The sequence below is a fragment of the Lactuca serriola genome, chromosome 4, assembly GCF_051521515.1.
Source record: "Lactuca serriola cultivar US96UC23 chromosome 4, Lser_US96UC23_V15, whole genome shotgun sequence".
Taxonomy (NCBI): Eukaryota; Viridiplantae; Streptophyta; class Magnoliopsida; order Asterales; family Asteraceae; genus Lactuca; species Lactuca serriola.
Genome location: NC_136411.1, coordinates 128,290,072 through 128,362,160, shown reverse-complemented (window position 1 = coordinate 128,362,160; position 72,089 = coordinate 128,290,072). Strand labels below are relative to the sequence as shown.

Here is a 72,089-nt window from a genome sequence, read left to right as displayed (position 1 = left end):
GGGCACACTAGCCCTGATTACTGGTTGAAAGATACCGATGACAATTACCGGTTGAAAGATACCGAAGGGGTGGATAAAACCCATGCATGTATAGTAGTATGATTATGATATGTCATTATGTGACTCAGTAAGCTTATGTATGTTATTATGAAACCAATATGTTTATGACCTGTAATGTGTGATAGGAATAGGGGTGAAATAGTCCTCAGATACCGGTTGAAAGATACCTAAGGGGAGGTTAGTTCCCAGATACCGGTTGGAAGATACCGAAGGGGAGAGTAGCTCCCGGTTACCGGTTGAAAGATACCGAAGGGGAGGATAGTTCCCGGATACCGGTTGAAAGATACTGAAGGGGAGGGTAACTCCCGATTACCGGTTGAAAGATACCGAAGGGGAAGGTAGCTCTCGGTTACCAGTTGAAAGGTACTAATGATTATGTGCTATGGGTATGGTGGGGGAACTCACTAAGCTTCGTGCTTACGGTTTCATTTTTGGTTTCAGATACCTCTTCGTCTAAGGGGAAGGAGCCGACGGTGTAGCAGCGCATCACACACACACACATGTTTTCCGCATGGAGCTTCCTGGGAATGTACTCTGATTTATTTTACTTTTGACAAAATGGATTTATGGGGACATGTTTTGGGTTATTGACACGTTGGTTGTGACATGAGATATCATTATGAAAGTTTTTATACCGATGGTTTTATGTTATAATTTATTTTAAAAACGAAATTTTTGGCCTTGAATTTTGGGATGTTACATAGAGTGAGAACATATTTTTAGTTGCATTAGCGATGCAGACATCTATAAACAATCAGACTACACAACTCAATAATCTATCATCTGAAGGTTGATCAAGAACCCAATTGCCTTTCAAGACATGCATCTCTTACAAACCCAAAAACTATGTAATCGTTTTTCTATATTCTTTTCTTTCTTATTAATTATTTATAATGTAATTTAAAGTTGATCACAACGTTAACTTCTCTACTATCACTACATTCGTAAACATATATGTTGGATTCTTCATACCAATGACTTTCGCAAGGACAACTTGCAATCATTTATCAATTTTAGGATAAAATGGTATGTCATATGTATATTGTAACATCCCGAGTTCAAGAGTGCAAATTCAGGGTCCAAAGTGTAAATGTGAAAGGGGAACTCGGCGAGTCCATTGGTGGACTCGGCGAGTAGGGTCGCGATTCTGGTCGCGTGTTGAGTGGCCAACTCGACGAGTCGGCGGCTGGACTCGGCGAGTTGGTGCTGTGTGGAGAAAACCCTAATTTCGGAGGATGAGCCCTATATAAAGGACATTATACCTTTCCCCCATCCTCTTTACCCTCTATTGAAGTCTAGAAAACCCTAAGACACGATTGTGAGGGAATTGAGTGCATTTGAACCTTGGAGAAGAGGTTTTGGCGGAGATCTTGGAGATTTAGGAGGCTTGGAGCAAGGGGCTTTGCTAAGATTCAGATTTCTCTTCTGTTGGGGCTTCCTTTGGAGGTATTACTTCGTTTCTTGGGCTGTTATTCATCTAGATTCATCATTTTGGAATGTGTGTGTATGTGTATAGAGAAAATAGATGTTAATACAACCTTCTTTTTTCAATGACACACGACTCATGCAAATCCACTGTCACATTCTTTAGATATTGGAATTTTACAATTTGAAGCTAGTATCTTCATACATTTTCACTCATATGCTAAGTGTCCAGTGATATAAAGTAGACACCAACATATACTTAATATTTGTGTTTTCTCATCAACAAACACCATAAGCATATTTGATGGTTCTTATTTATGTTTATGAGCAACTATTAAATTCCTTTAGCCACCTTCATTGGTGACTACTAAAGTCAACATCATTTTATTCGTCTAATTTCCTTAAAAATATCAACAATTTGTTATGTCATGGGATGTATATGATATTTTTCAATGTCTAATTTTTATGAAGAGATATATTGAGGAAAACATCCTCAAATCCCAAAAACATCTAAAATTTTATCATCTGCTACTTTCACATTTTAAGTGTATGCTTGAAATTATGCATCGGTTCTCTACATGGACTAACATCATATGATGCACCATAATACATAAATGATAATTCAACTTAATATTCTACACATTAGATTAGTGTGAAAACAAAATCGAATGCCACATTCACATCTTTCTTTCCATTATTTTATGTAGGTTTCATGTATTGATTTATCAACTTCCAGTTTCTTTTCAATTCCAATAAATGATATATTTCATGTTCCTATGATGGCCCCTCTTTTTTAATTTTGATCTTCCTCTTCTCATTACTCTCCCTATAAAAATTTATACCGGTATCCTCCATACTTAGCAAGGAACTTGAACACTCGTTGACAGTTTTCCTATAAATATCCTCTTTTAGAATTAACTTGTAAATACGTTAATGCATGTTGATTAGTTTGATAGTGATATATTCATACATGTATTAATGAATTATTTAATGACATTTTAGCTTTTATTTTAGTTAATTACAAATATATTTGGTTCTTAATTAGTATAAAAACTATTTTGTAGCCAAAGAAGGATATTCTCTGAGGAAAATGACAAAAAATGGATAAATTTGGAAACTTTGAGGTTGGAGCATGCATCAACAGGGAAAGAAGAGAAGAATGTGTAAAAATATGTTTCCTACATCGTGGTCACAAACATCCCACGACGTGGCGACATGTCCTGCAGAAGAACCTTCCAGATGATCTGCATGACGACTTGAAGCCCATGGAACAAAACTGTCTCCCATGTCGTGGCGAGTAGTGTGCAACGACGTGGCACTTTATTTATGGCAAGTATATAAATCGAATTTTAGGTTGAATTTAGGAGGACCAGGGGGAGAAAGCTACGACTAAAAGCAATAAATTACTTCTAAGAAACCCTTGTCTAACATCCGTGTCCTTGGATGAATCGAATTACGGTTTTAGAGGGTTAAAAGATTGGATTTTGTGAAAAATGGATCCTCACAACGTGAGGCATGGAGGCTTACGACGTGAGGAAGGCCGCATGAAGATTCCATTCGGGACTAAGCTCACGACATGAGCAATAAGAGCTCACGACGTGAGGAGCGCTGCAGCCCAAGCCCATAAAGATTTAGGGTATCTGATGTATTTAAGCCCCCTTATCTCAGTTTTAGGGTTCATTTCTCAGCCTCCGCCTTCCCCTAACTCAGAAAAACCCTAATTTTAATCCATCTTGGTGATTTTGGATCCATTTTAGGATTTTGGTGATTAAAAGAAGAAGAAGAAGAGGTTCTAGAGTATTGGTTCAAAAAGGAGGCTTCATCATCATCATCATCTTGTGCACATTTTGGACCATTGTAAATATTCAAGATCCAATCTTTATGAGTTTAAATTGCTAGATCTAAGTTCTAAGCTTATTTTTGCATGTTTATGTTGGATTTCATGCTTGGGATCCATAAAGTTGGCAACTTTATGGATCAATGAGTCATTCTCTATGATTTAGTCTTATGTATCTAGAGTGTGGTTGTAATTTATGAATCTTGGTGGAGTTTAGGGCCACTTCATGTCATTTTGACCTAAGACGGGTTTAGGACATGCTTGGGTGTAACGACCCGTTCCCGGTATGATGATTCCTTGGTATTTATTTTGAAGTTTTGTAAAGGGACTCGGCGAGTTCATGGCCTGACTCGCCGAGTAGGGACGGGATTTCGAGCACGTGTTAGTGACGACTCGGCGAGTCCATATTCTGGACTCGGCGAGTCTGCCCGTCTGGGAGAAACCCTAAATCCCCGGGTTGCCCACTATTTAAACCACCTTATAGCCCCATTCTCGCCTCCCTCACCCTGAGAACACAGTGAGAAAACCCTAATCCTCCCTTGAGAGCTTATAAGTGTTTTTGGTGCCATTTTGTGAAGGTGTGAAGAAGGAGAAGAAGAAAGAAGCAAGGAGAAGAGTTGTAGTGCAAAGATCCAAGGGCAAATCTGAGTTATTTGAGGTATTTTCGGAGTTCCCCTCTTGTTATATGCTTTAAACTTCCATTAGGGCTCTCCTAAGAGCTAGTTGATGCTTGTTCCAAGCCTTATGTTTGCATGAATGCCTTAATAAGTCGAGATATCTTTAGATCTGAATGATGGGGTGTTGTAGAGCCCAGATCTACTGTCTTTTTGGAGTTACTTTGCATATTAATCATAGATCTACCCATTTTATGCATCTTTTAGCCTTATTTCCCTTATTCATGAGGTTGTGCACGTAAAGTTGGAAACTTTACGTGGTAAATCAGCTTATTGGACTCAGATCTATCAATTGTATGTGTTGGATTCAAACAAAATCGAATAAAAATCAGTTGCATGGCGGCAACTCGGCGAGTCGGGAAGAACGACTCGGCGAGTTGGGTCGCGAGTTCCCGAGTCCTTCATTTTGATCAGTGTCGAGTGAATCCAGTGAGTTAGAGAGTGGACTCAGCGAGTTGAGGGTAGACTCAGTGATGGAGGGACTCGGCGAGTTGTTCATACAACTCGGCGAGTCCAAGGCAATCTTCTTAGGATCATGAACAACTCGTCGAGTTTGTTCATACGGCTCGGCGAGTCGGATGAAGATTGTCTGAGTTCTTGGATCAAGAGGGTACTCGTCGAGTCGATGCCACACTCGACGAGTAGCAGCGTGGAGAACTGAGAAGTGAGAGTAGGACTCGGCGAGTTGGGTGGCCCAACTCGGCGAGTCAGCCCAAAGAGAGTTGACTTTGACCAAGGGTAAAAGAGTCATTTTACCCAGTGCAGTGTTTAGCATTTGATTGAGTGTGTTTATGGACTTGTAGCCGGGGAGATACCGGAGCGGCAGCAGTTAGCCCTCAGAGCTATTCACTCAGCAGCCAATTCACGAGGTGAGTTCCTTTTCAGTAGGAGCGGGTCTAAGACCACAATGCCGACCCGTTTAGCTAGCAGTAGTATCCAGATTTTTATCCGACGCAGTAGTTAGCATGTTTGAAGCCTTCGTGGCTCAGACAGGATTATGTGTGTTCATGCTAAGTGATACGTTATGTTATGATCAGTTAGCTTCGGACTTCGGTCCGATGTCAGTTTCGGACTCAGGTTCGATGTAGGGGACAAGGTCCCGGTCAGCTTCGGACTCCGGTTCGATGTCAGCTTCGGACTCAGGTTCGATGTAGGGGACAAGGTCCCAGTCAGCTTCGGACTCGGTCTGATGTGAGCTTCGGATTGCGGTCCGATGTAGGGGACAAGGTCCCGGTCAGTCAGCTTCGGACTTCGGTCCGATGGAGGGGGGCAGGGCCCCAGTATGTGCTTGATATATATATTATTGTAGGGTATGTGGTAATTTGGGGGAGCTCACTAAGCTTCGTGCTTACAGTTTCAGTTTTGGTTTCAGGTACTTCCGCTAGCAGAGGGAAGAGCTCGGGTTGATGGCATTGCACACACCACAGCTTCAGCTTTCATCCTGGGAGTTGATTTAGTTCCTGATTTTTATATGTCATGGATATGATACAGTTTTCCGCACCGTGGTTTATTATTATTTTGAGATGCATTATGTATGGTTTCATGATATGACACTCAGATTATGGTTTTTAGTTATGTTGAAAAACGAAATTTTTGGGTCGTATTTTTGGGTCGTTTCAAGTTGGTATCAGAGCCCTGGTTTGAGGGATTCGGATACACTTCCGGGTGTATCTGAACTCAAACTAAGGGGAAATAAAAAGATTTTTAAAAGGAAAATGTTTTCTAAAAGAATTTTGAAAGCACTTAGAAAGAAAGAAATTTTTAAACAAGATAAGGGTGTGGTGCATGCGATCAGCCGAGCTCAAGTAAGTACTCCCAAATTACCCATACAAGTTATTTGTTCAGTTTCAGTTCAGTAGAACAACATGCTAGTATAGGACTAAGGATCTAGGAGGATGCCTTATGTGCCTGCTTTATGTGTTACATCTTTATGAGTATTGCATGCTAGTATTGAGTAGACAGCAGTAGGATAGCCTGTTTAGGTTATGCCTGATAGTATGAGCTTAGCACTGTATGCTAGATCAGTTTCTCGTTTTGAGAATAGTTTTGCCTGAGTATGTTTCCTTATTCCGAATGCTGCTTGCTTCGTGCTTTGTGGGAGTTCTGAGTGATGGAAGTTAGCCATTAGGTGAACACGTTACACCACATGTGATCAGGGTTGAATAATCCCAGAGTGCTGGAACTGGCCCTATTACGCAGCTCTTGTTTGAGTCCAACCGTTATAGGGACGGGTCTTTTACTTGAAGGATTATCTGATCTTCGTCACATGTGATGGTGTTCAGGTGATGGTTAATTAGCATTATAAGGAGACCTGCAGCAGCTGAGGACTAGTTGAGTTGAGTCTGAGGTTTCCCTGGGGCAAGCCTAGGATGAGAGTAGCAGAGATCAGTAGTAGTAGAAGTGACTTGGTGGAGTCAGGGCAGTTCTTGAAGAAAGTACGGATAGATGTGGAAGGTAGTATGGGCCCGTACTACTGGAAGCAGAGGATCCGTACTCGAATCAAGAAAGGCTGAGACAAGACCAAGAAGCTAGTTGTAGTATCAATGATCCCTCAAGATATCTCTGTTTTCTGATGTAGTTGTGATGTGTTTCAGAATGGTGGTTCTGCGTTCGAGACCAGCAGCCGGCAGCGGAGGTGCCGGGGAGGGATCAGGTTCAGGTTCGGGGGATGAGCGCATGGATGAGCAGACCCGAGAGTTTCTTTCTTCGGAGATTACGCGCATCATTATAGAGCAAACTCCTGTGATCTTCGGTTCGATCAAGGAGGGGATTCTAGAGCTGATGGATGAGAGATTGGGCACCTTCCGTGCCGAGGTGGCGGCCATGATGGGGTCGCGCACCCTTACTTTCAGGGAGTTCAGGGCATGTGGAGCTCCAGACTATCATGGGGCGCGAGACCCCATAGCGAGCAGCAGATGGTTGGCGGATGTGGCCAACGCTTTCCGCACTAGCAGATGTCCCGAGGGGGACAAGGTCAGATTGGCGTCCTGTCTTCTGAAGGACAGGGCACGAGATTGGTGGGAGGAGGTCGGGCATGCCATTAGGGATGATGCAGCATTGGACGCCATGACCTGGGCTGATTTCTCTACCAGGTTCAGGGCGGAGTTTTCACCGGTCATTGAGGTGCAACAGCTAGCTAGGGAGTTTCAGGACCTCACCCAGACTACAGAGACAGTGGCGGAGATCACCGCCAAGTTCAGGGAGAGGGCTCTTCTCGTTCCTCAGTATGTAGCTGATGAGGAAATGAAGAAGGCCCGTTATCATGAGATGTTGCGGAGCGATATCCGCCAGTTTGTGAGCCGGTCCAGCTGTAAAACGCTGGAAGATATGATTGCTAGAGCTCGGGAGAGGGAGATTGATCTTGATATGGAGAAGAAGAGGAAACCGGAGGCGGTTTCGGGTTCAGGCGGTTCGGGCAAAAAGCCCAGGGTTTCAGATCACAGGTCCAGGGGACAGCCGAGCCACGGTCGATGTGGTAGGTGTGGGAAGATGCACGAAGGAGCGTGCAAGGCAGGGAGTTCCGGCTGCTTCAAGTGCGGTCGGATTGGACATTTGAGTAGGGATTGTACGGCTCCTGCTACTGCCGTTGCAGCATCAGATCTGATTTGCTTTCAGTGTAATCAGAGGGGACATAAAAAGTCCCAGTGTCCGGGTTTAGCTGCAGCAGGGAAGGTAGCTGCACCTGCCCCTGCTACTTTGAGGATTACAGATGGCCGGCAGGGCCGAGCTGATGCGCCAGTGGCGAAGAGTAGGGCGTTTCAGATGACAGCAGAGGAGGCGCGAGCGACTCCTGATGTGGTGACGGGTATGTATCTTCCCTTTATCTCTTTATTATTATTGATTGAATATTGCTTATGATTGTATGTTTTATTTAGGGTCGTTCTCGGTGAACGGCATTTCTGCTATGGTATTATTCGATTCGGGGGCTACCCGATCATTCGTATCACTTGCACTTAGCAAGAGATTCAGTAGAGCTCCAGGGGAGCTGGATTGTCCATTAGAGGTTGAGATAGCGGATGATAGGACCGTGAGGGTCGGCAGAGTGCATAGAGGGTGTTCTCTTCAGTTATTTGATGAGCAGTTTTCAGTGGATCTGGTACCTATTCCCCTGCGAGGGAATAAGGTTATTATGGGTATGGATTGGCTAAGCCCCAATGGGGCGGTGATTGATTGTGAGCTTCAGCTAGTGAGGGTTCGCACTCCCAGTGGGGGAGAGTTGGTGATTCAGGGCGAGAGGCCACAGCGAGGACCGACCTTTTGTTCCGCCGCAAGGGCGAGGCGCTATGTTCAGCAGGGTTGCGCCGGTTTTGTAGCTTACGTTTTGGATGCCCGGGAGAAGGGCAAGTCGACAGTTGACGATGTTCCTATTGTTCGAGACTACCCGGACGTGTTTCCCGAGGATTTGCCGGGGATACCTCCTGAGAGACAGGTTGAGTTCAGGATCGACCTCATTCCTGGTGCGGCTCCGATAGCCAAGGCACCGTATTGACTAGCTCCCCCTGAGATGCAGGAGTTGTCTACACAGCTGCAGGAGCTGTTAGACAAGGGTTTCATTCGGCCGAGCAGTTCGCCTTGGGGAGCGTCGATCCTGTTTGTGAGGAAGAAAGATGGGTCGCATCGTATGTGTATAGATTACCGGGAGTTGAATAAGGTAACGGTGAAGAACCGTTACCCACTCCCGAGGATAGATGATTTGTTTGATCAGCTTCAGGGAGCGTCTTGGTTCTCCAAGATCGATCTACGCTCCGGATATCATCAGATGCGGGTTAGAGATGAGGATGTACCGAAGACTGCTTTCAGGACCAGTTATGGTCATTACGAGTTTATGGTGATGCCATTTGGGCTCACCAATGCTCCAGCCGCGTTCATGGATCTCATGAACCGCGTGTGTAGGCCGATGCTGGATCGGTCAGTGATAGTGTTCATAGATGACATCTTGGTATATTCCAAGACGCAGGAGCAGCACGAGGAGCACCTGCGGGAGGTGCTGGAGGTTTTGAGGAGGGAGAGACTTTTCGCAAAGTTCTCCAAATGTGAGTTCTGGTTGCGCGAGGTGCAATTCCTTGGTCACCTCGTCAACCAGAAGGGTATTCTGGTAGATCCGGCCAAGATAGAGGCCGTGATGCAGTGGGAGGTCCCGAAGTCTCCATATGAGATTTGGAGCTTCCTAGGGTTGGCAGGGTATTATCGGAGATTTATTCAGGATTTCTCCAAGATAGCAGTGCCGCTCACCCGACTGACCAAGAAGTCAGTGGTATTTCGTTGGGGTCCGGAGCAGCAGACAGCATTCGAGACCCTCAGGCAGAGATTGTGCGAGGCTCCGATCCTTACCTTGCCAGAGGGAGTAGAGGACTTTGTAGTCTATTGTGATACCTCGATCACAGGTTTGGGAGCAGTTTTGATGCAGCGAGGCCATGTGATAGCTTATGCCTCGAGACAGTTGAAGCCTCACGAGGCTAATTATCCTACCCACGACTTGGAGCTGGGGGCAGTTGTATTTGCCCTCAAGATTTGGAGACATTACCTTTATGGAGTCCGCTGTACTATATACACGGATCACAAGAGTTTGCGATATCTTATGGATCAGCCGAGTTTGAACATGAGGCAGAGGAGGTGGTTGGACGTGCTGAAGGACTATGACTGTGAGATCCTTTATCATCCAGGGAAGGCCAACGTGGTGGCCGACGCCCTAAGCCGCAAGGTGTCGGCGGCCCCTATCAGGGATCTGTGTATGAGGATGACAGTGATCACTCCACTGTTGGAGCGGATCAAGGAGGCTCAGATGGAGGGCCTCAAGGAGGAGAGGCAGAAGTGTGAGAGGATAGTGGGCCGAGTAGCTTCATTTGATTACGACAGTCGGGGTTTGTTGACGCTTCATGGTAGGGTATGGGTACCGTACTGGGGTGGGGTACGGCAGGTATTGATGGACGAGGCTCATAAGTCTCGATTTTCTATCCACCCAGGAGCGACGAAGATGTATCGAGATCTTCGACCTGATTATTGGTGGCCCTGCATGAAGCGAGACGTCGCTTGGTATGTTGAGAGATGTTTGACCTGCCGGAAGGTCAAAGCGGAGCACCAAAGACCTCACGGCAAGATGCAGCCGTTAGACATTCCCGTGTGGAAATGGGAGGATATCACCATGGATTTTGTCACCAAACTTCCCAGGACCGCACGTGGAGTGGACTCGATATGGGTAGTAGTGGATCGGTTGACGAAGAGTGCCCATTTTATCCCGATCCAAGAGAGTATATCAGCGGAGAAGCTAGCCGATATCTATGTGCGAGAGATTGTGTCACGTCATGGAGTGCCGGTATCGGTGGTGTCTGACCGAGATGTCCGTTTCACATCCAGGTTCTGGAAGCGGTTCCACGACGAGATGGGTACTCGTCTCCATTTCAGCACCGCTTTCCACCCTCAGACAGACGGGCAGAGCGAGAGGACGATTCAGACTCTCGAGGATATGCTTAGGGCATGCGTCCTAGATTTCGGTGGCAGTTGGGATACGTACCTTCCGTTAGCGGAATTCTCGTATAACAACAGTTATCATGCGAGCATTGACCGACCTCCCTTTGAGATGTTGTATGGGAGGAAGTGTAGGACCCCGATTTGTTGGGGCGAGGTCGGTCAGCGGGTCATCGGGAGCACGGAGGTGGTGCTCAAGACGACTGAGTTGATCCAGCAGGTCCGTAGTAGACTGCAGACTGCTCAGAGTCGGCAGAAGAGCTACGCCGATAGGAGGCGTTCGGACTTGGAGTTCCAGGTGGGGGATATGGTCCTTCTGAAAGTCTCACCTTGGAAGGGTGTCATCAGGTTCCGGAAGAGGGGCAAGTTGGGCCCCAGATTTATTGGTCCTTTCAGGGTTTTGGCCCGGGTGGGTCGGGTTGCTTATCGGTTAGATCTTCCTGAGGAGCTTAGTCAGATCCACAACACTTTCCATGTGTCTCAATTGAGGAAGTGTTTGGTGGATGAATCAGCAGTCGTTCCCCTAGAGGATATTCTGGTTGATAGTAGCCTGAATTATATTGAGAGACCGGTCGCGATTCTGGACCGGAAGACCAAGACCTTGAGGAACAAGGTAATTCAGTTAGTGAAGGTGCAGTGGCAGCACCGGAAGGGGTCTGAGTGGACGTGGGAGGCTGAGGAGGAGATGAGAGAGCACTACCCAGAGATATTTGCAGATTCAGCCGAAGCAGACTTCGAGGACGAAGTCTGAGATAAGTGGGGGAGAATTGTAACGACCCGTTCCCGGTATGATGATTCCTTGGTATTTATTTTGAAGTTTTGTAAAGGGACTCGGCGAGTTCATGGCCTGACTCGCCGAGTAGGGACGGGATTTCGAGCACGTGTTAGTGACGACTCGGCGAGTCCATATTCTGGACTCGGCGAGTCTGCCCGTCTGGGAGAAACCCTAAATCCCCGGGTTGCCCACTATTTAAACCACCTTATAGCCCCATTCTCGCCTCCCTCACCCTGAGAACACAGTGAGAAAACCCTAATCCTCCCTTGAGAGCTTATAAGTGTTTTTGGTGCCATTTTGTGAAGGTGTGAAGAAGGAGAAGAAGAAAGAAGCAAGGAGAAGAGTTGTAGTGCAAAGATCCAAGGGCAAATCTGAGTTATTTGAGGTATTTTCGGAGTTCCCCTCTTGTTATATGCTTTAAACTTCCATTAGGGCTCTCCTAAGAGCTAGTTGATGCTTGTTCCAAGCCTTATGTTTGCATGAATGCCTTAATAAGTCGAGATATCTTTAGATCTGAATGATGGGGTGTTGTAGAGCCCAGATCTACTGTCTTTTTGGAGTTACTTTGCATATTAATCATAGATCTACCCATTTTATGCATCTTTTAGCCTTATTTCCCTTATTCATGAGGTTGTGCACGTAAAGTTGGAAACTTTACGTGGTAAATCAGCTTATTGGACTCAGATCTATCAATTGTATGTGTTGGATTCAAACAAAATCGAATAAAAATCAGTTGCATGGCGGAAACTCGGCGAGTCGGGAAGAACGACTCGGCGAGTTGGGTCGCGAGTTCCCGAGTCCTTCATTTTGATCAGTGTCGAGTGAATCCAGTGAGTTAGAGAGTGGACTCAGCGAGTTGAGGGTAGACTCAGTGATGGAGGGACTCGGCGAGTTGTTCATACAACTCGGCGAGTCCAAGGCAATCTTCTTAGGATCATGAACAACTCGTCGAGTTTGTTCATACGGCTCGGCGAGTCGGATGAAGATTGTCTGAGTTCTTGGATCAAGAGGGTACTCGTCGAGTCGATGCCACACTCGACGAGTAGCAGCGTGGAGAACTGAGAAGTGAGAGTAGGACTCGGCGAGTTGGGTGGCCCAACTCGGCGAGTCAGCCCAAAGAGAGTTGACTTTGACCAAGGGTAAAAGAGTCATTTTACCCAGTGCAGTGTTTAGCATTTGATTGAGTGTGTTTATGGACTTGTAGCCGGGGAGATACCGGAGCGGCAGCAGTTAGCCCTCAGAGCTATTCACTCAGCAGCCAATTCACGAGGTGAGTTCCTTTTCAGTAGGAGCGGGTCTAAGACCACAATGCCGACCCGTTTAGCTAGCAGTAGTATCCAGATTTTTATCCGACGCAGTAGTTAGCATGTTTGAAGCCTTCGTGGCTCAGACAGGATTATGTGTGTTCATGCTAAGTGATACGTTATGTTATGATCAGTTAGCTTCGGACTTCGGTCCGATGTCAGTTTCGGACTCAGGTTCGATGTAGGGGACAAGGTCCCGGTCAGCTTCGGACTCCGGTTCGATGTCAGCTTCGGACTCAGGTTCGATGTAGGGGACAAGGTCCCAGTCAGCTTCGGACTCGGTCTGATGTGAGCTTCGGATTGCGGTCCGATGTAGGGGACAAGGTCCCGGTCAGTCAGCTTCGGACTTCGGTCCGATGGAGGGGGGCAGGGCCCCAGTATGTGCTTGATATATATATTATTGTAGGGTATGTGGTAATTTGGGGGAGCTCACTAAGCTTCGTGCTTACAGTTTCAGTTTTGGTTTCAGGTACTTCCGCTAGCAGAGGGAAGAGCTCGGGTTGATGGCATTGCACACACCACAGCTTCAGCTTTCATCCTGGGAGTTGATTTAGTTCCTGATTTTTATATGTCATGGATATGATACAGTTTTCCGCACCGTGGTTTATTATTATTTTGATATGCATTATGTATGGTTTCATGATATGACACTCAGATTATGGTTTTTAGTTATGTTGAAAAACGAAATTTTTGGGTCGTATTTTTGGGTCGTTTCATTGGGGCATGCATGTCCATCAAGTAATCATTTTTTTAGCCTTTGGAGTCCTTGTTAGATTCTGAAAGGAATAAGATTGAAGGCTTAATGGATTAAGGGCTTAAATGTTAGATTTTTAGCAGCGGACTATTCTCACGATGTGATGACACAAGGTCTCACGACCTGAGAAGCGTTGGTCCCATTTATGGTCATCTGCTTGGGGGTCACAATGTGAGAGAAGCCTTTTCACGACGTGAGGGCAGACCCACTGACTTTTCCTTGGCTAAGTTGACTATGTTGAGTCGTGATGAGTTGGGATCTGATTGAGTGAGCTCTTATGACGTGACCAAGGCTGGTCATGACGTGAGATATGGTTTTTGGGCTTTTGGGCCTTAGTTTTTTTTGTATGTGGACCTTTTTGGTGCTTGGGTCCATTTGGAGCTTTGGGTTGTGGTCCAATTATTAATTTGGTATTATTTGTTGGTGGTAGCGTGGGGATTTTTCGGAGTAGCAGTCCGAACTTTTATCTGAGATATTCGGCAGTTTGAGGTGATTTTCCTCACTATGATTATCGGTTCGAAGGCACCAATGTTGGCCCATGATTTTTTTATGTTAGGATGCTAGATGTTTTTGTGACTCTTGCATGTGTTATGTGCTCGTATGCTTACCGGGCGGGGCCCGATGACCATTCTGTATGCTATGTATCTTTTGTGACTATTGTATGTGTTTATATATTTATCTTTGTGATTATTGTGTGACTCTTTGGGGTTGTATGACAATGTTTGGATTAATGTTTTATTTAAATCAAAAATGAAATTTTTGGTCTTATTTTTAGGATGTTACACCTTGGGAAGCTAGATTTTGTTTGAAGAACAAGGATCAAAGAGATTAGAGTGAATACATCATTAATCATTCGGTTTACTTAGTTCTTACAATGTTTTGCTTAGTTTACTCTTTGATTATGTGCGTTTCTGCTATGATCATGGGCTAATCACCCTTTACTTTCGTTTAGATTAGATGAACCCTAATGCTATGTGGTGATTTCTTATTTTGTGATTTTTGAAGTTGGTTTTTACTAGTATTTGATAAATCATATCCTAGCATATTAAAGTTCTATCCTTTATTGCTTTTCCTGCAAGCTTTGTGTAATTAGAGGACCAATTTGATTGCATGAATTTGTTGTCTAGATGTTTATGGACAATGAATTGCTAGATTTAGAGATAAAACATATCCTAGAGTTAGGTGGTAAAATTAGTTGCTTTAATTGTGTTACGGGACATTAATAATCTTATTGTGCGCTTAAATTGCATGTCTTGACCATAGAGAAGTAATTATCAGATCTTATCATTCATAGTCCAAATAATTTTTAAAATCAATTTGGTGTTTCTAGATTGCTTGACCATAGTAATTAAAGTTTGTAAATTAATATATGTTAGGTACCCAGATCATGATAACTAGTAACTCATAAGGTGGTAACCAACAGAATAAATCCATTATATTGAAATTAACCATAGAAAAATAGGTGATTCGACCGTAACTGAAAATATATTTTATTCTTGATTAATGATCATTTTCCAGTTGTTTGCTTTTGTTAAGTGTTTAATTTAAGTTTTTTTGAACTTGAAAAATCAGATAAAAACTCAATTAAAGTTCTTTCTTTTAGTTTAACTAGTAGCAATTAAATTAAAATTTTGTTCCCTGTGTTCGACCCTTTACTTTCTCAACTATACTATTACACTACTAGGTACACTAACTATTGTGTTTTAGCTGGTAAAATTGGTTAGGGTTATAAATTTAAAGCTTAGTCAGTTTAAAACACAACATAGGACTTGATGAACTATTAAGTGTTGCAATTGTATTTTACCAATTTTCGATATGTGATGATAATAACAACAAAGTATCAACATGAATTTAGTGGTCAAGAAATACAAACTAGGAAAGCATCGAATTATATTTATTTACATGATTTGTCATTAACATGAATTTCTTCATCTTTACATTCACCAACTTCTAAATCAAAAGCTCACAAACTCTAAATCAAAATCCTTATATGTGACATAAGTTTTTCCGTACATAAAATACAATACATTGATTAGTCAAATGACGTCTTTTTTAACGACATTGTATGCAACATTTTTCGCAAATGACAACCTAATGTTGAAAAAATCGTGTTGTCCCAACAACATACAATCCTCATATTTCATCGCTTTGGTTTGTTACTTGGAAAAAGGCTCAAGTAATTTATTTTGACGATGACAAAATCAAGACAATTTTCAATCTTCCTGATCATGACAAAACCATGTGTAGTTAAACAGAATATTTGCCACACAAAACCCGTATGTATCACTATCATATATATATATATATATATATATATATATATATATATATATATACATATATATATATATATATACACACACACACACAACCAATAAATGATAAAATTACAACAGATAGTTATTATCTTATAATTTAAACTATTCTATATTATCTTCTGATCATGTCGCTTTACATTCCCCCTCAAGTTTAACCGGAACAAGGTTCAGATTATATCTCAAACGGTCAAGCATGTTACGAGTTGTTGGCTTAGTGAATCGATCTGCTATCTGATCTTTAGAAGATATAAATCTAACATCAAGAGCACCCATAGCTACCCTTTCTCTAACGAAATGAAAGTCTACTTCTATGTGCTTAGTTCGAGCATGAAATACCGGATTAGCAGTCAAATAAGTAGCTCCCAAGTTTTCACACCACAGTACCGGCGGACGAGGCACACACAAACCTAACTCCTTGAGAATAGATTGTACCCATATTGCTTCAGCTGTACCATTAGCTAAAGCCTTATATTCAGCTTCGGTGGTTGATCGAGACACGGTGGGTTGCTTACGCGAACTCCACGAGACCAGATTTGGTCCTAGAAACACTGCAAAACCACCAGTGGATCTTTAACAATCCAAACATCATGCCCAGTCTGCATCTGTGAATATGCTTAACAATCTAGAATTAGATTTTCTGATGTGAATCCCTGTAGTTATAGTGCCTTTTATATATATCTCAAAATACGTTTGACTGCTTCCCAATGAATATCAGTAGGTCTTGAAAGATAATGGCACACCTTGTTGACTGCAAAGGAAATATCTGGTTGTGTTAGTGTAAGATATTGCAAACCACTAACCATGCTTCTGTATTTACAAGCATCATCATCCACTGATAATTTTTCCATAATCACGAGCAAGCTTATTTGAAAATGACATGGGAGTTGAAATGCTCTTACAATTCTCGATGTGAACATGATGAAGTAGACCGGAAGCATATTTATGTTGCAACAATGTTATTCCCCCTGAATTGCGAGCAACTTTAATTCCCAAGAAATATTTCAACCGGCCAAGATCCTTGATAGGAAATGAAACAAACAAGCGATGGATCAACTGATCAACAACCTTTTGTGAAGAGCCTACAATAACAATGTTATCTACATAGACGAGCATGTAGATAGTTATGTCTGCTTGCTGAAAGAAAAAACAAAGATGTGTCAGCTTTAGACGATTGAAAACCAAGCTCATGTAATTTATCACTCAGTCTTGAGAACCATGCGCGTGGAGATTGTTTCAACCCATAAATTGCCTTTTGTAGCTTGCACACATAATGAGGTCGTTGAGGGTTCTCAAAACTGGGGGTTGTTGCATATAGACTTCCTCATCCAAAAACCCATGTAGAAAAGCATTGCTAATATCAATTTGACGCAGATGCCATCCCCGAGAAACAACAAGATCAAGAATGAGACGTACTGTGGCTGGTTTGACAACTGGACTAAACGTATTATGATAATCAATACCATGTTGTTGAGTGAAGCCACAAGCAACTACACGAGCTTTATGTTTGTTAATAGATCCAACCGGATGTTGTTTGAGCTTAAAAACCCGTTTACAACTGACAAGATTAACACCAGGAGGTCGTGGAACCAGGACCCAAGTTTTGTGTTCTGTGAAGTGCATCAATTTCAGATTTCATGGTCTGACGCCATGCTGGGTCTGAGAGAGCTTGACGATGAGAGATAGGCTCAGCAAAAAAATCTCGCTTCTTGGGGTCATATCGAATAGTGCCATCAATATATGTTTTTGGAAACACCTTTCCTGTTTGAGCACGTGTTACAACTCCTTGCGGTGTTGAAGACGAAGTCGTAGGTTCATCTGTACTACCAAAGGTACTAGTGTCGATAGGAACAGATGTTGTAACAGGAGTTGATGTGTCAACAGCAGCTGGGTTATCTTTAGATGTAGATGTTGGCAATATAGGACCTTGTTGTTCACCTGTACTTGGTTTGTGAGTTCTTATTAGTTGAGGATGAATAGGAGCGAGTGGTGCTGCAGCTACATTAGAAACATTAGAGCACAAATAGGATAAATCATAATTCTACATATATGATTAAAACGATTTCTACAACTCAAAGTTGTGTGACCAGTAATGCCACACACTTGACAACGTGGTCCTCCACCATAGTTTCTGCCATGGCCACGGCTGCCACGACCACCATAATTACTTCGTTGCTGATTATTAGAACCATTGTACCCATTATTGTTGTTGTTGAAATTTCGACGAGATCCACATGTACTAGTTGTTTCTTGCTTCACAACACTATTGGCAGAGGATGAGAACTCTACCGAACCATTCATAGCGGTAGCTTGTGCTTCATGTGCAATGAGATATGAGTAAAACTCTGGTAGAGTTATGTCTCGTTGATTACTGACCACTGTAATAGCTGTGAAAAGGTCACCATGACCAGGACCTAGACTGGCAAGAATGTAGCCTATGACCTCTTCAGCGGTCATGGGATGACCGATATTGGCCATAATATCAGCTAGTCAAGTCATTTTTTGATAGTATTTTGATGCACTCATATCACCTTTCTTTGTAGTTGAAAGTTGTGTGCGTATCTGGATAGAGTTACCTTCATGTTGAGCAGAAAACATAGTGTGAAGAGATGTCCTTAATTGAATAGACGTATCAATACATCGAGTGATTTGGGACAATACTTCCTCCGTCATTGAAGATAGTAACCCATCGATAATGGATTGATCTTGGACATACCAAGTTTCATATTCTAGATTTGGAATTCTTGTTGCATCATTGCCTGTTCCAGTAGTTATTTTCGCACCTAGGGTTGCAATGGTACCGTCAACGTACCCATAGAGTTGAACACCCCGTAGAATAGGGACAACCTGAGCTTTCCACAACAAAAAGTTTGTGCGGGTTAGGTTACATGTGATTGCAGTGGCCAGTTTGGAGGAGTTAACAAAGGTAGGTGCCATGGAGATACGCTCTGAAGGAGATGATCAGAACGCCGAAAAAGAAAAGGAAGATAGGAAGAGAAGCCTAGAAGGATTGGGCTTTGATACCAAGTTAAACAGAATATTTGCCACACAAAACCGGTAGGTATCATTATCATATATATGTATATACATACAACCAATAAATGATAAAATTACAAAAGATAGTTATTATCTTATAATTTAAACTATTCTATATTATCTACTTATCATATCGGTTTACATGTGTTATTGTTTATGTATTTTAGAAAAGTAATCATGCTATACACACATGAGAACTAGATATACTCCGTATTTATTTTGAAATAAGGTTTACAATTACAACGATATCTATATATAAATATAGGTATTTGATTACGATCCTAAAACTGCAAATTAGACTCCACAAGTCAACAAATTTGAGGTTCCATTTTATAATGTTTATGATTGCCAATGGAAGAAATTCAAAAGAGAAAATCAAAATCCTTTGTTTTCGATATTCAAGGAATTCAATTCCATATAATCCATGCTGCCCAAATACCAAATTACAATTCCTTCATATTTTAATTTTCTCGACATATTTCATTATTTCCGAAAATATTACACGAATCAAACATCTTTATAGATAACACCAAGAAATGTCACGACGTATTTTGACAACTTGGATACTTCCACACACATTCTCTAGTTGTTTAACTATCTCTTGTCTTTTCAATCCTATATGAAGCATTGAAGCTTTATCCAAGACTAGTATATTGTTTGGACATGCCTTATACAATGTATTCATTAGACCATGTCCAATATTGTTAGGTGGTACATAAGCTTCCACTTTTGCGGGAGCCACTACTTGCATGGCTTTTGTTAATGTTTTACAAAGGGATACTTGGTCTTATAACTAGAATAAGAAGACCGCGAATTAATATTTTTGTTGTGTTAACATTCTTTATTAATTCATATTGATGACTAAAAAACTTTTAGTTCTCTTCTTAAGGTTTAGGTTCAAGTATCATCTAAGATATAATGTGTGTAACTAGGAGTAATTTAGAAGATATTTAGATTTGTCGTTAAAAAATAAGTAATACTTATGAACATTATATTATTGTTTATTACATTCAAGATTCATGAAATATTACAATGTTTGATTCATTGAGTTAGATTGTTCTCTCTTTTTTACCCATGATTGACCAAGTATGGAGCATGATTTTTGGCTCCAAGAATCAAGTTTGAAGGACAAAGGATGTATCTATTTTGGAATAAAGTTAAGAGAAGATAGTACGTGTTCAAAGGGTATGAATACATAAAAAGGCCTCACATGTGGTGGTGATAAAAGTCATGTACTATAAAACTCATTGGCAGTTTCATTGTTTACTCGACTCAGATCTCTGCTTCCCTATATTTATACTAATGTGGACCCTATTTCTTGTTTGTACCGTACAATTCCTAAATGCATGCATGACCTTATCCCCATACTTTTATGATTCTCAATTTGTACTTCCTCTTCTATCTATCCACTACTCTGATTTGTTCATTAAATACAAGAAATACAAAACCTAGTTAAGTTTTTATTATTTTTCATATGATACTTTATATATTCAAAAGTTTATTTCTATTAATGATAATATTATCCAAATAAAAATTATACTATTGTTATAATCGAATTAACTAAAAAATGTGATGCCATAATTGTAATACTACCATAATTAAGCATTAGTTTAGGATTGTTTAATAAAAATGCTAATTAGCTTATTTTTAAAATATTTTGATGAACTAAAAAAATGCTTACCGATTTAAATAAAGATTTTTTTTTGTTAACATCTACATGAACCATTTAGAAGTCACATGTGAATCGGTCAACATTTAATACCTTTGATATAACATTTGGACAACATTTAAATAAATTGAAAAGCATCTGAATGGTTAAGAAACATTTCATTTCTTAATCATTAAGATGTTTAACCATTTAAAACTAAATTGTTCGGTTTATCAAATAATCCTGAATTATTTTCATAAAACTTATCTAAAAGTATCTATCGTAGATGAAAACCAAATTATCATTCGATTTAACCCTAAAAATACGGGTGTCCATTTATGATACGACACGACAAAAATACACGATACGAAACGAAATCGGGACGAAATCAAAATTATAATTCATTTTCGTGTCGTGTTTGTGTCAATTATAAAAAACACGATGTTGTGTCGTGTCGTTCCGTGTTCGTGTTTACAAATCCACACGAAATTGACACGATTGAGCATGTTTTTGTCTTGTTTTTTGTGTTTGTCGTTTTTATAGTGTTATATATGATTAAATATGAATTAAATAAAATAATAGTTATGTATTATTATCTTTGTCGTGCCGTATCGTGTTGTCGTTTTTTAATTGGTTCGTTTTCGTGTTAGTGAAAAAAAACATGACATCGTGTCGTGTTGTGTTCGAAAAAATCTTGCCGTGTTGTGTCAGACAAAAACACGATACGATGGTCCGATTTGACAGGCCTATCTAAAAAACTATATGGATCAGATCAAATTATCCTTTTATTCATGTTTTTTTTTTGGTCAAATTTTTTCAAATAATAAAAAAAACAAATTTATCAATTTGTTATATTTTGATCCAAACGTATCATAATCCAAACATTTTTTAACTTTATTTAGTAACATATATATAACCTAATAAAGAGTTTTACATAATAATATTACAAAAAAGATTGTTTTAAATATCCTAACACACCAAGTAGATATTTTGAAATAGACAGAAAGTATGATTTAGAAAAATGAAATTCAATTACAATAGTAACATATAAATAAAAATATATTGATATTTCTTAGAGCTAGCTTTTTTAGTAAAAGATTTAAATGCCGATATACTACATACATATAATAAACAAAAGAAATAGTAGCATATAACAAAAGCACCCATATATAAATATAAATTCCTAATATATTTGTTAATGTTCAATGTTCAAACAAGAGCCTAGCTGTCCTTTGGATCCGCAGATTCTGGGTCTTCTTTCACTATAACCTTCCTTTTAGACATTTTTATAACACTAAAAAAACCCACCCCACCCCCCACTTAACCCACAACACAACTCCACAGACCACAAAGACAAATGATTTGGTTTTTCTCAAATTGTTCCTCCCTAGGCTCATCCCCTTCCTTCCTTCCTCTGCCTTTCATCGGAATCTGTAACTAAATTTAGCATTTTTGTAATGCCTGTCTTTCAACCTCTTTTACTTCTACTCTTCTTGATTTTGGTACCTTCTTGTTTCTCACTCAACTCTCAAGGTCAATCTCTTCTTTCATGGAGGAATACCTTAAAAGGCCCCAATTTGCAGGCCTTAAATAACTGGGATTCCACCAATGAAACCCCTTGTGGGTGGTTTGGTATCACTTGTGATACTAACAAAAATGTCGTTGAATTGAGTTTGAGTTATGTGGACTTACTTGGAACGATTCCTTCTGATTTCAACTCGTTGTTGACTTTGAAGAGGCTTGTGTTATCGGGAACGAATCTCACTGGTTCGATTCCGAAAGCAATTGGGTCGTTACAGGATCTGAGTTACTTGGATTTGAGTGACAATGGGTTGACTGGTGAAATTCCGAAAGAGCTTTGTGATCTTGAGAAGCTTGTGGAGCTTTACATCAACACGAACAGGCTTGAAGGTTCAATTCCTGCTGAAATTAGGAACCTTAAGAACCTGGTTGTGTTGACTTGTTATGATAATCAGTTAGGTGGAAGCATTCCGAGTTCCATTGGAGACCTGAAAAAGCTCCAGGTGATAAGAGCTGGTGGAAACAAGAACATTGAAGGGCCTTTGCCGGAAGAAATTGGGAATTGTACTAGTTTAGTGATGTTGGGTGTTGCAGAAACGAGCTTATCAGGTTTTCTACCTTCAAGAATTGGTAATCTGAAGAAGCTCCAGACACTTGCCATTTACACTACCTTACTTTCCGGCCAAATTCCGGCAGAGCTTGGTGATTGCACCGATCTCCAGAACATTTACTTGTATGAGAATTCTCTTTCCGGTTCAGTCCCGAGCACATTGGGCAATCTGAAAAACCTCAAGAATCTGTTGCTGTGGCAGAACAATTTGGTTGGAAGTATTCCACCCGAGCTTGGAAACTGTCTGCAACTTGTTCTGATTGACATTTCCATGAATTTGTTGACGGGAGTCATTCCGGTGACATTTGGGAACTTGACTTCGTTGCAGGAACTTCAGTTGAGTGTGAATCAGATCTCTGGTTCGATACCGAGTCAGCTTGGGAATTGCAGAAGTCTCACTCATATTGAACTCGACAACAATCAGATTACCGGCACTATTCCTTCAGAAATCGGAAACTTTGAAAACCTTACTCTGTTGTTCTTATGGCAGAATCATCTCGAAGGTGCAATACCTAGTTCCATATCGTCTTGTCAGAATCTCGAAGCAATTGATTTCTCGCAGAATTCATTGACTGGTCCGATTCCGAAAGGTTTGTTCAATTTGCAGAATCTGAACAAGTTGTTATTGTTAGGAAACGATTTGTCCGGCCAAATACCTCCGGAGATCGGGAACTGCTCGTCGTTGATTCGGTTTCGTGCCAACAATAATCACCTGATTGGATCCATTCCGCCGGAGATTGGCAAGTTGAAGAATTTGAATTTCCTTGATCTCGGATCGAATAGGCTGACCGGAGTTATTCCAACGTCGATATCTGGTTGCCAGAACTTGACGTTTCTAGACTTGCATTCCAATTCAATCTCCGGGAGCTTACCAGCGAGTATAAACGACATTGTATCTCTCCAGTTCGTTGACGTCTCTGAAAATCAAATCGACGGCACGTTGAGTTCTAATCTCGGATCACTGACTTCACTCAACAAGCTTGTGCTCAGTAAGAACCGATTGTCCGGACCAATTCCATCGGAAATAGGTTCATGCATGAACCTTCAACTGCTTGATCTGAGCAGCAACGAGTTTTCCGGCGAGATTCCACCAACGTTAGGCAAACTTCCAGCGTTGGAGATCGCTCTCAATCTCAGCTGTAACAAATTCTCCGGAAACATACCGGCTGAGTTTTCCGCCTTAGATAAACTAGGAGTTCTAGATCTATCTTACAACCAGTTTTCTGGTGATCTTCAAAATCTCGTCGACCTTGAAAATCTCGTGGCTCTTAATATCTCTCACAACGATTTCAAAGGTCACGTGCCGGACACTCCCTTCTTCTCCAAACTACCACTCAGTGTCTTATCCAACAACCCTTCATTGTGTTTCGCCGGCAACGAGTGCAGCGCCGACAAAGACGGCGCCTCCAGGCGCAGCAAGGGTGCAAGGGTGGCAATGGTGGTGCTGATAGGCATCGCATGTGTTCTCCTCCTATCTGCGTTCTACATCATACTCGCCGGAAAAATTCGTTCTCGAGAGCATGGTATGGGTGATGCTGACGTGGAAATGGGTCCACCATGGGAGATCACTTTATACCAAAAACTTGACTTATCAATCGCCGACATGGCAAAATACCTAACACCTGACAATGTGGTGGGCCGAGGTCGCACCGGCGTTGTGTATCGTGCAAATATCCCGTCGGGGTTTCCCATCGCTGTAAAACGATTCCAGTTATCGGAAAATTACTCCGCCGCCGCGTTCTCCTCAGAAATTGCTACTCTTGCCCGAATCCGCCACCGGAATATTGTCCGTTTGTTGGGTTGGGCCGCGAACGGGAAAAACAAACTGTTGCTTTACGACTTTTTGCCTAATGGAACTCTAGGCACCTTGTTACATGAAGGCGGCGTTGAGGTTGTGGAGTGGGAAACGCGGTTCAAGATAGCTTTGGGGGTGGCGGAAGGCTTAGCATACTTGCACCACGACTGTGTGCCGCCTATAATCCACCGCGATGTCAAGGTGGAGAACATATTGCTGGGTGATCGGAATGACGCTTGTCTGGCGGACTTCGGGCTAGCAAGATTGGTGGAAGAAGACAATGCCTCGTATTCTGTGAAACCTCAATTCGCTGGCTCCTACGGCTACATGGCCCCAGGTAAACCCTAATTACCAAAAATTCCAACCATTAATTCCCATTTGACAGTCTGGTATAACTAAATCAATAGGATAGTTAATAGTTACTAGTATATAATTTATATAACGTTTACAAAATAATTGGGAAATTGAGGGAAAATAAAAAAGGGTGTTGTTATGTACACTCCATCCTAATAGTCTATTATAGACACGTTAGTGTTATATCCGTCCGATGGACAGGTTGAACGATATAAAAATGACATTGTACCCTTGACAATAAACTTTTTGTGATAACCGAATTCAATCCAAAATAAAATTAAAAGGGAAACAGCCTTATCATGAATTCTTTAAAAAAACAAAATACTCAAAAAAAACATTATATATATAATGTCCAAAAGAATGTCTTCAAATATATTAAACTAAGTTACACAGTTTGAAAGCATCTTTCAATTTCATTGTCTATATAGTTATACAGTTTGGTTTTGACCTTACACAATATTGTTTAGGTAAATAAAAAAACTTATAATATTTTTGAATATATGCTAAGGTTGGAGGTTTTGAAGGATTAAACTAATTGGTCAAGATTTATTCCTATGTTAATCAATCTATGAATTATAACCTTAAACGTGTAAATTATAATTAATGGTATATTAAGGAAGTAATAATCAAAATAAATATATAGAAAAAGCTACCATGTATGTTCATAACAGAAATTTATGGACTTGAAATATGGTTACTACTAACTTTATGTGGTTTACTCTATTAATTTTATGTGATTTACTCTATTGTTGGAATAGATAGCTATTTTGAAATGTTAAATGGATGATTGTAATTATGTGATATTAATTTTAAATAATTGCCAAAAATATAGCAAATACATCCCTCAATAAACGAAATTCGAATTAAAAGATGTTGAAATAACGTCAACGAATGATTAAAATTTATGGATACTTTGAATTGAAAAATAACTGTAACTATTAATTAAATAAATATTTTGAAATGATGCAAGGGTATACAAGGAATTTCACTTTGATGAAAAATGGGATATGGAATGGGCACCTGGCAAATAAAAAGTTTTGTTTATTAAGATAGAGATGCTCTAATACTATTATAGTCTAAATTTCATAATCATAATTAATGATTTCTACTAAAAAAAAGTATTTTTCTCTTTCATTCTTTTTTTTTCTTTTATTATTATTATTATTATTATTATTATTATTATTATTATTATTATTATTGTTTGAAGCCATGTCAAGTTTACGGAATTGATACATTATTCAAATTAATTACAATATATATATATAAAAGAAGGTTAGGGACTTTTAAAAATAATGTCCGTGCTAATATAAATATTATTATAAAAATATATTCAAAGTTAATCCTTTCAGATTTTTTGTTTTATATAATTTTAAATATAATATAACAAAAATATGGTATGTTGTTTTTGTATGCACTGAATGAGTTTTTTTTACGTGCCTACGTAATTTTTATTTTTTGAAAAGGAAAAAAATGAGTTTAAAAAAAAGGAAATGAAAAAACTAACTTACTTGAAACAAACAATACAAAGTAATTTTTTTTTTCTGTTTTTTCTTCGCTGTAGATAGTATGACCCCAAAAAAGTTATCATTTTTTGTGATCATAAAATGTCTTTTTCTTTTGCTACTGACGTGAAGAGATTTTTTTATTACACTCCCATTTAGATTATGTACATATAAAAATATTTTTGAAAAAAAAAATAAAGAGATAAAAGAATCCCTTTAACAAAGATGGAAAAGGCCCCACATAAAATAAATGAGAGGTGGCGCGTGTGTCGCAAGTGAGACTGAAATTTGTTGGAATTTGGGTTTTACAACTTTTATAGCCTATATTTAGACTGGAGTTTGCCTTTATTAAAACAGGTGGAGTGTAAAAATACAAAATACGGGCAAATTAGAAAAATATAGTTAGATTTTATATAACCATTATTTTTTGGTGTTGCTAATAAGACACTCTTAAATGTATTTTATTCTAAAAGTTTAAAAAGAACACGTTGATATGTTTTATCGTGTTTGTATTATTAGTATTATATTGATGTTATACAGTCTAATAGTAAATGATTTTTATATTTTGGAGTTTCTGTTTTTATAAGAGTTTTGTTTGGATAAGAAAGGTTTGGTCTCCACATAAATCTTAAATGTATAAATAATTGTCTGTGTTGCAGAATATGCAAGCATGTTGAAGATTACTGAAAAGAGTGATGTTTTTAGCTATGGCGTTGTGTTATTAGAGATCATAACCGGAAAAAAACCGGTTGACGAGTCGTTTTCGGAAGGTCAACATGTTATCCAATGGGTTCGTGATCACCTCAAAAGCAAGAAAGATCCGGTAAACATTATAGACAAAAAACTACATGGAAATCCTGACTCTCAAATACAGGAAATGTTACAAGCCCTAGGAATTGCGCTCTTGTGTACAAGCAACCGTTCTGAAGACAGACCAACAATGAAAGATGTGGTTGCATTATTGCGGGAAATCAGACATGAGCCAACAATAACACATAAAGAGACCAATAAGCCACGACAAGATTCAAGTGTTTCGAGCTTGTATTCGTCATCTTCGGTAACCCCGGCTCAGTTGTTGATTCAGGGTTCATCGAATTGCTCCCTTGCTTACTCGTCTTAATACCGATTCTATGAAAATTGCAACAATAATTTTTAGGGTTAGATGGTATATTAGCTAGCATTGTAAAAATGTTGAAAAGAAGTGTGCCTGTCTTTCTCTCCCCTCAATCTTTTAAATTATTTAGAAATTAAATATATTAGAAGTCGGGAAAGGGATTGGGGGCCATTCCTCAATTGAATTCTTTGGTTATTCTAAACATGAATACAAATCCCCTTCTATTAGAATTTAATTATTGTTGTAGATAAGTAGATATTTTCGTGGATTGATGCAACTTGAAAGAACAAATATCGCAATCAAACTATATAATGTTTTTTTTGAGTGGTTTATAATCTTCCATCTATTATGGTTTTTGGTATTTATGAAAACAAGATTTGCCGACAATAGACGAAATTTAATCAATAACCTTGGTGAAGAAGAATCTTTATGTCATCAATTCAGTTTGCATAGTTTCTCGATACAAAAATTTTCTCATTTTGTAATCATCAGTCTTAGATTTTTACTTTAATTTCTTAAATTATTTTCTAGTTAAAATATATAATTTTGAGTCATAAGAAAAAAATATTTTGAACTCTTTAAATATTGACTAGACGTTTACCCGCGCCAAGCGATGGGTGCAAATAATTTTAATACGACGGTTAGTTTCCATTAGTTGCGAGTTAGTTCCTTGTGGCATTTTTGCGGATTGTTTTGTATCATATAGTTGGAGAATGTGACGGTTGGTAAGTTTATCTATATTTTTGAGTATGATAGCCTAATGAAAATAAAAACTATAAATTTACAAACATAATTGTTAAATATATAAAATAATAATATATTTAAAATTGTATTTAGCATAGTACCCAATGATTACTATAAGGCAAAATAAAAATTATGTAATAATTAAACCCACAATAGAGGTTCAAATGATGCATAAAGGCAAAACATAACTTTTGATCAATAAATATCATGTTAGGCTAAAGAGAATGATAACACTCTTAGAACCTTGCCACATCAACTTTTTGATTGTCACATCATTTTTCTCTATTTAACACTTAAACTTAGCATTTGGTAGCGAGTTGTAACGAGTTTAGCACTTTATTTTTTTCTTTTTCTTTTTCAAATGTAATTAAATTACTTTATTTCAATACACAAACATTTTTTATGTACAAATATTAAACAAATTTTATTCTTTTAAACCACAAACAATTAATATAATATAAATTGATGCAAGGGCAAAACAATAATTTGGTAGAATAAATCTATGGCTGGACTACAAGAGAGTCTCATCTGGAAGGTTGCTCGATCATGATCCTGAGGGGAGCTTAAATCCCTATTTCACAATCAAAGGAAAACACCAACCGTGTTGCAAAAATTAAACATCAACTGTGACATTTCATCAAGCATCTCTGTATGTTTTTAAGGTCGAAAACATTATTGTCATCTCCATAACAAACAAAGTGATAGGATTATTTCAAGGCATTTAACAAGCCTCAAAACAACATGAATTAATCAGAATAAAATCAAACCTAAAACCAACAGCTTATAGTGTGACCTGTTCTAAAATTCGTGAATCAGTGTGATCCCATTTGCTTCCATATAAAAAGCAGCGGAATCTAGGTCAAACTTGGTGTTCTGGACAGGGTAGAAGTGCAACCTCAGCCAATCATAATTAGAAACAATGATGTGAGAGATTTGTGAAATATTGACATAGGTATTATTCCCTAAATCAGATTCAAAAACCCTACCTCTTCCAGTTCAACTCGTTTAGCTTCCCCATAATTAATCAAGAAATTGTCGACATGATGAGTATTTGAAGAACAAATCACAAACCGGGGATGAAGAGAAATATACTACAAGAAAAATAGTCTTTTACGACGCGCAAACCACGACACTCATTGATTTATGTTACGCAATGGAGAGTGACGTTAAAAAAGTGTCATCTCTTCAAAAAATTTAAGGATTTAGGTCACGCATTATTGTGTGCCCTTAAATTAGCGTCATACGAGAAAAAATTAAAAACACGGAGGGCGATGTATCTTAAATGGGCGCCCTCTATGAGTGTCGCTTTATAATTTTAATGAAAAGCGCGTTTAGTAGATAGGGGGAAAATGAAATCCCTAAAATTTTGAACACCCGCCTTATTTTTTGTCCTCCAATTTTGTTTCCTTCTTGCCCTAATTACGATCCTTTCTTCCCCCTCCATGGATTCGACTGCCGCCTTGCCTAGTTATCGACACTCCTTCCTTCGTTCCGCACTTGCCTTCTTCGCCTGACAATATCTCAAGAAGTACAACTACGAAAGCGTACAAGTCGGACTTATGTGTCGGAACTCCGGTAGACTGAAATTCAGGAAACATGTAGCCTCGTGTGCCCTAGAATTTCACGAATCTTGAATTTGGCTTACTGGAATCTCGTTCCAAGCTGCTATCGGTTTCGCCACAGAGTTCTGCCGTTCCAAAATCCCATATTTTCGCATTGAGTGACTATGATTGGGTTACAATTATGCTTGAGCCGACGATTGGGTTACAATTATGCTTGAAAGTGTGAAGAATTTACATGCTCCATCTACTTCTATCCTAGAGCCGACGATTTAGGGCCTTACAGCTTCTCATCCCACATAGCGCCGACGATTTAGGGCCTTACAAGCCCTAGCTCGGATTGAACTAAGGTATGCTTTACTGAGCATGATTTGTCATGATTTTTTGTTCTGCTTACAAGCCCTAGGTCCGATTTCAAGAAATATCTCATTCTATTCAATGAAGCAGGTCTGATTCTTCTCTTCTGGTTGCACTAAGGTATGTCGTGCTTACCGTTATTCATCTAGTCTCTTCTTCTTCTTCTTCTTCTTCTTCTTCTTCTTCTTCTTCCCTGATATCTTAATTTTTCGTGTAACACCTACCATTTCTTCACTTTTGGAACGCGTATAATTTCTTCACTTATTCTTCTTCTTCTTCTTCTTCCCTGACTCGAATTACTTTATCACGCCATTTGTGTTGATGGGTGCAGCGCTAGCTTTTTTCCTAATCTATTTCCAAGTGAACTGGTCACTAGCTTGTGTGGTGGTTGTGGCGGAATCAAAATGGGGGTTTCAGCCATACTCAAGCAAAACATATAGACATCATTACCACTTGGCCAATTGTCATGGCCCTCCACTCGCTGGTTCTAAACCCTGAAGACACGACCACCACCACCACCATTACTAAACCAATAGAAGAACTTTCAACAATGGTGAAACCTGATCAGGCCTTATACCTGATAACATTAAAGGTCTTTTTACATCCCCACCCGCTAATTTCTTTGAGTTAATTATATAAATGTTTTTCATGGTGATTTTGTCATTCTTTTCAGTTTGAAGAGGTTGTTGATAAAGTCAAAATTGAAGGTTCAAGAGTCAGATCTACCACATATTGGATAAAGTGATCTTGCTCTCTAAAGGCTCATAGATTTACTATGGTTCTACTTCCACATCTTTGGACTATTTTTCTTCAATTGGATTTTCCATGTCTATTACAGTCAAACCGACTGACCTTTTTCTTGATCTTACTAATGGTAAATCAATAATTTGAAATGATATTATTTGTATGTGATTTTTTATCGTTATTAACCACAAAAAAGTTTTTAAATCTCACAGGAAGGAATTGCACCTGATTCAATGCATGATTATGAGCAAGGTGAAAACACGGACGATGAGAAGAAATCAATAAGGCAACAACTCATCAGTTGTTATGAAACAAGACTGAAAACTGATGTATGTGATTTGGACGTTGGCAATTACAATCCTGGAAAAGAAACTTTACCAAGTAAGTATTTGTAAAAATAATAATAATAATAATAAATAATAATAATAATAAATTGATGCATATGTTTTTTTGGAATGTAAGGGTAAAATGGTAGAAAAGAAAAGAAAATAACATTATGTATTGAACACTTTGTGTGTATAAACTAACTCTCTTTGAAAGTAGGAAACTGTGTGGAATCAGAGCAATGGTGTACAAGTAAGTATTTGTAAAAATAATAATAATAATAATAATAATAAATCCCAGCTTGATGAATGATGATCGAGGTTAGTGGATTCTACTCCACAAATTAGGTTCTTGCTTTTATCAACTTACCTCTTTATAACTGTTGTTAACCTTGCGATCCATTGACCATCTAATTTGAAAAAATCTACTTTTCTAATGGGACTTATTTTTTTTAATGGTGGCAGGAAGCCAAGAGAAATCAAGGTGGCAAAGCAAGCCATGCTTCATGGAGAAATTAAGATGATCTTAATGAATATTTTTGGTAAGTACTCTCTTAATTTTATAAAACTTGCATTCATGCTGAAACAATTATGTTTTTCCCATGGATAGCAGTTAGGAGATGTCAAGATCACGTTTTAGTGTGGAGCTTGATGTTGCAAATGCAGTAGGGTATAATATCATGAGACATGCATATAGTTTGTTATATTGGGCAACCAACAGCTCCCATCATACAACAGAGGGTATAATATCATGAGACATGTATGTGTTTCTTGGTCATGAAACAACAGCTGCAAAACAACAGCTCCCATCATACAACAGAGGGTATAATATCTGCAGGGGCGTAGGATGATCGTCTTGAACGAACTTGCTGATGTGGCGTAGGCTGACAGAAAACATCAAGTCAAACAGAAGTGAGTCATAACATAATGCAAAATTATATATATATATATATATATATATATATATATATATATATATATATATATATATACCTGCAATTTTGGGCGTAGTGCCTCTAAAGGTCCTTTGCTCTTTTGTGACCCCTGTTGTAAAAAAGACAAGAATAACATGAAGCATCAAAACTTTATTAAAATAGATCAAGAGTTTAAAAAAAATCATTTTAAGTACCTTTCCTAGTGCCCAATCTGCAGAATCAAAGAAAGCACGATCATGATCCTGTATGATTGGGGAACAAATTAGTTGTTACTATTCTTCTTCCATAATTAGACAAAAAAAAAAAGAATGGAAATTGAATTACCTTTGAGATTAAAGGGGTTTTTCTTGGTAGTAATCCACCATATTTTTTCTTGATTACAGCTTCCTGCAAACAATGAACTTTGTGAAATTTCAATTTTAAAGATTATATAGTAAAGACTATTCAACCACAATTTTAAAGATCAAATAAGCACATGATTTAAGACTTTTAACTAAATCCCTTGTAATGGTGATAAAGGGCAAATAAGTAAATTAGGATAATATCTACAAAAGAAAGGAAGTACCTCTTGGGCTTGTGTGGGCATGGGATTGTCCTCTGCTTTTTCTAAATCCTTTGGGATTTCTTATGAAGATGAGTCATTGTTTATTTCAACTTTTTGATCATTATCCACAAGATTAAGGTCTTTGGAACCCACATTTGTCTCGGACATTTTGCACGTATTTACAGAAAAACCTGCTAATAACACAAGAGTGGGATAATTTTCATAATGATACAGTTTTTCAAACTTTTCATGGAAAAACATTTAGTCCCATATATCGATGATAGGCTTAATTGTCATCTTATAAAACTAAGTTTACTGTTTTCTATCTCACTTAATAACCTTCTTTATTTTATCATACTCTAAAATGAACGAAAGCATTCATGTTATCTTTTCTCATAAATGAACTAGGCATACAAGTGATGGATTGGAAAAAAAATTGTTACCTGCTGTAGATGGTCTTCTTATGGTTTATTTATTTATGATATAATGGGGATGATTATGATAGGAGCGGGGTCTTCTTGGACATCTGGAGTGAGACGAAGCAACATAATTAAAAGGCACTACTAGAAAAAAGGAGATACAAGGTAGCTAATGTGTATCTTTGAAAAGCTTCTTGAAGTTGATTTCCTTATATTAGTTATTTTCATATTTACTTTTTTGATAAACACTATTTTTTAGCCGTACTTAAAATTTTTGAATGAAAGCCCAACACTTAGCAATTACCCTTTTAATCTTTATCTATCACTATTTTTTTTTATTTTTTTTTATTTTTATTTTGGTCTTTCATCAGGTACCCTTTTAATATTTATATATCACTGTATGGGTTTTTTTTGTTCTTCAATTGCATACTGGAAAATTTGATTTGATTACTCAATAGTTCCAGTTGAGAATCAGGTTCATATGTAATCCATGTTAAAATTTTGATTTCTTATTATAATTCTTTCTTTTATTTAGTCGTATAATCTTCCCTTAATTTTCCACTTACGAGAAAAAGATGAAGATAAGTTATGCACTCCAACTGCCTGACAATATGTCTGAAAGAAGAGCCAACTCACTGCCATTATTTCTATGTGTCAATATCAGACTACTCAAGCAACTTATGAGTATAAAAACACATTATTTTAGTTGATTAATTTTAGCTATTTTCATTTCAGGCTTTTTGCATACCCTTAGGAGCTGTTGGATGTTACAGTTGCCAAATTTACCCCTGTGAATACAGATGGTGAATCTGGTGAACCAACGTACATTATATCAGATCGATCAGTTGAAAGTAAGCGAACTTTATATACTTCTTTGATAGTAACTTTTTGTGTAAAAAGCTTGTCATCAAGAAGTTGCAACTCTGATAATCAAATTCACGACAAAAATGAGAGAAGATAGGAACAACTTTTGATTCTAATTTGTACTACACATTAAGGAAATGCTAATTTCCATGACACACACAAAAACAAAAACAAGTAGTTCCCATCTTCTCTAAGAGGAGTCATCTACTTTTGGAATTTTAGATTAATGAATTTGTATTTTTTGCAAAGTATTAAATTAAGGATAATTTAAATAATTTGATGAGGGATTAATTACACTTACAGGAAGAACTGGAGGGACTTACTTCTAATTACCCTAATCGCTTCAAAGTTTACTATGTATTGAATCCGGTAGGTATTATTCTTAGTAACAAAAAGCCTATGATAAACAAATAAATGATAGTAGGTTGCTGTTTGTTGCATTGAATTAAACCTAATATTTTTTGGGTTTATTATAAAATATAAATTAAAATAAAGGGCCTGGTTTTGTATTTGTGAAGCCACCGGAAGGATGGACAAGTGGCGTTGGGTTTGTATGAAAAAAAAAAATGATCCAAGACCATTTACCTGCACCTTCATCTGATATCAAGGTATCTTATTCTAATTCAACTCCTTTCATTCAAACATGTTTTGAAATATTTATTCAACAGTGGTAAAAAAGGCTAAAATACGTATTATGTGTTTGTTGTGTGAACAGATTTTACGATGTGGGCCACCACCAACGAACAAGGCAATGGCTGCTCATCTTGAAGCTTTGGGACATGAATCAGATATGCTATTCCAATTTTAAATTCAAAACCTCCTATTCATAATTTGAGATTTGAGATTCTGTTTGTTGTATTTGGGATTTTGTTAGCCAGAAGCGTGATGTTAGTTATGTGATGAATTCAAACTAATCTTATTTGTAAGTAAGTTTATTTATTTGTTTTGGACTTGAGCTTAAAATATTCTAAATTACATTTTACAGGAGTACGCATGTTGCCAGCTGGAAGCGGTATGGGTGTTATGTGTGGGATGACTAGAGGCATCAAGATGGCAAGACCCCCCTCTTCCTCCATCATGAATTCCACCACTGGTTTGTTGACTTCCAGTACACCAACACCAACACCTGCTCAAGGAAACTCCATGTTGAGATCATGTGAGTCTATGCATATGATTCAGGTGAGTTTCAGTTTATGTTATCTTTCACTTTACGTTTTATTATTTTTCACTTTTGAATTTGCATTTGAGTTTCAGTTTGCATTCGTGTTTCAGTTTCCTTCTTTCAGCAACCTTCCAAAATCCCTTCAGCTAAATAAAGAACAACAAGAAGCTTTACACCCTTGGTTTATGAAGTGTTTTGGTAGGATAGGATTGTGTAAGGAATTGAATCGTTCATTCCCCACAAACAAGTTCTGCAAGGTAAACTACCAAGTTTAAATGAGTCATTTTCTGTTGTCTATTTGTGGTTTTAAACTTAAACTGTTGAGCATTCTTGTTTTTATGAGTAGTTTCATATTATGTTATGTACTTGTTAATCTTGAATCCTATTTTGCATATATTATATGTGTTAATTAAATGCTTTTGTACATTTGTAGATACCTCCCTGGACCAGATGACATGTCAGTTTTGGACATTGCATACACAATCTACACAAAGTTTGAAGAATGTCGAAGTGTAATGTCCTCAATATATAAGGTATTTACTTCTCATTTGGATCGAAGTTACATTGGAAATCGTATTCAATCATGGATCTTCCAAGTCTAGCTGTAGGTATATGTTTTTCTTAATGAATAATGTAATCATATGTATGAATATGAAATAAAGTTTGTTATTTAGTATGTAATAATCATGTATAGGGAGAAAACAATATCTATTGATTTGTTTTATCTTTTCATGGATCGATTATTTGTATGATATTAAATTTTATGCAATGGATTGTATTTTTTGTATATAGTATTTTATTTTTTGTTATGAGACATTAAATGCAAATTTAATTTGAAAATTAGTAAATCTATAAATAATATTTTTTTTAAACATTTAAAATTATGATACGCAAAAATGTGTGTCATCTTTATTTATGACATGGCCTTTCTTGACAGGGGCTTCCTTGATACACATTGCGTGTCATAAACACGCGCGTCGTAAGGTTACGACGCGCGAATGCGTGTCGTCTTCTTTTATGACAGGGCCTTCCTTGATACGCATTGCGTGTCATAACCGCGCGTCGTAAATGCGCGTCATAAATGCGCGCCGTAAATGCGCGTCGTCTCTCTTTATGACAGGGCCTTCCTTGACACGCATTTGCACGTCGTCTGAGCGTTTTACGACGCGCAATGAGCGTCGTAAAAGGCCTTTTTTCTAGTAGTGATACAAAATGATTTTTTTGAATGGATCATTATTTGTGATGTTAACAAACGAAGGTTAGTTACATGAAGGGGGAAGCCAAGATTGGGAATAACTTTCGGACACTACAGAGGGAGGAGAAATCCCCAACGACCTAAAACCTTTCTCTCTCTTCTCGTTACTCTGTTGGCGAAGCTAAGATGGAGCGCCCCTTGGCGTATGCCAGGGGGCGGTGTTTGGCAAGGGTGGCGAGTCTCCTAGAGAAACCCACTCCGTTCAACCTTAACGACAACTAACTATTGGTCAATAAATATCATGATGATCAATAACATAACTATATGGTTTGCCAAAAAAAAGGCAATAAATGGTCAAACAATGTATAAAAGCAAAACATAATTATTGGTCAGTAAGTATCATATTGCTGACAATTATTCGTTTGGTCCTTATGATTTCATTTTGTGGAATGGTTGGTCATTCAAACATAATTCTTTTTTCAAATGACCAATATGCCCTTAGATTAAATCTGTAATATATGATATATCTCCAAGGACCATTTCTACAACGCTCAGCATCTATAACAACTACTGTTATACACATGTTTATGGATTGTTTTGTATTGTTTTTAATATTATTTTCTTCAAAACACATATAGGCAATGAAGTGAAAATAATTCTCCTGAAAAATGCCAAAACCAAACAAAAATTAAAGATGAATTTAATGTAAAGTTTGATTATAAATAAAAAACAATCAACTATTTCACAGCATAAATATTTTTCGATTATTGATTACTTGTATGAATAGATAATATAAATTATTATACATCAATTTTGTTATTGCCATTTATAAAATATTAGAATTTTTTATTCAGATAATTTTTTTTTCATGTTAAACTTTTATGCATAAATGTCTATTATATTATAATATATTAATTTAAAAAATATCATTGTTAATTATCGTAAGTGACATTGTTAGTTATTATAGATTTATTATATTAATTTGTAGTAATTGTCCCATATGTATAAATTTTGACAAAAGTCTATATAAATTTAAATATTTTTTACCAAATTGATTAATAAATGAAGAAAGTAAAATATATCACCATCAAGTTCACAAAAACTATGATACGGTTAAACTCTCGATTAAAAATATAGCAAAAAAGTAAAAATAAACTTAAGCTTATAAACCATTGATTTTTCCAACAAAATAAATAAACATACAACAAAGGTCTTTAATGCGAAGATGAATATGTAACAAAGAAAACATATCAAGGTCTACCAAATATTACCTGAGGTATGCCTCGTCAAAGATGGATAGTTTGTTGTATACCTGTAATGAAAATCTAGATCACATAATCTTCGTTAAATTAGTTGTATCAATTGATAAATTAAGAAAAATGTGGTAATGGAAAAGAAGGTGTTTGCCTTATTTTAACTGTAGGGTGCTCTAATTCCAAGCCTTTAAGATGATGATCCAAACCATGATATACACTACAAGAATCCTTTTTGTTCACCTTTTGGGCAGATCTTCCTTATGAGTTCACTATTTCATAAGAAATATTGAATCTTTCTTTACACATGCCTAAATGGCATTGCATCCTCTGGCTGAATGCTTGTTGTCTCATACCTATGACTTTTCAGAATGTATTAATAAAAGATTATATGGTTCTAAAACAAATAGGCTCACTATCAACACTCAATTAGAAAGTGACTGTTTAAGAAGTATCTGTCAACAATTCTTGATTTTCCATATTATCCAATAATAACAACACTCCATAGGCTCTGAATATTAAACAAAAACTTTAAAACTACCAAAATTTGAAATAGAAAAAACAAAATGAGAAATTGAAATATAAAGAGAGGATGAGGAGGACCAAGAAAACTGAATTAAGAGCTCTCCATTGATAATCATTTTGATTCATTTGACCTGCACAATACAATGTAAACTGAGTTAAGAGCAAATATGTGATTTATAACTTGAATGAGAGAGAATGCCAATAATACCAAACAAGCTCGTAGTGGTGGTGAAGTAACACTACACATACACACATATATGTATGATTCTGAAAATTAGAACACAACCATACACACCACACACACATAGAATTATGATTCTGAAAATCATAACGTATAAGTATAATATGTGTAGAACCTGCTAGATTCGTAATTGCATTGACGAAGCATGAGCTAATGAAACGCCCTTTCCTCCACCAGACATGCCCTATATTAAAACCAATTTTGCCAAGTTTTCCTTCACCATATCCAAATCTGAAAACTCAATTACCACATAGTTTAATTTATCCATCAAACAAAATTGCGGGTTTACGGAACAACGAAATCATTAAATCATTAAATCATGAAATCCGAATTGCACATTCCCACTAAAAGAAGAGAGAGGGAGAAAGAAAATCACCCGATGTTGCTGTGGTTGGCACTTGGTAGATTAGTTAGGGACTTATAAGCAACCATTAATGATGTATATGATTATATAATATGCCGATTAACAACATGAGAAGTGGCCGGGTGCACCCCTAACCAACCTTAACTTAAAATCAATTGAATATATCAACAATTAGACATATGATTTTACAAACAACCAAATGCTTAGTGAAAAAAATCAAGATTCAAGAAAGGTGAAGTAATTATCGATTTACTTGATTGGAGTGTATGACATTGGCGTTGATAGGGATGGCGGGATAGGGTTAGGGTTTCTCGTCTTGACAGAAGGTAGAAGCGACAGACGGGGCGGTGAAGGGCGGTGGCAGAAATTGTGGACTTCCACGAGGTCGATCATCAAGTTGAGAGGGAAGAATAGGGTGGCCGGTGACATACTTTTGGGTTGTAACGACGACGTCATGAGGATGGTGGTAACAGAGGCCTACTGAAGATTCAACAGAGCAAGTAGAGAGAGAAGAGTTTTGGGAGAAACGATGGTATGTAGATGATATTAGGGTTTTACACGTTTAGACTTTAGACATAGGGGCGTTTAGATATAGGGAGAAGGTATGTTTTTTTTTTTTTTTTTTTTTTTTTATGATTAATAGATTTGTACATAGTGTTATAATAGATGTACCTCTTAATTTTCAAGAAATAGGCAATATATTTAATAATATAGTAAAGATAGGGATATTATGTGTATTTCTCTATTTATGTATATAATACATGCTATTTTTATGGACGTGAATTAAATAGTTGATAAATTTTGCAAACACAGATTTTATAAATTTGAATACATTATTACTATCATAAAACCAACTATCTTGTCATTGCTTTCATACGTATTCCTGCCACCTCTTGTTGCATGGCCGATTGGCCGTCACTGGCCATCTTAATAATTATTAAAGTCACCTTTAAAACTAACATCACGCTGCTTTTTTTTTTTTTTTTTTTTTTAAATAGTGACCAATATATTAGCACAAAACAATTTATTTTTTTTTAAAATAGTGACCAATATATTAGCACAAAACAATTTACCTTAATAGAGAAGATCGAGTAATTACAAGAAATAGTCTAAAATAACGAAGGAGTTCGGAACATGTCAAACAATAAAATTACATTTAGACCTACATTTAATCAAATTGAAAGTATTTAGTATCATATGTAGTGTAGGGGTGAGCAAAACCGCACCACAACTAAAATTAACCGTATAAGCCGCAACCGCAATAAAAACCGATGGTAAGGTTCACTGTTTTTTCAAAAACCACAAATTTGTGATGTGGTGCGGTTATTAGTTTTCAAAAACCCAACAAACGCCGCACTGCACCGCATATATTATATAATTTTTTTTATTAATGATTAATATATTAAATATTAAAAATAAGACAAGTTTCATGGATGAAAGAATGATAAAATTCTAGAAGACAAAAATGTTGGTTTTTTCATATGTTTAACTTTGAAAAATGGTGAAATTTGACAATTTTAAGATATTTATTGTTAATTACTAGTGATTTAAAGTTTTTAAGATATTAATTGTTTGTAATTTAAGTTAATTGTTTTATACCTTATGGTTTTTTATTATTACAAGTAATATGTTTAAACTCTTAAAACTATTTGAACTCTAAAGTGCGGTTAAAAACCATATAAAATAACCGCACCAAATCCATGCGGTTAATAACCGAAAAACACAAAAACAAAACCACGCCGCAAAAATAACCGCACCAAGCGGTTTTGAAAATGGATTAACCGCATTGCGGTTAGTGGTGAAGTTTTGGCCAATAACCGCACCGTGCTCACCCCTAGTAAGGATAGTGGCCCGCTTATCGTCCTTGAAAACAATTGTGTTACGCTTCTTCTAGATCATCCAAAGCATGGTATAAACCAAAGACAATCACAGTTTCTTAATATATTTACTCTCAACATTCAATTTGAACATGTCGATCAAGTCTTTACAAGAATAAGGAAACCTTGTAAAAATAGAAGATTCAGTCATCAACCATCACCATTAGATCACTACAAAAAGATGGAAATGAGAAGAAAATGTGATCAATATCCTCCTTCACCTCACGACAGAAAGGACATAAAGAAAAGCCACACCAATCCCCCATTTAGTAAGGTTCAAGGAAGTCGGAATTATATTTTTAAGTAAAGTTCACATAAAACAATTTATTTTAGGTGGATCCATTTAATCCAATTGAACAACTCCAAGTTCCTTATACATGATATATTGTCAAGAGGCCTCTATTATCGTATATTGAAAAATCATCTCCACCATCATCTTCCTAACTTCCCATGTCCCGTCCAGTAGCAAACCGAAAAATAGCCACTTGATTCATTATGCTCATGAATTGATCAGATTCCCAACCCATTCTTGACTGCCCCACCCAGTCCCATACCAATAGTAATGCATAACCCGCCCATTTCCTCCACTAAACAATTCTTCATTTTCTCAATAACGTACATGTTAGGACAAAACTCTTTTAACTATATCACCACACTAATAGTTTTTCCAGAAGAAGGTTTTATCTTCTTTTTTTCACCACCCTCTTAAAAAGACTAGCAAATCAGATACTCCTATCATCAAACTTATCTCAAATCTGGGTGATGCTAGAACAAACACCCTTTATAGATTTTTTAGCAATTACATGTCCATTAATATGATTAATATTATGAATTAATTTTATATACAAAAATAAATCTTACTTGTTTTTTAACATCTCCCACCATTCGATAAAAAATATCAAGTTAGTAGAATGAAGACATCCAACACCGATGCCTCCCATATGCTTTGGTTTAGTTTCGACCTCCCAAGACACCTGGTTAATCTTCTTCTTGTCCCCATCACCTCCCCATAAGAATCGTTAAGAAATACCATCAAGCACATTAATCACTTTTTTAGGAGCTCTAAAGAGAGAATAAAAGGTACAAAGAAAAGGTTATCTAGAGTGAGGCGACCACCACAAAAAAGACATTTCTCCTTCCACTTAGATAATTTATTCTGAATCTTATGTGACATCCTCTAATTTTCAGAACAAATTAAAACTTTTTCTTTAAATTGTCAATTTTATTTTGTCATTATCGCGAAAAATCCCAATATATTTGTCATTTTGAGTACACGTGAGTGTCTCAATTTAATAAAACCCTAAGGATGTCATAATCAATACATATACATAAGTTAGAATGTAAAGACCTAATGGTCCTGAACTCTATTGCAGACTGTCTCTTAATCACTCAACATCCTAATCAAGTTCCAATAGATTAATCTTTTCCACTGTCTTTATATCGACAGATTCCTTATTACAAAATCTTCAATTCTCGTTTAGATCATTTTGACTAACGAGCAACCGATCTAAAATTCGATTTCTACGCAACACCGTTACACTGAAATATTAAAAAAATCATAACTTCCTCTTACAAAGTCAGATTTTAGCGTTCTTTATATGCACCCTCTAGGTTTTACCGACTTTTTTTTATATTATTTAGGCTAATAAGCAACCTATCTCCAATTCACTATTTATGATACATTTTCTGTTCATGAAACTTCAGAAGTCTATAACTTTTGTATATGAAGTTGAATTTGAGTGTACTTTATATGTACAAGATTCAGATCGCAACTCCTACATTATCCGTCAAGATTAATCGTCTTAAACGGTGACCTCCACTAACTACCACTCTCCTCCTCCTCTCTTCCCTAACCGGTGACCTCCACTAACACTCATACGTTGTCGTTGCTTTTTCTCTTTAACTAAGCCATGTTTGACTATAAACAGATTTTGAATATTCTTGAATTTAGGTGTGCCAATGCTCAGTCAATGACAGGTTGGACAACTTCAACAAATGGCAACTTCTCCACTCCCAAGTTTTTTTTTTTTTTTTTTTTTAAATTCCCTCTTCTTCTGCAGTATTTCGCCCACTGTGTTACGACATTCAATTTTGAAATCCAGCTTCCCCAATCTCGGCACTTATCTCTCGATCCTTCTCCTATAAGTCGCGTCTCACCTCCCTTATAATCCCCCGTTCTCCAAAAACCCTACACTTCACCACCACCACCGCTCCATCAACAACTTCCTTGAAACCCCATCATCCCTAAATAAGCGCTACAAGTACGTTCCAAATTTTATTGAAATCCGAACTTTGGATTCATTCAAATTGGAGAACCAAAAGATACCCACTTGATTGACAAATTATAGCGTATCATCCATTTTATTCAGGTTAGACCCAATCGGCTTTACTTCAGGTAAGACCTTCATCCATTTGATTCAAGTTAGGTTAACCATTAACCGTTCCTTCTGTCTTTCTACTCGAATTCAATAACATTTTCATATGCAGGCTGCCATAGTCAAGTACCAACTCAACTACACTCTTATTTTTCTCAATTTTAAGGTTTGAAGAATGCTCTCTCTTATTTGTAACTTGGTCACTCTCAATTTTACAGTTTGCCACCACCATCATCTCCCACCCCCGCTTACACCACCACTCACAAACACTATTAACTATCTGACTCATTAAAAACCATAACCCCTCAAATACTTGGATATTCTTCTTCATCATTTCAAAATTTTCTTTATATTGTTTTGGTTTGGTTGCATTTTTGATGAAAAACAAGTTCGACTTCAAGCAGACTGATGATTATAAAGAAGAAACAAATTCGGGTGTATTTGTATGTATCTGTCTCTATCTCCAGAACTATCATACACATATAATTTTTTGGTAACAGATTTGGGTTTATTTTTATCTATGTGTGTGTATTTATATCTATTTGTATGGATCTATGTGACATATGAGTAGTAAGTTTATAATCACTTTTTGTTTATTGGTTTTTTTATTTGTATTATGTGGTGATACAGGGTCTTCATTGTTAATCTTGGTGTCTTAATATGTGGTTTTACTCCAAAAGACTAAATCTAGATACATATCCGGTAAGGTATTCACGTTTCTTTAGTTATTATCATCATCTACAAAATGAAAAATAAACCCTTCACATAAAACAGTTAGATATCTTTATTTTTTTATAACTTACTTTAAAGGGATGTAACGACTTTCATGTTGGTGATCTTTTGTAGTGTTCACAATTCAAAAGTTTTACCCCTATAAAGAAAAAGCTTTGCAACCCTAAGTAAGTTGTTGTGTCTTCTCTTAATCTATACACATCTAATTTCTCTAATTAAAACACTTATATGTTATCTTAAAAACCAATGCTCTAGGCTAAAAAAATTTATGATGTATGTGAGGTGAGGGAAGGATGCTGATGTATCCGTGGAGGTAGATGAAGTCCAAGTGTACAAACTTTTCCTTATCAATGAATAAAAATTATATAGTTGTTATTGTGTTGTTTATAAGGGTTTCGTCTGTTGATAGTATTATATAGGAACATTGCAAAAGCTACCAAAGGCCAAACTATTTGTTTTGTTTCATAGATGATATTTGATATCTTTCATTGTACGTTTATGTGCTTGCCATTGCATAAAATGTTAGTTGATTTATTTTTTTATTTCTGTTGGGATCATAAGGGTTTAGAATAATGGTCCGTCAACAATATGGAGGTATTAACGGAAAAAATCCTTTCTTTATATAATTTCTCACTAAACCATATGTTTTCTAATAGCATCAATGAGGAAGAATATGGTAAAGACATCAAGGGTGAGATTAATTAGCAATGTTGTCAAGCTCTAACATGATTGGTTGTAGGCATTCTTTCCAGCCTCTAATAATTTTTCTATTGCAAGGTAAAATTTTAAAAATACGGGTTGATAAAGTAGTCAGTTTTTAAACTCTCCATTGAATTTGAGTATTTGAAATCTTATTGTAGGAGGGTATATGCTCATAGAAAAGAGACAGATAACATATTTAATTTTTATATTGTTAAATGCAAAGAATAGCAGTGTACTTTTTTGTCTGTTTTCTATAACATCTCACTTTTTTTTAACAGAATTTTGCAATTAATAATGTGAAGAGAAAATTGGATAATGTTGCACCACTTTAGTCCTAACTTTGATGTATCTGCGTATCGGTACACTATAATTCTATTTTTCCCTCAATTTTCAGCCAACTAAAGATTTTTTTGGAACATGTAATTTGATTTTAAAAACTTTATAGTAAATGACATTGCAACATAGTTTACTTAACTCCTCAACTTTATTCCTATTTTGTAGGTTAAGCTGATGATTTCTTTTGGGCTGATTCTGTTAGGGGCTATTCTTTTGGGCAGAATCAAAATTCATTCCATCACTTTCTATCATATTGTTTTTGTAAGGCATTTTAACTGTTTGGAAATGGCAGAAAGCATTCAATATAAAAGTGAACCTATACGATGGTCTAAACTTTAGGTATTTTTATTTGTATTTAGAAATTAACATCCAACATAAATTTCTATCTCTTCTTTGCGTTTGAAGTGCTTTTTTATCTATATCTCATGGAAATTATCAATGTTTTTCCTTTAATTTTCTAGAAAATGAATGAACAAGGTAAATTCTTTTAATTTGTATTGGAATTTTTGAAATTGCAGGTTTTGGGTACTACCAGGGTATTATAAAAATAACATGGTATAATAGATGAAAAATGTTAGTTTTAGTTAATTTTAAATCAAGAAAACTATTTCCATGAATCAAAATAAAGATCTATAAGATAAAAACATGCATCTTTACCATGTATGATACACATATCTTGAGTTTACGTCAAGGAATATTTTTGCAATTTGTAAAATAAAAATGGTCTTACGTCCAAATGATAAGGTAGCGATTGTGTTCATGCAAGTGCGTTCAGGTAGTAACTTGATTACTATACATTTGAAACAAAACTTAATCCATGAATTTATAATCTGCCTTTTGTTTGTCAAGATAAAGTGAATATCTTTATCAAAGACAAAGATTACTCAATCTTTGTGGTTAAATAAATACTAAGCAACGATGAACATAAATGTGATATTGCCAGGACCGGTTTAAATGTATTTTAGATCCGAGACATAATATAAAAATAAAGGTCCTTTTGAATAAAAAAATACTCATTAAACAAGACATTTAATATAAAAAAAATACATCTTAACCAAGTAAGTGAAAATAATTTTAGATTTATTAAAAAAATATCATCGTTTAAAACAGATTTTTAATTTAAAACAGAGATAAAAATTGTGTAAGAATCGAAACTTGATGTAAAAGTATATTATTAATAAATCATATTAACTATTAAAAAAACAATATTAAGATTATGATATCATAAATTAAAGAAAGAGATAATGTTTAATAGGGAATTTCAATTTTACAGCTTAAATATAACTTAAATATAAGTTAGCTTAAAGTCATTTCAAAACTAATATTTGAAAAAACTATTCGTACCCGTCGATTGGCACTGGTAAATGGCTATTATATATATATATATATATATATATATATATATATATATATATATATATATATATATATATATATATATATATATATATATATAAATGATTGTCAAATTTGTAAGCACATTGCTAAATATAAAAGTTATAAATAAAACATAAAATAAGACAAAATTTCAGAATTTCATAATTGGTTCTTACGATTGCAAAATATTGTATTTTGAGAACTTCTATGAAAAACGTCACTGTGGTGGTCTCTATAGTATCAAAAATTGCATGAATGTTTCTTTTGATGTTAACTTTAACTTTTGAGTTGTTTTTTTTTTTAAATAACAAAAATGTCTTTGGACCAAATCTGAAAATTGTGTACCTCAAGGATCAATTAAAAAAATTTGTATATATATATATATATATATATATATATATATATATATATATATATATATATATATATATATATATATATATATATAGAGAGAGAGAGAGAGAGACACACACTTTAATTTTCAATTTTTTGTTTTATTTTTCAACGGTTTGATAATGTTTTTACCGTCTTGACATTTTCTTTTCTATTTTTCTATAGTTTTAGATATTTATAGTTTTTCTAATGTTTTTATTTATTTATATTCAAATAAATGAATTTAAATTCGATAAATCATGTCGAAATCTTTTTTTCCTTAATTTTTCTTATTTGTGAACCGAATCAGTAATGTTTTTTTTGTTTAAATTTGATGTCGTTATGGTTAATGTTTTTTACTTGGATGATTCAACAAATAACCGAAGTTGTTATTTTTATTTATTTAAAATAATAATTATATTAAAGTTTATATTGAATCATATGTTCTAAAAATGTTTTTTTACTTGGATGATTCAAAAAATAACCGAAGTTGTTATTTTTATTTATTTAAAATAATAATTATGTTAAGGTTTATATTGAATCATGTGTTCTAAAATTTTCCATTGTTAGCAATTTTAAGTTTGTAGTAATCCTTATAATTATTTAACATTTTTTATTTCCTACTAAATTGGTTTTCAATTATTTGGTTCTTAATCCAATTTGGTCCGGATTTGAATATGTACCATTGGAAAATATAATTGAACATATCGTAGAGTCTTTTTCTTATCTCCTTTTTTATTCTTTATTATATTCTATTACCACATTAAAAAATATTATATTGAATTTGAAATATTGATATAGAAATAGGATTTAATTTGCAATGCACATTTTAATTTTTAACTAGTTTTCCTATTTTAATAATTATAAATCGCAAATAAGATATATTGAAACATTAATTCTTAATAAAAAAAGGTGTTTGATTTTTGAACATCAATTTGTCGTAACATAAATATAATAGCAACTAAATAACAAAAAGTATATAATAAAACATAGTTGGACGCAAATTTAAGATAAATATAACTTTTTTGTTTATTTGATTCAAAATAAAAAAATAGAAAAACATAAATTACCAAAATAAAAAATACATAACAAAAAAATGTTCAAACACCAAAATTGCAATATACTATGATATATTCGTGTATTTTAATCTTTTGGAAAAGATAAAAAAAATTCATCAAATTGATGAAAAAAACAAAAAATTGAAGAATACGAAAGATTTAAAAAATAAAAAAACTTTGGCAAAATAAGAAAATAAATTTAAAAAAATCAAAAAGTAGAAAATGCATGAATATATTAGAGTATGTTGTTATGAAAACTTTTAAACACGTAATTCAATATAAACTTTAACCTAATTATTGTTGTAAATTAATAAAAATAACAACCTAGATTATTCAGTGGACCGTCCAAATAAAAAAAAATATACGAACCTTAACAACAAAAAGTGAAAAAGAAAACATTATTAGTTCAAATTCACAAATAAGAAAATTTAGAGAAAAGTAGATTGGACATGTTTTATTGAATTTACATTAATTTACTTGAATAAAAATAAATAAAAACATTAGAAAATTCATAAAGAACTAAATTTACTAACAAAAATAGAAAATAAAGGTTAAAAGAGTAAAAAAATATCAAATTGTTGAAAAATTAGAATAAGAGTAAACCAAAAATAAAAAGTATATATATATATATATATATATATATATATATATATATATATATATAGGGTTAGGTTATTATGTTGTAACTATCTATTGTATGCATGTAAGATTGATTGTTGACCAATCATTTTAGTTATTTTAAGAAAGTAATTAATGCATATTACATGTTAAAGATATAATGAGTATTAATTAAATCTTCAACATTTAATATGCATTAATTATTTTCTTAAAATAACTAAAATTATTGGTTCAGAATCAATCCTACATGCACACAATGGATAGTAGAAACATTTGAACCTAACTATATATGTATATGGTTAGGTTATTGTGTTCTAACTATTTATTGTGTGCATGTAGGATTGATTGTGGACCAATCATTTTATTTATTTTAAAAAATAATTAATGCATATTATATGTTGAAAATATAATGAGTATTAATTAAATCTTCAGCATTTGATATCCATTAATTACTTTCTTAAAATAACTAAAATGATTGGTTCAGAATTAATATATATATATATATATATATATATATATATATATATATATATATATATGTGTGTGTGTGTGTGTGTGTGTCAGGGGTGGATGCAAGATTTCATAGTACGAGTTGCACGATAGTAGAAAAAATAAAAATTTTAAAAAATTTCGAAAATTTTTCCACTAGGCCGGAAAAGTTAGGGGTTGTCGGTGCCACCCTGGAACCCCCCTAAATCTGCCCCTACTGTGTGTGTGTAACATCCCCAAATTCACGATCATTTTAAAAAAATTATCTATGCTTCTTTGAAAATCAGAGTATTCTTTTTAAAGAAATAATATTGCAGAATTTGTTCCTAGAAAAACATAATAAATATATTATCAAAGTATTTCTGAATAAATGTATTTTGTTTATATTAAAACATTGGGATGTCATTGTCAATACATAAACATAAGCATAAACATACCTTACATTGTCAGTGTAATGTGGTTTCGTATCGACACCTATGATACAAATATACTGAGTGGTTCAGGTTTTGAAACGTGGTGATTACTAAGGGTTTTCAACCCACAATAATAAAGTTATTATGTTTCATCATCAAACAATTAACCCAAATACCCATCCCTATTATCTTCTTTATTTTTAAGTGTCTTCCATAAAATTCATATATTCCTTAATATTTATTCCTAAGGATTAACATAAGGAATAGGCATGAGTCCATCGCTGCCCATGACATAGCTGCCAATGTTATCTGTTAGGCACGACTGCCATTATTATCATTTAGGCATAGCTACCAGGATTATGATGTTCTCTATTAGGCATAACTGCCGATATTATCATTTAGGCGCAGCTACCAAGATTATGATGTTCTCTATTAGGCACAATTGCCAATATTATCCTTTAGGCGCAGCTGGTAGGATGTTTAGAGTACATCATAGTTCAAAAACATCTACAGGTTGTGGCGTAGCTGCCAATGTTCATCTATCGGGAACTAAGTCCATAGCTGCCAATGTTCATCTGTAGGGCACTAAGTCCATAACTGCCAAAGTTCATCTATATCATTTTTCATCCGTCATCATTCATCTACCCATCTTTACCCAATATTTTTATAAATATAAAATACATATATAATTTACATAAAATAAAGCATGTATATTCGGTTCATCCAACATAGATATCAAGAACAAAAATAATATGCACACATAGCACATAATTTATATTAAAATACTTCATTCTATGTGTAAGATGAAAGTAACTATGCACTCACTTGTTAAAGTGACGATTCCAAACTCGAACAACGTTTAACTTATAAAAATTATATTTTCCTTCGATGAAACCTAATATCATTACCACTAGATTTTAGTCTAATATTTATTGTGACTATTTACGAGCGATATTATTTTTATAGTGTTAAACAATACTTTTCAACCACTGTATATTGTTTATAAGTTCATAATAACAATAATAAACTTAAACTTAAGCTATACTTAGAGTAGGGTATGCATATCTCACTTATCGGGGGTTTGGCTAGGAGTTGGGCTCTGCGGGGGCAGAACTTCGAAGCCGAAAGCTCTTCTTATCGGAGCCTTCTGGCGCTCAGGGACTTGCCTCTAACACTTAGGAAGTGCTAGGGAAGGGGTGGGATAGGCTTGGAGTATTGAGAGAGAAAAAAGGGTGAAGGGTGAAGAAAATGGATGATTTGTGCCACTATTTATAGGTTGTCTAGGGGCGATTCACGTCATGAAAATTATATTCATATCGTGAACTTGCGTGGGCACCAAGGCTTCGCCTGGTGCTGACATGTGGCACTGGTCGCAGATAAAACAATCAATCTTAAACAATTCATAACTTTCGCATACAAGCTTCATTTTTTACGTTCTTTATATCCACGTGTAAGTATTGACAAGATCTATAGTTTTCCTTTTGACCCCGTCAGCTAATTCTCGCCCAATCTTAAATTTAATAGACTGAGAAGATTACACTGTTAACGACCGTATAAAATTCATAACTTCTACATACATACTCCGTTTTCGATTATGTTTTCATCATTGAACTCATACTAATGTGACCTTCAATTCTCATTTAGATCATTTTAGATAAAATTTGACCGATCTAAAATTCGATTTCCAAGCTGTATACTGATATGTCAAATCTTAGAAAAATCATAACTTCCTCATACGAAGTCAGATTTAGACGTTCTTTTTATGTAAGTTCCCAGTTTAATGTATAATATGACTTTCGTTTAGATATCTAAGGCTAAAAAGTAATTTATCAAAAATTCACTTTTTACATTACGCGGTGTCGTGCTTGTTTGACCAAAAACTTCAACGGGTCATAACTTCTTCGTTATAACTCAGATTTTAGTGTTCTTTACATTTACGAAACCGTTGTGACATATACTATAACATAGTTAAGATTATTTATTCTAAATAATATTTTATCAAAATGTAATTTTTGATGCTTATTGTCTCTAAATTGACTAGCCCAAATCTGCGGGCTTTACAATTATCTCCCCCTTAAGATGATTACTACCGGAAGCATCAACAATATAGAGCTTGTATAATGGCTCTGTACATTACCTTTCCATCCTTGGTGATAATCGTAACTCTTGTGTCCTTTCTAATGGGTATCTAACTCTTGGACTTCTTGACTGTCGGCGATGCTCAATTTTACACTTGCTCTTCGTACTATGTTGTACTTTCAATTGTAACCTTCAAGCTACAATCTTGATCCTTATTGGAGACCCCTTCTTCTTCTTAAAAAACTTAACTTAAGATAGGCTCTTTCCTTCGATTATCGTAACATACCGATGGATCATGTTCTAATGGCCTCTCATCGTATGATGCAATGCTTTAGACTCAGTTCTTTTTTAATCAAATTCTAGAATGGAATATTCCTTATTTCAGGTTCTAATGTGATATAATCACATTCTAGCATGTAGCACTTATGGCTACAAGCTTCTTACTTTAACAACAATAACAATACTTCTATTGATTTCTTCGATTATCTTTCACTTCTATCTTCTGGTTTAAGTCGGACGGTACATGGAACTTGGTTCTCTGAAACACGTAGAATACATATCTTAGTCAGACTCGATATGATATGACCACTAGGGTGAGAATAATAATCATATTCTTAGTCATTATCGAAACAATGGTAACGACGGCATGAACAAACCGAGATCAATTACTAGTGCCTTGGTAAACTTGTGACTTTCCCTGATCCAAGTGCGAGTCATGTGCTTCTTGTAGTATAGGCCTCTACTACCTTTCACACCTACTCATACTCGTCCCAAGTATCTCTCGTAGGTTTTCAAGTTATTATCACAAAAAAAATCATATAAATTTTCGTAGACTCCACTAGGACTTCTTCCATGCGTTTCAACATCAATTATGCTTCAACTCGGTTGGTGGTGGAAATGCTAGACGATGGGACAACTTCATGGATTATACCAAAATTTCTTTCTTTCTGCCCATCGAAAGTGTATTTCTCCTGTACTAAACGTATTATTTATTTGACGCATTCTACAGGCAAGATACCTCTCTTACGGTTTCTTCCGATAAGTATCATTCACTATCGTAAGCCATCTCGTTTCCTCTATTTTCTTAGTCTATCATGGTTTGCATCATTTACTGAACTTCTGCCATTATGATAGGTGTGGGTGCAAGCGCAACAAATAATGCATGATCCATCACATTATTAGGCTCAGGTTTTCGTCTTCCTCGGATATTTCCTAGTCTGTCTTCACCATGACATTTTGTACACCAAAACAGATGTTCGATGTACTGAGGCAAGAATTTAAGATAGGAAAGCTTTATTTACGATAGACGTATAAATCTCCTTATTACTCCGAAAAGTTATTTGCCGATTCTAATACCGTAATTAAACGTTTAGAAATATGAGCACATAAAATTTCCAGATCCGGTCGGCAATAAACCATACATCCGATCAAACTATAGCATCATAAAGCATATAAGGCGTCTTATAGCATAAATCATTTAGCACCTAAAAGCAATTTAGGCTCGTGTCTATTCAGGCATACTTCCTAAAATATAATTGACACACTCCCCACGGTCATCGCTTAGTATTCTAAGTTTAAGTCTAGAAACTTCCTAAAACTCCTAGTTCTCTTAAACTAATGATCTGATACCAACTATGACATCCCCAAATTCACGGTCATTTTAAAAATTTTATTTATGCTTATTTGAAAATCAGAGTATCATTTTTGAAGAATAATATTATAGAATTTGTTCCCAGAAAAACATGATAAATATATTATCAAATCATTTCCGAAGAAATGTATTTCATTTACATTAAAACTTTGGGATGTCATCGTCAATACAGAAACATAAGCATAAACAGACCTTACATTCATTTATACTAGTTATGTACATCTCCTTTAACCTCTCAGTGTAATGTGGCTTCATATCGATACATGTGATACAAATAAACCGAGTGGGTCAATTTGGGAAACCTGGTGAGTACATAGGGTTTTTAACCCACAATAATAAAGTTATTATGTTTCATCATCAAACAATTAACCCAATTACCCATCCCCATTATCTTCTTTATTCTTAAGTGTCTTCCCTAAGAATCATCTATTCCTTAATATTTATTCCTAAGGATTACCTAAGGAATAGGCATTAAGTCCATCGCTACCAATGACACAGTTGCCAATGTTTACTATTAGGCACGACTGCCACTATTATCATTTAGGTGCAGCTGCCAGGAATATGATATTCTTTATTAGGCATAATTTTCGATATTACCATTTAGGCGTAGCTTTCAGGATTATGATGTTCTCTATAAGGCACAGCTGCAAATATTATACTTTAGGCGCAGCTGCTAGGATGTTTAGAGTACATCGTAGTTCAAAAACACCTACAAGTTGTGGCGCAGCTGCCAATGTTCATCTTGTTGGATTAGGTGTCTAAGTTCATAACTATTTCTGGAATGTACTTGACCCGATTAGCATGGTTCATTTGGGTTGCATGGCATTGCAACACTTGCATAGACTAAATGAGAGAAAGTCACTTAAGTATTATTAATATATATTATAAGTTCTAATTGATGGGATTTATACAAACAATCCTATGTGTGCATGCAACCCTAGAGTTGGATCTATGTTATCACTATTAGTTATACAACATTATGAACATGCGAGGAACCCTAACAAGCTTCTAGGGATTTCAAAATTCACAAAGAAAGATGAAATACATACCTCTTGTTGTTATATTGTAATAACAACTTAAATCTTGAATCTTCTTGTCTTTGAAAGCAAGCGCCACAAGTGTCACGCCTCTAATGGCTCACAAACAAACCTAGAAACCAAGGATCACTATGGAGAGAGAAGGGAAGTGAAAATTCGGCTCTAAGCCTCTCTTGGAGTGCCTTGGACGAAATCCAACCTTATAAGGGTTTATATAGGTGATAAGGAAGGTTTAGGAAAAGGCAGGTGTATCTTAGATAACCCTAATCCCTTAACTTCCTCCCTAAGGCTTCCAACGCACCCTTAGAGCCCAAGGAAACCCTAGGACACTCTAGATTTTGTTCCCCACCGCTAAGGGAGGTTATAGAATGCTTCAATGCTCAACTTTTGAACATTGTCACCTTTAGTCCCTGCAGTTTCAATTAATTCCTTTAATCCTAAAATTAATTCCAAATTAATTTATGATTAAATATTAATTAAACAATATGATTTCTAATCAATATATTATATCCATAATACATTAATAAATCATTTATCTTGATTTCAAATCAATTTATTAATCAAGTAATTAATTAATAAATCATTCTTCTCTCTCCAACAATTATCCTATTCCATTGCCAGGTTTGAAGGCAACCCAAAAGGACCATGCACAACCGGGTCAAATACTTACCAAATATGGTTACGGGCTTAGACACTAATCCAATAGTCTCCCACTTGGATAAGTCTAGTAACAATACATGCAAGTACAACCCGATTGGCAATCGTAGCTCTCAAAGACGCTGTCGAACTCTAATCTTATCAGTAACCTGTCCTTTAGATAAGGGAACATATATTCCTCCATTCTAGATATCGTATAGACGTGAGACATGGATTGAAATCATTCTCTCAGTCTATGTGTTGTTTCCCGATTTCCGATTTACGATGACTGACTAATTGATCAAATCAAATTAGCCCTAGCCCGACCGAGCATTTATGTTTGTCATCACTAAATCATCGAGGGGACCACATATATCGCTTTTATCCAACTTTGGGTAAAAGGAATGGATAAACTTTGACTCAATGCTCGCTTGCACTCACTCACCAAATCACACACAACAATATGTTTTATAACACCAAGTTACTAGTGCGTTTACATATTATCAATGTGCAACCGACTCACAAGATACAACTCACACATCTCGGTTTGAAGAATATAAGATATTATCGTCTCACCAATTGCTCGTGATAAAATCCATGAAGCGATCCAAGTGAGTGTGGGTTTAATCCAATGCTCAAATCATATTCTTAAGCACTCATGAACGTTGCAGCAAACCTTTGCCATGTTTAATACACTTTAAACAATCTACACACCAATTCACGGCAATCTTCTTTCATACCTACTCCCAAAGTATGAGTGACTGTGGAACATTCGAATAATTTGATTATTCTGAAATAATTTAATTATTCAGGAAGTCAAAACATGAAATGTGAAACACAAGAATAATACTAATCTTATATGGCCCCAAACTTTTGAGTATAAATAAAACACATTTTATTTATCACCATATTGATTACTCATTATTTGTTGTTTCGGGTAATCAACTTATTACTTGAATTATAACTACAGTTGTCCCATGCTCTTAGCATGCACACTATCTTTTCCTATGGACCTAACTTTGTGAAACAAATTAATTGAACACATTTTCAATCATACTCATTTCATAACTCCAAATCCTTACCACAAGTGTATGAATACCAAATTCTTGGTACTTATAGAATATGCTAGATTCTAATATTTTATGCAACGATCCTTTCGTAATGTCATAGCGCCAAGGTGACAAAGTCTTTGCGAATGAAATTACAAAGTCCTCTATTGGAGATTGTTGCAAGACAATTCCATAGGTATGAAGTCTCATATTCAAAGTACATTCCTTTGAACATCCTTTTTTTTGGCATAAAAGTTTCTAATCTAGACATATAGATTCTTAACGTCCAACTCCCAATATGGAAACATTTCTATATTTTCCATATGACAAATCATTATTAATAGAATCATATCTAAGAATAATAATGTCAATATGGTCCATCCAATACTATACTTCCAACTACTCACAAGCAACCAATCTTTGGTGAACCTTAGATTGTCCTTTGATAGTTGCTTAATAAACTTAGTCATGTCTGGTTCTAGTCCTTTTTCCCTCTTAATGCTCTAGGCATTTGGAAAATTTTAGAACGGTTAATTATTACAACATATGCGACCGATCCTATACTTAAAGCGTATGGAACACGAAGCATAATGTCTTACATAAAGACGTGATACTTTATCAGTCTTTTGCCATAATATTTTTTATTTGCCATGTTCTCAAAACTCGAATTAAGAAAAGGGATGCCGTAATCATAATCGATTTTTGAGAATGCAATTCATATGTTTGACTAAATTTGATTAAAATTTCTCGATCTAAGCTCTTAGATTTCGAATTTTGAGAATGCAATTCATATGTTTGACTAAATTTGATTAAAATTTCTCGATCTAAGCTCTTAGATTTCGAAACAAAGTACAATATTCTCTCCCTTAATTATAGCAAAACAACTTTTCAACCCTTGAAACTTTGCAAATTAAAACACTTGTTTTCTATAATTAATATTGCTAACTTGTAACTTACCATAATTATCATGATCCCACTAACATGATGATTATATTCATACTAGCATAACACTTATACTCCCACTAGCTTTGACATGTATTCAGAAAATAGTTGAACTTCTAGAAAATAATGCTTATTGAATTTCTTAAGTTCATATTTCTAATACTAGATGCTTCGATAAGAATTTATCTAAGCTTTTCAAACTCATACAGCTTTCCTTAGACAGCTCATATTTATGTGTCTAAACAATTCTAGAACTCATAGCAATAAGTCTAAAATGTTCAGACCCATTTGCCATTTCCCACAATTCAAACTATGAAGAGGGATTCCGTAATCATAGTTGAATTTGATAAATCCAAATGACATAATACTATCTTTAAAATCTCTCTTAGTGAAAGCGTTTCCTCACAATCATTTTCATGAAGGAGAGAAACCTTATGACACTTAGATTTTGTGGTGTATACGTTCCTATCCATGTGAATTCGTCATAACCATAATCACAAGATAATGTTAGTGACAAATCCAAACTATTATGGACAGAACTTGTTCTTCTTAATTTCTTTCCATCAAGGGTCCCACCATTGCTTCCAAGTTATTGAGCAGCTCACCCCTACAATTCAATGTACTTTCCATTGACCAAGGTGCCTTTGCTCCTATGCAGCCCATTAAGAACTCTTAGAACTCACATGCATAGTTGACTAAACTGGAATGGCACAGAAACGAATATATGTCAACACGATAGGTTAGAAACCTCAAGTCGTGTGCTAGTGATTATTGATTAGGTTTATTCTTGATTAGTTCTTGAAAACGTTTCAAGATCATGTAGACTCCCACTGACCTCTTGACATATATGATTCTTTTGTCAAGAAACATTCGTTGGCAAAACAAATATTCAAGAGTTAACGCGAAACTCTATCAAGACTAACACTCAACTTAATTTGTTGTAGTTGGTCTTTGTCTTCTTCAAGGCATCACAACTTACAAATTTCAAATGTCTAAGAATAAGAAAACTTTCTCTATTCCACATTAAAGTGTTATAAACCTACTTAAGATGTGTGACTCGATGTCACAATCTTAACTTTATTATTCGATATTGGAACGAAGTATGATTCATCTCAAAGTCTTAACCACTATAGCAATTCTTGATTCCTCTTCTTAGCCAAACTAGTGTACTAAGGTGTCCTTAGAGGATGAATTGTAATATGGTTCTTTACAATTTACGAAGACGATCATAAAACTTGATACATAAGCACTCTTCCTTCTTCTTAGATTGGAGAAACTTCTTATCATTCTGCCTAATTGATTCTTCTTATTCATTTTGCTATTATTGAGACCTTTCAATAATTCAGAATTATACTTTATCTTGTAAGCAAAACCATATTTACTAAGCTTTTAGTAAATCATGACGAAAAATATTGTTGTTATTTGTGGTGGACTTGACTAGTGTACAACATTGTGTACCAACTCTCCTAGTCGTTCACTTGACTCTTTGTCAAGGAATTAGCCTTAAAATTTCTAAGTACCAAGACTTCCATACATCACATGATTCAAATCGTATGATTCCAAGCTTCTGTCCAATCGAAGCTTGGGCGATGGGAATTTTTCCTTACTAAGAAAATTTTAATACTTCCATAAATAACAATATAACCAAGAATCACATCCATTTATTGTAGAAATATGCAAACATCAATTTTTCTCATAATGATTTCATTGTAAGGATGAATAAATAAATAAGTAAGTTAAACCAAAATTTATTTTATTCATAAACACAGCGGAAAACATTTGTCCTTACAATGCGAAATCAAATTGAAAAAATATGTAACTAAATATTCCTAACAAATCTATCTAAGCTCAAAATATGATCTTCAAATCCATGCGATCGTAATCCATTTCTTCGTGATCAGACTCATCTTGCTCTTCCATCAATTTTCCTCTCTTTTCTTCGATCCTGCAAAACATCCAAATGTAATCTTATCACATCGTGTATTATGAATCAATGAATAGGAACTTAATAGAGTTAGATAGTGGATTTTACCTGATGTAGAGCCATACGTCTTGACTCTCCCATCTCTTAGATCTCTCAGGTACACAGGTCAGCTTCGTCTCCAATGCCCCTTTTCATGACAATGGAAACAAGTGGATTTTTCTGGATTATCTACAGAAGCATGGTAGGTTGAGTTTTCAGACAAAATTGCTCAATTGCTTCGCGAAATCATTTCTGATTCAGCAGCAATGAGCATATAAGTCAGGTCAATGAGGGCTGCATCAAGATCCATCATATAATACTCTCTTATGAACTCATTATATGATTCAGGTACTGACTGAAGAACCTAGTCTACAACCAACTTCTCTAGGAAAGTTCCACCCAACATTATCAACCTATCGATGTGTGATTTCATTACTAGAACGTGAGCACACACGGGTTTACCATCTTCGTGTTTCATTCCCAGCAGGACTTCGGTGATCTTAAACCTTTCAAGTCTTCATTCTTGTGGGTCAGGGAGAACAACGGGAGGAGGAGGAGGAAGTGAAATCAAGCTAGTCCACAATGATCCATCACTTTGGAATAGGCTTTCACTTTCAACAGGAACACCTTTTCCTTGGGATTCGGGAAGACCACGGTTAGAATTAGACATCTACAAAACGAGAGAAAATTCAAGTTAGTTGATTGAATCCTTAATAAAACACACAAATGAGATATTAAGGCTAGGATCCAACACAACATCCTATAAATTGGAAGAGGAATGCCGTAATCCAACTTGCAGAACATTTGAAGGTAAGTGAATGACGATTCACTAATTTTCCACCATGAAAAATGAAAGGAAATTTAAGTTTTAGATGTATTGAAAACTCCTAGATCTTTTGAGATTCATTGAAATTTTCAATGGCATGTTTAAATCTCGATATGCTCCTCGATTTGTGATTGGGATGCCGAGGATCACAAAACAGGGTGTGAATAACCATGCAAATATACATGGTGCCCCCAATGTTATAGTCACCTATTCGATGTGCCGGTTAACTACACACGCTCCATCGAATTATGACAAACATCGAGTCACCCTTTCCCACCTTTGATTAGAACCCAATTAGTGTGCCGGTTAACCACGCACGCTCCACTAACGTCTTAGCAAGGGTACAAAGTGTAATTTCATGGAATTGCATCAATTCACTTTTGCCTAAAGTAACTAGGATTGGGAATTTTGTAAAACATTTAGTTACTTTATATTTCATTATACTTTTAATGAGGAGAGGGTTTGCCCTATCCTACCCGTTCGGCTAACGACCCTCCACTAGTCAAGAGTGCGGTGGGTAAGACTGGATACCCATTCAATCGCCATTTTATAGGCAATTTCCTTAAACACCCCTTATAGACTAGCTTCGTGAATGAGGCCTACTAACGGTAAGACTAGCAGTTTAAGTTATACATATATATATAATATTAGCCTTTTAATGTTATACATAATATAAGGGTGTATTTTACACTTTTAAAATACTAGGTGGTTTAATTTTTTAAATTACACTTTTAATTTAATTAAATATAAACCATAGCATTATGGATTTATTAACTCTCTCGTAATTATATACTTAATCAATTTAATAAAACCAAAAAGGTGAAATTTGAACTTTTCAAAACTAGGGTTTTAGAATTTACCATTTTAAGATTAAACTTTTAATCAAAATTTAAATTCCAAAACTTGAGGGCAAGTTTTGAAAGTTTTCAAAACATAAGCAAGAACATTCTAGATCAAATTACAAATAATAATAATTAACCAATTAATTAGTGATTATCTAAATATGACCTAATTCAATTTCTTTCAGTATAATCTATCAAATAATACAAATAAATCAAGTTTATCACATAAGGCAATGATTATCTAATTAATATAACAATTATCTTCTATTTTGGTAAGGATATATTTTAAATTAAACAATTAATTTAACCTAATCCCTTAAATCCTCTAGAATTCGAAAATTATGGGACGAGATAATTCAAAATCTTTAATTACCAAATTTAAACACTTAATAGATAAATACAAGATATGACAATTATCCAAATCCCTCAAATTTAGGATCTAATCTTGGGGAAGGAGGTAAATTTCGAAATTCAAGGGTTGGATAACCCTAGAATTCGAAAACTTGGAGGCTAAGGAAAGGGTTTAGGAAACCCTAACCAATTTCGAAAATCAGGGTTCAAGAACCCTAATTTCAAAAATTCAGTCCTCCTAGGGTTTATTGGTCATAAACCCTAATTTGTCAAGTTCATACATTTGTATAATGCTAATTGAAAACAAAAACCAATGGCTCTGATACCACTGATGGGATTTATACAAATAATCCTATGTGTGCATGTAGGGGTGCAAACGAGCCAAGCTACTTGTGAGCTACTCGGGATCGGATCGATAAAAGCTCGACTCGAAACCGATTTTAAACGAGCCCGATCCGAGCTCGAGCTTAATATTAAGCTCGTTTATTAAACGAGCTCAAGCTCGAGCCTATCTCACTAAGCTCGATTAGGCTCGCGAGCCTAAACGAGCCTTTATATAAAATAATTTATTATTATTTTTATATATTAAAATAAAAACATATTCTGGGAGTAGGGATTTAGGGTATTAGTAAACGAGCCTCTTAACAAGCTCGAGTCGAGCTTAAGCTTATTTAGGCACGTCAGACAAAAAACGAGCCGAGCCCGAGCCCAAGTCGAGCTTGTATAATTATTTACGAGCTCGAGCCGAGCTCAAGCTCGAGCCTCACATAACTTAAACGAGCCCGAGCCGAGCCTAACCAGGCTCGGGCTCGGCTCGGCTCGTTTGCACCCCTATGTGCATGCAACCCTAGAGTTGGATCTATGTTATCACTATTAGTTATACAACATTATGAACATGTGAGGAACCCTAACAAGCTTCTAGGGATTTCAAAATTCACAAAGAAAGATGAAATACATACCTCTTGTTGTTATATTGTAATAACAACTTAACTCTTGAATCTTCTTGTCTTTGAAAGCAAGCGCCACAAGTGTCGCGCCTCTAATGGCTCACAAACAAACCTAGCAACCAAGGATCACTATGGAGAGAGAAGGGAAGTGAAAATTCGGCTCTAAGCCTCTCTTGGAGTGCCTTGGACGAAATCCAACCTTATAAGGGTTTATATAGGTGATAAGGAAGGTTTAGGATAAGGAAGGTTTAGGATAAGGCAGGTGTATCTTAGATAACCCTAATCCCTTAACTTCCTCCCTAAGGCTTCCAACGCACCCTTAGAGCCCAAGGAAACCCTAGGACACTCTAGATTTTGTTCCCCACCGCTAAGGGAGGTTCTAGAATGCTTCAATGCTCAACTTTTGAACATTTTCATGTTTAGTCCCTGTAGTTTCAATTAATTCCTTTAATCCTAAAATTAATTCCAAATTAATTTCCGATTAAATATTAATTAAACAATATGATTTCTAATCAATATATTATATCCATAATACATTAATAAATAATTTATCTTGATTTCAAATCAATTTATTAATCAAGTAATTAATTAATAAATCATTCTTCTCTCTCCAACAATTATCCTATTCCATTGCCAGGTTTGAAGGTAACCCAAAAGGACCATGCACAACCGGGTCAAGTACTTACCAAATATGGTTACGGGCTTAGACACTAATCCAACACTAATATATTAATAATATTATTTAATTAGTATTGATGAAATAATTAATTTGGAATTAATTAACTGATCAAAAAGAGAATAATTAAATATATGAGGTTGATTGTGTAAATCATGTATTCTTGTATAGTGGGCTAATGATCCATGGTTTCTATGGATTGGGCTAAAACCCATAAGGTGCTCCATGGATAGTCCATGGAGTTTACAAACCCATGGATCATGGAATATGGAAAGTCATGACAATTTGGGTTCATGGTGTAACCCTACTTGTGCCACAACTATATAAAGACCCCTAGACTAGGAAAATCGACACTTGTACAAAAAAGAAAGAGGGCTATCCGATTTTGAGGTGTTAGTGAACTTCTCTCAAGGTTATTCCAAGTGTTGTGGTGTTGTGTGAGACGAGACATTTGAGGCATCACACTTGAGGTCCTAGGCTCACAAGGTTTTCAAGGAATCCAAACAACAAAAGGTATGTTCTTCTAGCGTTTATGTTTAAAAGTTCCCCATGCTATGCTAGATACGTTAAGAACCTTGGAAAACAATTTTGCATGTGTCTTAGTAAAACATAGATCCAAGGTTTCTAGGGTTGCATATACACCTTAGGAGTGTTAGAATGCTCAAAACCCTTCACATCTATAGGGCACTAAGTCCATAACTGCCAATGTTCATCTATAGGGAACTAAGTCCATAGCTTCCAATGTTCATCTATATCATTTTTCATCCCTCATCATTCATCTACCCATCTTTACCCAATATTTTTATAGGTTTAAAATACATATATAATTTACACCAAATAAAAAATATATATTCGGTTCATCCAGCATAGATATCAAGATTACAAATAAAATGCATACATAGCACGTAATTTGTATTAAATACGTCATATCTATGTGTAAGATGAAAGTAACTGTGCACTCACTTGTCAAAGTGATGATTCCAAACTCGGACAGCGTTTTGCTTCTAACAATTCTATTTTCCTTCGACGAAACCTAGTATCATTACCGCTAGATTTTAGTCTAATACTTATTGCGACTATTCACGAGCGATATTGTTTTAATAGTGTTAAACAATTCATTTCAACCACTATGTACAGACGGGGGCCAGACATGAAACACCGGAGGGCAGGACCATTTTGCATTATAGCACTTTTGAAACCCAATAACCCTCCGTGGCCCTTCAAACCAGATTCCCCGTACCGCGAGTAGTTAAAAGATATTATAATAACACTTTTTATATTATGTTTTATAGTATATATATATATATATATATATATATATATATATATATATATATATTGTTTATAAGTTCATAACAACAATAATAAACTTAAACTTAAGATATACTTAAAGTAGGGTAAACATATCTCACTTACCGGGGGTTTGGCTAGGAGCCGGGCTCTGCGGGGGCAAAACTTCCGAGCCGAAAGCACTTCTTATTGAAGCCTTCTGGCGCTCAGGGACTTGCCTCTAACACTTAGGAAGTGCTAGGGAAGGGGTGGGATAGGCTTGGAGTATTGAGAGAGAAAGAAGGATGAAAGGGTGAACAAAAATGGATGATTTGTGCCTTTATTTATAGGCTGTCTAGGGGAGATTCACATCAAGAAACTTATATTCACGTCGTGATCTAACGTGGGCATCAAGGCTTCGCTTGGTGCTGACCATGGCACTGGATGCAGATAAAATAGCCAATCTTAAAAAAATCATAACCTTTGCATACGAGCTTCATTTGTGACGTTCTTTATATCAGTGCGTAGGTATTGACAAGATCTACAACTTTCCTTTTAACCCCATCAGCTAATTCTCGACTGATTTTAAATTTAACAGTCTGAGAAAATTACACTATTAACGACCGTGTAAAATTCATAACTTCTACATACGGACACCGTTTTCGACTATCTTTTTATCGTTGAACTCCTATTAATGAGACCTTAAATTCTCATTTAAATCATTTTGGCTTAAATTTTACCGATCTAAAATTCGATTTCCGAGTTGTATACTGCTATGCCAAATCTTAGAAAAATCATAACTTTCTCATACGACGTCAGATTTGGACGTTCTTTTTATGTATGTTCCCAGTTTAATGTATACTACGACTTTCGTTTAGATCTCTAACGCTAAAAAGTAATTATCAAAAATTCACTTTTTACGTTACACGGTGCCATGTAGGTTTGGCCGAAAAATTCGACGGGTCATAACTTCTTCGTTATAACTTGGATTTCAACGTTCTTTATATGTACGAAACACTTGTTACACACACTATAACTTAGTTAAGATTATTTATTATAAATAATCTTTTATCAAAGATTAAATTTAATGCTTATTCTCTATAAATTGACTAACTTGAATCTGTGGGCGTTAGAATATATATATATATATATATATATATATATATATATATATATATATATATTAAATTCATATTTATAGTTGATTTATATAAATAATTTCAAATTATCTGAATTGATCCTTGAGGTATATACAATTTTCAGATTTGGTACAAGGGCATTTTGGTCATTCAGAAAAAAAAATTAACTACTCAAAAGTTAAAGTGAACACTAGAAGGACCATTCATTCAATTTTCAAAACCATAGGGACCAACTTCGTGATGTTTTTCGTTAAATTCCTAAAAATGCAATATTTCGCAAACCATAGGGACCAATTATGAAATTTGGTCTAAAATTAACATGAATAACAAAACGACATAGAAAAGTGTAAGTTTCCAGTTTTAAATCTCCTCATCCCGACAGATTCATCATATTCCTCACAAATCATTGTTATATCTTTTTTTCCTTTACTTTCAACTCCATATAAATTATAAAACATATCTGATCAGCCATTCAAAAAGATATATAAATTTTATAGCAAACTAAGTTAGTTTGTAAATAACCCTAAAATCGAAAACAATCATGGAAAATACATAAAAAGATACATTTTCTATTTACAAACCACAAAACTTAGCTTCTAGTTTGTCATCGATCTAGAAAAATTAATGTATTGTAAAAGATACCAATTAAAACAAACAATGTAATATATGCAAGATGATAATCACAAACTGAGATATTGCAAGATCACAATGACAAACTAACATGTTTATATATATGAGATATAATTGAACTTAATAAACAATATAATATGATCAAGATCAAAGTGATAAAGTAAGATGTTTATATAGCCCTTGCATTTATTTAACATTGTAATCATTAATATAAAGAACATGAAAACACATATAAGTTCCAAATCAATATGGTGCTTGGAATTATGACATAGGAGTTTCAAATCAATATGATCATTAGATTTATCTCTCTACTATGGAAAAACCCACGCGTTGCACATGAATAAAACTATGAGAATTATTGTTATAACAAATATATTTTATTGATTACTATAAAATAATTATATTATATATATATATATATATATATATATATATATATATATCACAACTAGCATTTTCGGGCTAGGAAATTATGTCCATGTGAAATTAACTTTTGGTGTATCATGTAACCCTAAGTATAATGTTATACATGTTATTAATTCGGTAACAACAATTCGAATCAAAACTCACTTGTGCAAGCTTTAAACCTAATTCAATACGCTACATTCACTCAACTTTGGGCTTGAAACTGTAACTTCCCGGTTCAAACTCTTATTGGTCCAGGATACTCTTATTGGGCCTAATGGACCAATAAACCCTTAACTTGGTTCTTTTAGGCCAAGAACCCACATTTGGGCCTTAGTTGGAACCACATTGATTTCACAATAAGTGTTTTGAGCCATAAGACTCTTCACGTGCCTTATTGGGCCGAAAACCACTCAAGTGATCACATGGGGCCGAAAACCTTTCTCTTTTACCTCTTTTGAGCCGTAAGCCCCTAATGGGCCCAATGGGCCAAAAAAATTCATTGTTGGGCTATGCAATCTCAATTGGTAATCAAATATGAGCCCAACATCCAACTTTCTTTCCTCTCTCACTCTCATTCTCAGTTTAAAACAAAACAAAAAAAAACAGAATTGATTAAAATGTGACACCTCACTAATGCATGGTGGAAATCCATGCATATTGTCCACCATATCTCTAGGAAATTAGGGCTTAACCATCATGCAAATACCATACTAATCTCTCTCTTTTCTCTTCCTTCATATTCTCGGCCAAGAAGCAATATCACCACCTCTTTTCACTTCAAATTTCTTCAAACACTCTCCCTCTCTAGCACAAGAAATTTCTTCCTTCATCCCTTCAAATTTTCGTGAGTTTGTGTGTGTTCAAGAAGATCACTTCAAGCTTCACATTTGTGGTAAGACCATATAAGCTCAAGTTGATTTATTCCATTTTGTGTTAAGGATTTACTCTCATAACTACCTTCATTTCGTGTTCAAGCTTGCTAGAACTTCCTAAGTTCGAAACTCTTCCCAAAGGAACACTCCAAGGCCGGAAACACCTTCATTCTCTTTCCTTTCTTCATCAAAACTGATCCATCATCCAAGGTGAGATTCATACCCCCTTGTTTTCGGTTTTACTATGTTTTGGGGGAGAATACAAGTTTGTTTTGTGTTAAATCGAAGTGTTTATGCATGCTTGTGTGTATTTTCATGATATTTTGTGCAAATATGTTATGAATATGTGTAAAACCCTCATAAACTCAAAATATATCCTTCAAGACTTGAAAATATTAGCAAAACAGGTTACTTTATGTAACTCATTATGATTTTTGAAAGGATAAAACATGTTAATGGATACTTGAAAACTAAATGAAACCTCATGAGGGGCCAAATTTGACAAATAAACAAAAAGTGAGCCTTGTTATGAGACTCACAGTTTTAATGGGGCCAAAAAAGTCATTTTTGGAATAAAATGGATTTTTATGATACTCATGGCTTTAGAAGGACCAAAAGAGTCATTTTTGGAATAAAATGGATTTTTATGATACTCACGGTTTTAGAGGGACCAAAAGAGTCATTTTTGGAAAAATATGGGTTTTTATGACACTCACGATTTTACGGGGGTCAAAAGTGTTATTTTTGACAAAATGGGCTCCTTTTTTGGGCCTTCTCGGTTTTAATGGGCTAAAATGGTCATTTTTCATAAAATTTGGCCTTATTTATAAATTCACGGTTTCATGGGCCCAAAATGAAATTTTTGGTCTTTATGGACTTAAATTGTCATTTTGAATGAAGATTGACCTAAAATGTAAATTCTCGGTTTAATGGGCCCAAAATGTCATTTCTATCAAAAATAGGTCGAAATGTCATTTTTATCAAAATAGGCCTCAAATACCTATTTACACGTTTATTGGGCCTTAAATACCTATTTACATGTTTATTGGGCATCAATTACCCATTTACATGCTTAATGGGCCTTGTATATTCATTTCATGTTTATTGGGCCTTAAACATCTATTTCCATGCTTATCGAGCTTTGTATATTCATTTCATGTTTATTGGGCCTTAAACACCTATTTACTTGCTTATTGGGCCTTACGACACATTATATACTAATAGGGTTAATAACACTAAATACTTGACATTTTGATAAAAACAAATGGCATTTTATCATCAATGTTTTGTAATCAAACACATACTCGAAACATTGTTTTAAAGCGGTAAATAATGTGATACATTGTTCGCGTAAATTTAGTTAAGGCTCCTGTGAGACGCGTTTTCACCCATACCTACCTAGTATACAACCTTAAGTCCTGTAGTTATAACCAGAGTCTCCTAGAGGGAGAGCGAGAGTTTTTGTATAGATTTATACGGGGTTGACAACCCCACACATGAGTTGTTCACTACAGCTAGACTAGGCCAATCTAGGGTGACAAATATCTTACCTTAAACAAGCAACGCCTGAAGAACGTCATGACAGGCAAATCAGTCATATCAAGCATGGTTGTAACAACTCACATAGAGATTAATAAACACTGTAAATTTACGGAATACATATACTATACTTTGGATACATGTACGAGCTATTCATTTCTATAACACTCGGGTCTTATGGTTTAAAGACTACAACTCTTTTACAGACAGAAAATATCGGATTTTCTGGGAATCAAACACTATACGTTACATTTTACTTACAACAGAAAATATAGGTTTTTCTGGAACTCTCTCTTTATACATTTTCAAAATATGAACACACATGCTATAATACAAGATTTGAAACAAAACTTCAATTATTTTTATGGAAAATATTGGATTTTATGGGTTTACAAATGATACAAAACTTTTCACACAAACATGCTTATGAACTCACCAACATTATATATGTTGACGTTTTCAAAATAACTTGTATTCTCAGGGAATCGTTAAGCAGGTTGGTCATCAAGAACACGCAGATTTTTGTTGTAATTTTGTTATCATCATAAATTTAACATTTGGAAGGTAATTTGTAAACCAACACACTTATTTAAACTATGATGGTTCTTATTTTTCATGTGTGATGATGATGTTGTCTTTGATTCAATTATATACACTGTGATGATATTACAAGATGAAGTCACCCGCCCTCGGACGTTTCCGTTGTCTGGTTTGGGGGCGTGATAGAATTAGGTTTCAATAGATAACACTTGATGTTATGGGAATCGACAGTGATGATGGAGCAAAACCAAAAGACAACTTATTACTATAATGATGACGGAGAAAAACAAAACGACACCCAACTTGATTCAAATTATTGGAGAAGTAGGACGACGACTGCTGGATCGATTGTGAAAAAATCCATGTTTTGTGATCCTATAAGTAACAACGGAATAAGATCTAGAGAGAATATAGAGCTCGAGAGGAGAGAGAAGTATTCTTTTTGTGAGATCTCATAGATTTTCTTGCGAATCTCTTTGTTTTTCCGACAATGATTTCAATTTGTGAAACTACATGTGGGTCTCCAATGGTGGTGACTAGAAGCTCCGATGGTGATGAAGGGAATGTTGTGATGATGATACCTTCATTTAATAGAGAATATATAGTCTCGTTCCTCTCCTTTCAAAAACACTTGTTAACCGGGAAGACACCCTGGTTGCGAGGCTGCAGTCGAGAAGAGGTTTTCGATGACCTGAGAACGACTGATTATTTTTGGCAGACCTTCAAGATTGGATCTGAGATTTGAAATCGACATGGGTTGGCTGAAATATGTGTGTGTGTGTATGTGTGTGTTTGTGTGTGTGAGAGAGAGAGAGAGAGAGAGACTCAAATGAGGATGAGTATTGGTTGATTTTTTATTTGTTATTTTTAGATTAAAAAATATTAATGCAAATATAAAAAATACAAAAAAAGATATTAAACGGGAAAAACAACCCTTTCAAGTTTTTTAGAACCAAAAGCATGAAATATTTCTGATTTTGAATCTTCCATGTAATTCGGAAACTTTTTGGACCTGATCTACAATTTTTGCGAAACTACAAGTACCAATTTTGCAGTTTTGTCCATGAATAATAATATTTTTCAAATTATACTAGTTACAACCCAATTAAACAAAATATATAACATATTGCAATCTAAGAGTATGCATCTTCAAACTAATTGTAACAAATAAACTTAAATAGATTAAAAAAAGTCTTACAGCTCTAATATATAACCATGAACATTTTCTTAATATATAAAAAAGTATAATGAAAAATATGTAAATATAAATTAAAATTGAGAAAATCACCTAAACATATTTTAGGCTTTCAAAACCTTAATTATCATATTCACCTTCACTTTCCCCAGCATATTTCATCATTCATTTCTTTCTTTCATTGTAAGTAACCAATTATCGAATAAACTTCTTACATAGGAAATTGTTTCAATTAATCGAACAATTAATTAACATAAGTTGGAAAGATGAGAGTTTCAAATTAATTTGATTCAAGATAGATGATTTATCTTGAACCACATTGATTTCAATGACCACCTTTATAAAATTTACTAGGTGAATGTCCGCGCGGTGCACAGAAACACCTATATTGTAACGACCCGAAAATCCTTCCCTGAAACGACATTAACTTTTCGTTACTCGAATATTAAAGGTTGTTAAGTTATTTCGATTCTCAACGTAAGAATTGAAATAAATTAAAAAAAACAGATATTAATTAATATCTAAAAGAAGTAATTTATATTTAACGAACATAATTTAATTAAATGATAATTTAATTAAATGATTTTGTGAGAATATTTAGGTTGATATAATTTATAAATGTATAAATAAAGTCTAGGGGGTAAAGTGCCATTTTTGAAAGTGTAGAATATAGTAATTTCTAATTGGGGTTTAAGGTGTCATTATGCCTAAACATTAAGAACCAATGTTGTAACTTCATTTAATAACTCCCTTACAATCAGAGGAAACGATCATTTTTCATTTTTCTTTCCTTACGTCTGTTACTTATGACGTCTCATGTGCCGCCTTCTACCCTAGATTCTACCCTAGAAAAATCGACCGCAACCTTTCGTTTGGGGCTGCTGCATGCGATGATATATATATATATATATATATATATATATATATATATATATAGAGAGAGAGAGAGAGAGAGAGAGAGAGAGAGAGAGTTTTGCGATTTCCAGAGATTCTAGGGAGAATGGCGATTAAAGTGTTTTAAGACGATAGGATCGACAGAAGGACTGGATTCATCTGAAGATCGATTGTGTACAAGATGTTTTGGCTACGAGTACATGGCTGCCTTCTTATGAGAACATGATGTGGTTGCCGGTGGTTAAAACAGAAAAGTACATCCCTTACTCTTGTTGATCACTATTTTAGTCACATAATTACGCGTATTCATAATAAATTTGATTGCTTACGTTTGGAGATTAAATTTTTAAGGCTTTATAACATTTTTCTACTAATTTCCATCACGAAGAGTCAGAAACAATATGTTCGATTAAGAGTGTTGGTTATGGAATTGAATTGGTATTATATAACACAGAGCACTTAAAATAAGAATCAAGATTCTAATTAACTTGAAATATGAGTGCGTTAGATAATATAAGTATTTACCTATGTATGTGTGCGTAATTAAAGTATTAAAGTAATGTTAATATATGCAGGAATGTGTACATATAAATATTAGACATATGCATGTTTAATATTATGTATATATACGTATGTAATGTGGGAAAAGGTTTTAACCCAACAAGTTAATTTCTTTAAGCTATGGGGTGTAATTTCAAGTGGTTATCGTTTAGTAATAATCAACTCATCTTAGCCTAAACTAAGTAAATATATACTTTTGTTTAGGTATTTGTTGAATCAAAGAGCTACAAATTCACGTTTTGAAGTGATTTCACTACCGAACCAAAGGTGAGTCGATAGACTTTTCGCAAACCTTGTACATAGTCGAAAAACTACTTTCCGTAAATGGTTCGATCAGTCAAATAAGAATATTATTAATTTTCGATTATGCCAATATATGCATTATGAAATATGTTACTGTTTTGCCTTTATGTGACAATTGTATGCTTATAAAATTTGGTTGACATGCATATCTTGGTACTTGATACGATTAATTGAAACTATGATAGGCTATATGAAATGACTGCTATGTGACTATGATCTTGTTGAGTATCTTCTTGGTATAAATGTTAAGAATCTTGATTATGATAATACGAATATTGCATGCTTGTACTTGATTTACGATCGATTATGCGGGGTTATGCATAGAGGGAAAATGGTAGAACCTAGCACTTAGCATGAAACCCTATCCGGATACCTTCGAGCCTGGTTGGTTGAAAAATACCTTCTAGGCATAGAGCTTAAGCCATTTACGAGTTTCTCGGTCTTTCTAGATGCCCGTGCGACACATGGTTCGTGTACACTTCGGTGTTTACGGACTGGAGTGATGTTGGCCATTCGAACGAGGCCGGATCAAACATCACGTGGCAATCGGGAGGTGTATCGGTAGAATTGACACTGTTTGTACCGATCCTGAACGACACTGCGATGTACTTGTACATTGCATAGTCGGAGTAGTGAAAGTGGAGTCTTAGGGTCGGTGTTACGGGTGGGAGTCGCGAACCACCTAAAGCATTTGGTTGACCAGGCACACAAGTAGCGAACGGGTTTTTCCCTTGGGGTTAGGTATCACCATGAGACTACCTATGCCTATACGATTATGATATATTCCTTTGATATGATGATATATGATTATGATACGATTTTGCATGAAATACGATTGATGTTACACAAATGAATGATATGTGAATTGATGATACAAAATTGAATGATTGAATTTTATGTGAAAGATGATTGATTAATGATTGATATGTGAATTTTGATTATATGATTATAATTTGCATGATTGACCCGTTAG

At 35.4% G+C, this 72,089-nt stretch overlaps 1 protein-coding gene and 2 long non-coding RNA genes across 11 annotated transcripts; 2 read left to right on the top strand and 1 right to left on the bottom strand.

Annotated features, from left to right (window-relative positions):
- The first annotated feature begins 21,606 nt into the window (after positions 1–21,606).
- Positions 21,607–27,424, top strand: LOC145102534 (uncharacterized). The gene is made up of 2 exons (XM_079039951.1): positions 21,607–24,556; positions 26,735–27,424. The coding sequence occupies exons 1-2, from the start codon at positions 21,751–21,753 to the stop codon at positions 27,193–27,195; spliced, it is 3,267 nt and encodes a 1,088-aa protein (XP_078896077.1). The 5' UTR covers positions 21,607–21,750; the 3' UTR covers positions 27,196–27,424.
- Positions 27,425–31,748: 4,324 nt separating this feature from the next.
- LOC145100350 (uncharacterized) lies at positions 31,749–32,245 on the bottom strand. Its single transcript, XR_013704991.1, has 4 exons — positions 32,176–32,245; positions 32,046–32,093; positions 31,910–31,960; positions 31,749–31,800 (listed from the first exon to the last, which is right to left on the bottom strand). It is a non-coding gene; the product is annotated as an uncharacterized LOC145100350 (long non-coding RNA).
- A 10,015-nt stretch (positions 32,246–42,260) lies between these two features.
- LOC145102533 (uncharacterized) lies at positions 42,261–44,844 on the top strand. Of its 9 annotated transcripts, none has more exons than XR_013706181.1 (4): positions 42,261–43,113; positions 43,301–43,377; positions 43,517–44,463; positions 44,606–44,844. It is a non-coding gene; the product is annotated as an uncharacterized LOC145102533 (long non-coding RNA). The 9 variants fall into 9 exon arrangements; XR_013706184.1 differs by having other exon boundaries at positions 42,262–43,113; positions 43,517–44,179; positions 44,383–44,844; XR_013706186.1 differs by having other exon boundaries at positions 42,264–43,113; positions 43,301–43,372; positions 43,517–43,569; positions 44,059–44,844.
- Positions 44,845–72,089: the final 27,245 nt, after the last annotated feature.

What these genes read in the sequence shown, in the direction of transcription:
- LOC145102534 (XM_079039951.1), top strand. Translation starts at nt 21,751, where the DNA reads ATGCCTGTCTTTCAACCTCTTTTACTTCTACTCTTCTTGATTTTGGTA. An exon ending in CTACGGCTACATGGCCCCAG is followed by an intron (nt 24,557 to 26,734) that starts GTAAACCCTAAT and finishes TCTGTGTTGCAG; the next exon opens with AATATGCAAGCATGTTGAAG.